At 36.2% G+C, this 64,108-nt stretch overlaps 8 protein-coding genes across 8 annotated transcripts; 7 read left to right on the forward strand and 1 right to left on the reverse strand.

Moving 5' to 3' along the window:
* The first annotated feature begins 557 nt into the window (after nucleotides 1-557).
* LOC102507429 (olfactory receptor 8K5-like) lies at nucleotides 558-1,540 on the forward strand. The gene is given in 2 exon segments (XM_014568310.2): nucleotides 558-777; nucleotides 779-1,540. Coding segments are annotated over 2 exon segments (942 nt in total). The 5' UTR covers nucleotides 558-597.
* A 4,147-nt stretch (nucleotides 1,541-5,687) lies between these two features.
* Nucleotides 5,688-6,658, forward strand: LOC102505935 (olfactory receptor 8K1-like). The gene is given in 2 exon segments (XM_032490491.1): nucleotides 5,688-5,807; nucleotides 5,810-6,658. Coding segments are annotated over 2 exon segments (969 nt in total).
* Nucleotides 6,659-13,092: 6,434 nt separating this feature from the next.
* LOC102505680 (olfactory receptor 8J3-like) lies at nucleotides 13,093-14,061 on the forward strand. The gene is given in 1 exon segment (XM_032490492.1): nucleotides 13,093-14,061. A coding segment is annotated over 1 exon segment (969 nt).
* Nucleotides 14,062-21,152: 7,091 nt separating this feature from the next.
* Nucleotides 21,153-22,174, forward strand: LOC102505414 (olfactory receptor 1044). Its single transcript, XM_006176822.2, has one exon. It carries the CDS (start codon nucleotides 21,215-21,217, stop codon nucleotides 22,172-22,174), a length of 960 nt encoding a protein of 319 aa, XP_006176884.2. The 5' UTR covers nucleotides 21,153-21,214.
* An 11,115-nt stretch (nucleotides 22,175-33,289) lies between these two features.
* On the forward strand, nucleotides 33,290-34,248 carry LOC102503882 (olfactory receptor 8U9-like). The gene is given in 2 exon segments (XM_014552472.2): nucleotides 33,290-33,752; nucleotides 33,755-34,248. Coding segments are annotated over 2 exon segments (957 nt in total).
* Nucleotides 34,249-38,655: 4,407 nt separating this feature from the next.
* Nucleotides 38,656-39,912, forward strand: LOC102505162 (olfactory receptor 5AL1-like). Its single transcript, XM_014552471.2, is given in 2 exon segments — nucleotides 38,656-39,272; nucleotides 39,274-39,912. Coding segments are annotated over 2 exon segments (939 nt in total). The 5' UTR covers nucleotides 38,656-38,856; the 3' UTR covers nucleotides 39,797-39,912.
* A 3,280-nt stretch (nucleotides 39,913-43,192) lies between these two features.
* LOC102503636 (olfactory receptor 1038) lies at nucleotides 43,193-44,152 on the reverse strand. The gene has a single exon (XM_006176820.2). It carries the CDS (start codon nucleotides 44,150-44,152, stop codon nucleotides 43,193-43,195), a length of 960 nt encoding a protein of 319 aa, XP_006176882.2.
* Nucleotides 44,153-60,982: 16,830 nt separating this feature from the next.
* On the forward strand, nucleotides 60,983-62,001 carry LOC102524575 (olfactory receptor 1038). Its single transcript, XM_006176819.2, has one exon. The coding sequence runs from the start codon at nucleotides 60,994-60,996 to the stop codon at nucleotides 61,948-61,950; it is 957 nt and encodes a 318-aa protein (XP_006176881.1). The 5' UTR covers nucleotides 60,983-60,993; the 3' UTR covers nucleotides 61,951-62,001.
* The last annotated feature ends 2,107 nt before the right edge of the window (nucleotides 62,002-64,108 follow it).

Raw genomic sequence — 64,108 nt, forward strand, 5'->3', positions numbered from 1 at the left:
AGAGTTTCATGGAGAAGAAACTGAATGTGAAGGGAAGGGAATCCAGGTGGATTAAGATAAAGCAGGTTCATTATCTTCAATCAGAGTGGTTCCACTTGGTTTTACTGACTTCCTACATAAATTTCATAAAATGCAGAGGTTGACACTTATCACTGAAATATTTTAAAATTCCAGTGTTATGTTCTTTATATACACTTTTGTACAATTTGAGAGCGCTGCAAGAATTCTCAGACAAAAATGGAAGTGTACAAAAGAAAAATTGGGATATGATTGTGTAGATGAAATGAAGTCTAACATTTCTCTGTTAACACCTATATGGATTTTTCTAAATCAATGGATATATTCTAAATATTTCTGATGCTTTAGAATCTCATGTGTCATAACAGAGCATGTGTTTCATTTGACTACCCTTTCTTGGGAAGTAAAAGAGTCTATCATTTATTTTAGTTTCAAAATCAGATGTGGAAATTATTTTCCAATGTCCTATTACTAAGAAAACATCCATTCTGTCTACATATATTATACTTTGTGTAGGTGACGCTACATGAAACTAATAATAAACCCACTGTTTTTTCCCAGAAAAGCTAACTGGACTAAATGGGCCAACAGAATCTATCATCGTTGACTGAATTCATTCTGATGGGAGTCACAAGGCAGCCTGAACTGCAGGTCCCCCTTTTTGGGGTCTTCCTCATCATCTACACAGTCACAGTGGTGGGCAATCTGGGCATGATTACCTTGACCCAAGTGGACTCTCATCTACACACACCTATGTATTTTTTTTATCAAACATCTGGCTTTCATTGATCTTGGTAATTCTACTGTCATTTGTCCCAAGATGCTGGTAAATTTCGTTGTGGATCAAAATACCATATCCTATTATGCATGTGCCACACAGTTGGCTTTCTTTCTTATGTTCATTATCAGTGAATTTTTTATCTTGTCAGCCATGGCCTATGATCGCTATTTGGCCATCTGTCACCCTCTGCACTACAGTGTCATCATGTCCCAGAGACTTTGTCATGTGCTGGTGGGCATCCCATATCTCTATGGTACCTTTCAGGCTCTAATGTTCACTATTAAGATTTTTACTTTACCCTTTTGTGGCTCTAATGTCATCAGTCATTTCTACTGTGATGATGTCCCCTTGTTACTTACGCTCTGCTCAAATGCACAAGAAATAGAATTGTTGATCATACTATTTTCAGCACTTAATTTGATCTCTTCCCTCCTGGCCATCCTACTGTCCTATGTACTGATTCTGATATCCATATTTCGAATGCGTTCTGCAGAGGGCAGGAGAAAAGCTTTCTCTGCGTGTGGTTCACATCTGACAGTGGTGGTTGTGTTCTACGGGTCTCTACTCTTTATGTACATGGAGCCTAACTCTGCTCACTCCTTCCATACTGATAAACTGGCCTCCGTGTTTTACACTTCAGTGATCCCCATGCTTAACCCCTTCATCTACAGCTTAAGGAACAAAGAAGTAAAAAACGCCTTTTATAGGATCTTTAAGAATCAATGCAAACTTTGTACCTAATACCCAATACGGAATATTGTTTTAATAAACTATGATAAAGGCAAACGTTACTTGATAATATTTCTAATAAATATAATTGCATTCTTTTTGGCTCCAGAGCAAAGGCTAATTAAAATGCACAGGTAAATGCATTGTTTTGCTTATATTCAGCCAAATGAATCTTCATATTTTAGATCTCAATTAAATGTCACTCCTTCCCCAACATCCCAACATTCCTTGCTGTTGATCCAATGCTTCCTTTAATGGTTCCACAGAATCCCCCATCTCTCCCAACAGAAACATTTATTAAACTCTATGTCACCAAACTGTGTTTGTTTCTGCCAGGTTTTTTTTTTTTTTTCTTTATGGCAGGTATCTTTTCAATTATGTTTTCATTGTATTTTCTGCACAAAACAGCAGTGTAAACAGTAATCCTCTTAAAGAGCAGATAATTGGATCGTGATTTTTTTTTAATTCATTCTACTAGTCTCTGCCTTTGGAGACTTTAATCCATTTACATTTAAAGTAACAATTTTACAAGATTTCTTTGAGTTTCTTACTGAACATTAATTTGGTCATGCCTACAGTCAAAATGCACAAATCTATTAGCAAAGAATAATCACAGAATTATAAGCTGAATAATTCCAGAGATGACAAAGCCCAGGAAGACATTATAGTTACAAAAAGCCAGAAAGAAGAATCTTTGTTCAACACCTGGGCATCCAGTATAGAGGATCTCAGAGGTAAGATCTACTTTAGACTTCTGCTCATACAATTTGAAAACAAGTCCTAAACAGAGCCACCAAATCCCTGTTTAAAACATTTAACATTCTTTTAAGAAGACAGAAAAAAATGCAACACTTATTAACATAAAAATTCACAATATTTAGCCTTCAATCCCAAATACTAGTTGTGTGTGAGAGCAGGAACATGTGATCTCATCCAGGAGATGATTAAAATGGATTCTTAGATGACCACGATGATGGAATTATTGGGCAAGGACTTTAAATTTATTATAAATATGTTCAACATACTGAATAACTTAATAAAAACACTAACCTTTTGAGGAGGCAAAAAAAAAAAAGATTAAAAATAACCAAATGGGACTTCAGGAGATGAAAATAGAGTACTAGATATAAACTAATATTTGCTGAATAAGGGTAACAGCAGATTATACAGTGAAAAAGAAACAGTAACTGCTCTTAAACACATTACAACAGACGTTACCTAAAATAAAGCCAGAGAGAAACAAAAATACTGAATAAATACCATGAAAATAGTCTTAGCGATCTGTAGAAAAATAACAAGCTACATACTGTACATCTAAGTGTAGATCCAAGTGGAAAGAAGACATTACATGGTGCAGCAAAACCATTGGAAGAATGTTGGACAGAATTTAAAAAAAAAGAAACCCTATAACCCAAGATATAAGAAGCTAAAATAATTCTAAGCAGGATAAACAGAAAGGAAATTATACCAAATCACATCACATAAAATGTCTGAAAACCAATGATAAAGAGAAATCCTTGGAATTCAACCTGAAATTGTCAACCTATAGGTTGACATAGGGATTATATGTCCATCAAAAATATTCTTGGTTAATGGACACTGTATTATCAAATATTGCATAATCTTTTGCTACAAAGTCATTTGTTCATTTGCTCGTGCATTTTGTGTGCATGTGTGTGTGATACATCTAATATGCATATTATATTTTGTAATTGAGATGATGACAAAGTTATACTTATGTTTTTCAGTGTTTAGTGATGTATAATTTATTTCATTAGACCCAGGCACAAAATATTTTTATTTTTCCTAGTAGAACATTTGGAGAATAATTAACAGGTATACAAGGCACCCTCCCTCAGGTGATTAGGTACATTTTTTTAATCCTTGAATCAGATCAAAACGTTAACAAAATGAGTCTCAAGGGGATAGCAAAACACTTAAAAACATTCTGCAACAGACAATGAGGATTAAAACAGTAAAAGTCAAAGCAGATTCTCCAGTAAGGTGAGTAGAAAACACTGATCTTCCACAATTTCTCAGGACATACAGCTTAAACCTAATCATCACCGTAGAGCTTGAAGGGCGTTAAGTTCTGCAAAACAGTTTCTCCCCTTGCAATGTACTTTCCGGTCATCAGTAGGACTCGTGTGCAGGACAGATCTGTTATGTCATCTCTGATACTCTGTTCTGTGCATTTAGATCATTTCAGTTTTTCAAATAAACTTAATGCTTCAGTTATCTATCTTAACAAGAATCTTTTTCTATCCTAATCCAACTGGTGTCCCTCCTGTCCCACTTTCCTTTCCTCTCTGCTTAGGGTGACCTTAATAAAGCAGAAGAATGTCTCTGTGTTTATGAGGATATATTCTGAAGACAGAGTAACTTTTATTAATACCACTTATTTCCTGGGTGACATTAGTTATTTCACTTCCTGTGCCCCAGTTTCCTTGACACTCAGATGGATTATGCTAATACAGTTGACCTTCGAACAACATGGGTTTGAACTACACAATCCACTTACATGCAGATCTTTTTTTCAGTACGTATGCTACTATGTTCATCAGTGATGGTTTGTTGAATCTGCAGGTGCAGAATCCCCTGTGGATATGGAAGGTGGACCATAAGGTTTAAGCATTTGCAGATGTTGGCATCTGCAGCAGGTCCTGGAAGCAATCCCCTGTGAAAACAGACAGCTGACTGTACAGTTTATTTCCTAGAGTTATTGTGTGGATCATATGAATCACTATATGTAAAGTGCTCAGGTAAATGCCTGGCATTTAATGAGTTCTCTATCAGTGCTTGATATTCATTTGTATTCTTCTTTCCAGTGGGTCTCTTTACATCAATTTCCATAATCCACCAGCATTGATAAATAATCAGAATGGCCAAGCCCTTTTTATGTAGAAGAGGGATGTATGATTGGAAGATCATTCGAGGTGATTCAATAGTCAGAAACAACTGATGTGGCAAATGAGGACAAAGATATTAACAATGAAATTCTGAAATTAAAATATTATAACATTGGATCTTCTGTTGGGAAAACAAGCTGGGCTATAGTTGGTGAAAAGTACTGGAATTTGTACTCAGTACTCAGAGGTTTTTCTAATCACCGTCTAACTCATCACTCCAACTGTTTAGAAAGTCTTTTTGTGTCTTGCAACTTTAAACAGATATGGTGATTGTTAATAATATAAGGTTTATGGTTTGGGTGTAGATTTTTTTCTTTTACAAATTACTTGGAAATTTTTAAAACCTGAAATATAATAAGTCACTTGATATATTTCAAAAGACTTGGGTAAAAAGAAGTAGGCCATAGTAGCTATCTCAAAAAAATGTCTTCAAAATGTCTTGCCCCCTTAAAACATGCTTTACTAAAGTGTCAGTGAATCTGTGTTTCGTGTTAGTCTCAGCCTATTGGTAGTGATTCTATCAACGAGGAAAGCCTGTGGGCACTCTAGTACCCCTTACTATTTGCAGTGGGCCCCCACAGACATTTCCCGAGCCAGAGCCATTGTGTGGTGGCTGGACCAGCCCTTGTGAATTTTGTTACAATTGCAGGATGCACCTAAGCAACAATTTTCAGGGAACTTTTGAAAAACAAGGTTTATTGCACACATTCTGGAGGGTACATGGCATACTCAGGGCCAGGCAGAGAGGCCGAGGAGAGAGGGAGAGAGAGAATACCATGAGTTCTGGCTTGATTGTGGTCAAGGGTGGGGCACCTAGATTCACTTTTTAATGGTGCGTTTAAAACATGAGTAGGAATTAAAATGCAGGAAGGGAAAAGCAGGGTCAATCAAGCAGTCAGTTACCTATATCATCTAGGATTTTCTAAAAGAGAATTTAACAGACAGGGAAGGCTGGCTACCTGATTGTGTAGCTGGAAATATATTTATTTGAGAAGGATGTCTTTGAAATCCTCAGCAATCAAAAGCTTAATGTCAGGAACTTATATTACAATCAAAAAAGCTAATCATTAGGCCCTTTCACTGCAGTGTGAATGTAGATGTGTATAGTTTTGGCCTGATGGGAAGAGGAATCTTTATTTACAATTTGAGACAAAGAAAAATGACTGTATCTCATGCACCATGTATGAAATTCTCTTAGAAGATAGCATCTCAAGTATAATCAGTACTGATTTTACACACAGGTCACCAGGATGAACCATATGGAGAAACATAATCATACTGCAATCTCCAAAGTGACAGAATTTATTCTCCTGGGGCTCACTGACAGCCCAGGGCTGCAGGCACCTCTTTTTGGAATCTTCCTGGTCATATAGTGGTGGGCATATTGGTCACAGTGATGGGCAATCTGGGCATGGTTATCTTGACCCATTCGGACTCCAAGCCACATACTCCCATGTACTTTTTCCTTAGACATTTGTCGATTACTGATCTTGGTTACTCTGCTGTCATTGGCCCCAAAATGATGATCAACTTTGTGGTGCACAGAAATACAATTTCCTACCATTGGTGTGCCACCCAGCTAGCCTTCTTTGAGGTTTTCATCATCACTGAACTGTTCATCCTATCAGCAATGGCCTATGATCGCTATGTCGCCATCTGCAAGCCTCTTCTGTACGGGGTCATCATGGCAGAGAAAGTGTGTTGGGGGCTGGTACTCACTCCCTATCTCTATGGCACCTTTGTGTCACTATTTCTCACCATTAAGTTATTTCAATTGTCCTTCTGTGACTCCAACATCATCAGTTACCTTTACTGTGACCGCCTGCCTCTGATATCCATGCTCTGCTCCAACACACATGAGTTAGAATTGATCATTTTGATCTTTTCAGGGTGCAATTTGCTCTCTTCCCTCTTGGTGGTTCTTGTGTCTTACATGTTTATTCTTGTGACCATTCTCAGAATGAACTCAACGGAGGGGAGATACAAAGCCTTCTCCACTTGCAGTTCCCACCTGACAGTGGTGGTCGTGTTCTATGGGACATTATTGTTTATTTACCTGCAACCCAAATCCAGCCATGCTTTTGCTATTGATAAAATGACCTCTGTGTTTTACACCCTAGTGATCCCTATGCTGAATCCATTGATCTATAGCCTGAGGAACAAAGAAGTAAAAGATGCTCTGAAGAGAACTTTAACCAATCGATGCAAAATGTCCCATTAATATCTTAATATTCAGTTACAAATTAAGTCCAAAGATTGTTGTTTAATACCCTGTCACTCTGATTATAGCATCAAAAAGTGGGAATGTTTTACCAGATTCTTTTTCTCTTTTTCTGAATAAAACACTTTCTCTTAAAACTCCTTGTACTCTTTTCCAATTCAATTGAATAAATATGGCAGCCAGATAATTTAAGTCCCAAATGATTTTCAAGGTCATATTGGAACTTAAATTTTTTTAGAGGTAAGGCAGATCATGACAAATTTTTGCTCAAATTTGGACTTGCAGAGGTGAAAGAAAAAGTCTTAAATAGTCAACGTGGAGTACCATTAACCAGAAAATTAGTAATGTATATGTCACAGCAGTCGCTGTATATTAAATATAAATAAAATCGAACCATGAAAAATATGTGGGTTAGACAAGAGGCAAGAAAGTAACTAAATCTCTGATTATAACACAATATGAACAAGCTGCTTCAAGAATCTAAGCTGAATAAGAAATAAAGCTTGAACTTCAGAATGGAATTTTCAATCTGATTGTGTTCATATTTTTTAATCTCAAGGCTAGAATGAGCATTTGGGAAGTTTTTTTTTTTTTTTAATTAAAAACCATGAGAGCTGAACACTGGAATTTGACACAACATTGTAAAATGATCATAAATCAATAAAAAATGTTAAAAAAAAAAAACGTGAGAAAAATATAGGCTAACTCTGGGTCTCCCATAGACTGTCAAACTATAGCTAACTTTGGCTTATGATAGCCTCCCAACAAACAAGTTGCGTTAAGATTGGCAAACTCAAGAAAATTAAGTTATCTGGTCATTTACTAAAATGACATCAATATTTTGAAAATCTTTAGCAGCGATAACAAAGATTAGAGATGAATGACACACTCTAGGGTTAACTGCACTTTTATTACGTCTATTTTGTCTTCTTCGCGGGCTCGTGTATACACAGAGCCAATATTTTGAATGGACTCCACTAACAATACTTTATTCCCATTGTGTACTCACTCAGCAAATAAACAGATTCCATGTCTTAGTCTCCTCTTTGCTGTTTGAAATGGACTTTTTAAAATTTTTTAAATATATACGCTACCCTAGTCATGCTTGCTTCAATCTATGCTAACATTTAAAGAGAAAATTGTGGGGAATTAAATCAAAATCTGAACTAGGGTCTCTTTATCCCAGATCTATGCATTTTGTTTATTTTGTCCCTTTTTAATACACTGTGGTTTACTTTATTGAGAGTTCATCTTAAGTGTTCTCACCACAAAAGAAAAAAAATTGTGTGAAGTAATGGATATGTTAATTAGCTAATTATAATAATCACATCAACTTTATACACATATATCAGAATATCATATTGTACACTGGAAATACATACAAATTTTATTTATCAATTATAATCTGTATAAAGCTGGAAAATATTTTTAAAATGTAAATAAAAAAGAAAGAAAACATAAATTAAGCAAAATAAAAGAAATACAAAATTGCATTCTCTAAAAATATCAATTTTGTTTACCATGGTAGTTTTCAATGCTGTCCCTAATCGTATTTACTGTTATAAATAAATTTTATTTTCTAGAGTAATATTTTACATTATACTGCAAATACTTTTTTGGTCACATATATTTCTTTACCAAATTATAGCACTTCCATTACTTTTTACAGTATATAAATAAAGTTAATTAATATTAATAGCATTCTGCAGTATCATTCATATAGAAAGAACTTTTAAAAAATCCCAATACATCATATTCCCTACAACTTACTTTTCTAACTTGAGAATTTTTTTTATAATCCATATAGACAAAGTTTTAAAGGATATGTAAATTTATATTAAATATATGTCTATACTTTACTTAATAAATTGACAAACCATATACATATTTCCAGCATTCCTCCATACTAAGAATACTCATGAAGATTTTTGTAGATTTTACTAATTTGTATGACTTCTGCAGAGCAGATTTCGAGAAGCCGTTTTCTGCCTACTGGAGAGATGCATGTTTTCAAGTGTTTTGAAACCTAGAGCAAGATGTCCAGAATAAGTACCTCCCTCAGGTCATGACACCTTATCATTTTTAGGCCAGGCAAAGCCCTTCTCTTTTATTTATTTATTTTTCCAATTTGTTCTGGGCTGAATTGTGTCCCACCAGAATTCATATGTTGAAGACTAAGTATCTCAGAATGTAAGTGTACTTGGAGACCAGGCCTTTAAAGGAGTAATTAGTTCACGTGGGTTGTTAGGGTGAGCCCTAACCCAATAATGATTGATCATTTATCTGCAAGCCAGGGAGAGAGGCCACACAGAAGAAACCAAATGCGCTATCCTCTTGATCTGGGACTTCTAGACTCCAGAACTGAGGAAATTTATCTCTGTTGTTTAAGCCACCAAGTCTGTGGTATTATGTTATGGCAGTCCAAGAAAACGAATACATTTCTCGTCTTTATTTCTTTATTCGGTCCCGGCTACCTCCACGAGGTAACCATCCCAGTGTATTCAAGGTGAATTTGTTTTCTTGTGTTCTTGCAAAGTATACATTACTGTTCCGTGTGCATGCATATACACCCTATATAAATGGCATTTCGCTGTATACTTCAACTTCCAGCTTTAAATTTAAGGCCTACAGGGGAAAATCTTATGACAAAAAAAATAAGTATTGTTACAAAGAGGATTTAAGCCCCAAAGAAGAGAAATCCTTCAGGCCAGTTTTCTTTTTACATAATTCTCTTAGTCTTTAAACACGCAAGAATGTGTATCTAAAACATTCAGTCTTTAAAAAATATATTTGTGTGACTGGAAATTTATAGACATGACACAAAGGCTTTATTTTTAAATATTGTTTTGATTCCTCTCTAGGAGTTATCGTCTTCCTTTTCTCACCTGAAATATAATCATAAAGAAAATATTAAAATAATATTTTTATTACTGAGGATTGTTTTTAGGAGGACACATTCTCCTTTTTTGGGAGGGCGGGGGGAGTGGTAATTAGGTTTATTTATTTTAATGGAGGTGCTGGGGATTGAACCCAGGACCTCTTGCACACTAAGCATGCACTCTATCACTGAGCTCTACCCTCTCCCCACATCCTCCTTTTAATATCCACTCTATCCCATTTCTTAAAATAATAACTGTACAGATTTTGTATTCTTTGAACTAAAAATGAGGGGAAAAAACCCACTAGAGATAGTGGCATAAAACAAATATAATTTATAGATAGAGTTTGTTCCAATTTCACCATTAGCCCAATGGTCTCTCGCTTTTCAATACTGCATTTTTGCAATAACAAATCTCTGACTGCAAATGAGTTACCTCTACAAATACACTTTAATCTGATGTCATAGAGTTGAGCTCCCTTCAATAATGTAGGTCAGACTGCCACAAAATAAGACTGCAGGGGTGTCTGGTTGAACTCCTACAGGGAGATCTTGTGAAGGAGCCAATCCCAAAAGACATCTTCCCAAAGGATGCAGAAGGCAATTTGTAGATGCTAGAGTCTCCTGTGCTTCAGAATTGGGCTCTCAGTGGTTTATAAGGCCCCATCAACCCTCACTGCCACAGAAATTCTAAGAAGCTAAAGCAGATTTTCCATTAGAGGTGGGTAGAAAATATTTATCTTATTTCTCTATAAATAACCTTCAAAAGATCCAAAACTATACCTTAAACTGAGCCACTTCACTTTCATTTTGGAAGGCACTGGGCATTATGAATGATCAAGTAATATGCTACTTAAAGTAAAGCTTATTTCCAAGATTAACATTTTTGGAGACAATACATCATTAAATATCACCCAGCTATTTATGTTTCAAAATTAGAATTGGCGTCCTTAGGTCTTCTGTATTTAAATAAATTATATCACTACTGAAACAATAGATTTTTGCTCACTGAGATTATTTATATCACAGTTATATTTCTATAATATTAGCTAAAATGAAAAAAAAGTGTGTTTCACAAAAATAACCTGTGAAAGAAAATTAGATACACAGTTACCCAAACTTTACATGATTTTCCTTTTTGAGAATATAACTATACATCAGAAATTTTCTCACCAGGTATCCTAAAGCAACTGCTTAAATCGTTCTAAAAATTTTGCTCATAATTTCTATCCCCTTCCAATCATTCAATTCATTATTTTCATAATAGAAAGTTATTGTTTTAAAATGGAAAGCTGATCATATTATTCACTTATGTTAAAATTTACCAATGCCTTGCATTTCACTTAGAATAAAATTCAAATATTTATTGTGACCTACATCATCTGATTCTACTAATTCTGCATTTTCTCATTATTATTCCAGTCACATTGGCATCCATTAAATTCCTTCTCAAAAGCAAACAAGAAAGAAAAAACTCCAAAACTTAGTTACTTTTTACCCCAGAGCAGCATCTTCAAGAAATACACTTGTGCCTGGAATCCTGGAATGTTCTTCCTGTGGTTTATTCAATAGTAGGTTCCTTTCCATCCTTTAGGCTTCAGTTCAAATGTCACCTCTCAGAAAGGCCTTCTTTTAATGTCCTGTTTGAAATAGTTCTCCCAGGTTATCCTCATGCATCTTTGTGTGTAATTTACTGACTGTGCTTCCTACAATCTACAATTATCTTGTCCCTATGTTTTGTTTCAGCCCTTTGTCTCTTTCTTACTATTGGAATTGTAGATCCAGAGGTGAGGGGTAAGTAATTTAACTGAATCTTGAATATTCCTTGGCATGAGTAGGAAACAAATGAGTAAGAGTATGACTCAAAGAAATTAAGGGGAAGAACAATGTTTATTGTCAGAAGCAAACGAATAACAAATGCTCAGTAATGTTAGGAGTTATTGCGGTCTTATTGCTTCAATTCTTTGCATTCTTGCTTCATTCCCTTTTCTCACTGGAGAACAGTTTTCCTTTTTTTTTTAAATTTTATTCTTTTTCAAGAGATAAAATATTTCAAAGGCTCTGACCTTTTACAGTTCAGGCGTTTATGATATATATCTTTTTTCAAACCTATTTATTGAGGTATGATGAATGCGACTGACATACAAAATGCTGTACCTCTTTAATGTACACAACTTGATGAATTTGAAGATAATATACAACAGTGAAACCATTACCACAATCTATGTCATAAACATATCCAGCATTTTCAAAAGGCTCCTCTTGCCCACTTTATAATTACAATTATGATTATTTGTGCATATATGTGTGTGTGTATATATACACTTAAATTTTTGCTAAAGGTTACATCTTACATTAAATTGTGGTCTAAATGTCAATGTAGTGTTAATACTCTGGAACATAACTCCAAATTTGCAGGTAAGAGACTATGACAGGACTTCCCTGGGCCAGGTGCCCATCACTGGAAATACCAATTACAACTGGGCAGGGGCTCTAACTTGCGTAGTTAGGAGCAGGTGATCATCCTTCAAACAAATATCTCTAGGAAAATATTCATGCATATTATAATTGCATGTTCATTTTTTGGCAAATATGTGTAATGTGAGGATCATAGAAGCTTTATTAAAATAAGAAACCTATTATTATTACAGTAAAAAATATAAAAAGTGTAAAATTATGTGAAGAAAAAGATCAATGGAAAATTAAGTCCATATACATTTTAAAAATTATATAAGTAATGCTATAAAATTCTACAAATTAAATTACTGGTTAAAAATAAAAATGGAAAGAATATGAAGAATGACATCAACTTGAGGCACAAGAAGGAAAAAAATTATGAGAGGAAAGAAAATGATGTATTATCTGATACAGCATAGTGGATAAAATCACAAAAATGGTCACATTTTCACAGATACCAACTTTTTAATCTAAACAGAGAATCAGCAACCCAAAAAACTGAAATGAGGACACATCTCCATGTATGTTTATCTGAGTTAACAAATGAGCAAAAGGAGTTAACAGAGAATCTGGATGGTAAAATGTGTAAGTTCAAGGTACCTCAAAGTTATAGAAGGATTTGAATAAAGAAAAAGGAGCAAGATAGTGACTAGATCATTCATTCTTCAGGAAAAGCAAGAATCTCACACGAAGAAATCACAAGGAGACATTCAATTATTTGAAGTCATGCAATTACTCAAACCTTTCTCATACTCAATGCATGAGACATAAAATATGAAATATGACTTGTACTTTTTGTGAACTAATAAGATATTCATTATTTTATAAGGTTTTTGGGAAATAAATTCTCAAAATATGCATGACTCTGAATCGTCTACTTAATTTTCCATACTTGCTTTTCCTCTTTACCAAATGATTGCAAAGTTGATTTACTAGACCTAGAACCTTGAGTTTAATAACTGAGATTAATACATAATTCCAGAAAATCTCATCCAAGGAATTGCCTTTGTCACACAATGACAGTCCTAGAAAATAATTCTTAAAATTTGTAACCGTGTCTGTTTTTCTTGCCTGAAGACATGACTTTCCAAACTCTTACATGGCTCCTAGGAATTTCAGCCAAGTCACTGAGTTTATTCTCACGGGAATCTCAGACCGTCCAGACCTCCAGATCCCACTCTTCTCTGTGTTCCTGGGTGTCTACGGGCTGACCGTGGCAGGGAACCTGACCATCATCACTCTCACCAGTGTTGACTCTCGACTTCAGACCCCCATGTATTTCTTCCTCCAACAGCGGGCCACCACCAACCTTGGGAATTCTACAGTCATTGCCCCTAAGATGCCGATCAATTTTTTAGTAAAGAAACGCACCACCTCTTACTATGAATGAGCCACCCAGCTGGGAGGGTTCCTGGTTTTCATTGTAGCTGAGGTTTTCATGTTGGCTGTGATGGCCTATGATCGCTGCATGGCCATTTGTAACCCCCTGCCCTACGTGGTGGTGGTATCTCGGCAGGTCTGCCTTCTGCTGGTTTCCCTCACGTACCTCTACAGCTTCTCCACTGCTGTTGTAGCTTCATCCTGTGTATTCTCTGTGTCTTATTGCTCTTCCAATGTAATCAATCATTTTTTCTGTGATATTGCCCCTCTGTTAGCATTATCTTGCTCTGATACTTACTTTGCAGAAACAGTGGTATTTATATCAGCTTCGACCAATTTGGTTTTTTCCATGATTATGGTTATCATATCTTATTTCAACATCGTTTTGTCCATCCTAAGGATACATTCAACAGAGGGAAGGAAGAAAGCCTTTTCCACGTGTGCTTCACATATGGTGGCCGTGTCAGTTTTCTATGGGACGATGCTATTCATGTATTTACAGCCTCAAACTAACCATTCTATGGACACTGATAAAATGGCTTCTGTGTTTTATACACTGGTGATTCCCATGCTGAATCCCATGATCTACAGCCTGAGAAACAAGGATGTGAAGGCTGCCTTAAAGAGATTTCTGACAAATTCATGCTGTTCTTTAAGTAAATGTCATCTTAGCACTATAGGTAAATGAAGAGATGGTTAAGTTAGGCTGTCATTATGTCAGAGAAAGCTAAGTTTAGGAAGCTGATTTATAGGCTTACAAGCAATCTTAGCAATTAAAAGGGGCTAAGATTTGGGAGGCACTAATTTAAAAAATAAACTGAAGCTCTTGGAATTATGAGGTTGATACAGAAACAAAGCATTATTTACTCATTTTCTCATGGAGTGTGCAGTTAGCTAGATTGAAAGAATTATTTCCAGAAGTTTGGAGAGACACCAGCTTAAAAAAAATAAGTTAAAATGGAGCAACAAATTAGTGATTGAGAAAAGTAAGTCTCTCTTTCTTATTCTTTGGCTCCCTTTTTTCCTTCCTGGGTATTTTTGGGTATAGTTGATCATGGCATCTTGAGGAACTAGAATTACAGATGGCTAAAACCCTCTCACAGCTGAGTTAGCAAAATTAAACTGACAAGTTGTTTAAAATAAAACCCTTAACTCTTTCTTAGCATTGTTTGAATGAAAAAATATACACTTCCGATAAATTTATATTTTGAATGCTAATCAAATATGATTCAATTTTTTTATTCCAATTGTTATAATCTATACAATTTCTTAATGAAAAATAAAGAATACCATCACTGAATATGCTTTCGTGCTGAGTACTATTTGATTAGACTTGGTAGAATCTGTAATAATTCCTTTCTCCCTACTATAAGAATCGGTCTTCTGTAGTATGTGTAATAAACAGACTGTATTTTTATTATTAAGTGTTCAATGAGTCATTCTTGTGAAAATTCTTTACATTATTAGAGGAAAAATTGAACTGTTTTTGTAAAATTTTTTTCTGTTTTCTGTTAGTTTTTGAGTGTACACCAACATCTATTGTACAACTGAATAAATAGAGTTAAACACACTATATCTCAGATTTATCAAATCAGAATTGAGTTAGCCAGTATGATAATAAATTAATGGGGTACTATTTATATCATGCATATAACCATTCTGGACATTTCCAGTGAAGAAGAACAATAAGCCTTTTTTGAAATTAATTTACTAAAAACCCTTAGACCTCTAGACTAGTCATGTAACTGGTACACAAACAATATCCCAGAAAATACTTGGTTTCATTTGGACTCTCAAATAGTGAAAATTAAAACACTCAGTGTTTCATGATAAAGTGCCTCGTGTCTTTTTTTTTTTTTTTTTTTTAATTTCAAGTTGTGCATACTAGTAGTGCTATGAATACAGCTTCATTTGGAAGGAAATTTCTGAATATTTTTCTTAATCCTCAGAAGTTTCTTTATAAAACTATTGAGTAAATAGTCCCCAGTCCTATCTGTTTTATAGCCCCCTCTCCGGTAGATCACAATGCTTGTGTTTCTTCAATTCCTTCCATTTATCATTCATTTTTTTAAAAAGATATGTCAACTGAAATAAATGCACAACCTAAAAGTTGAGAGTTATGGTTTACTCGGTGGACATTTCTGAGGACTTGAACCCCTTTGAGCCCAGATGACAGCCTCTCAGATGGCTCTGAGGGACTGCTCCGAAGAGGTAGGGGAGGAGCCAGGATATATAGGAGTTTTACAGCAAAGACCAGGTAGTTGGAACATTAAAATATGACTGTTAACTAAAGAAAGCCAGACATCACAAGTTAAAGATTTTAGTGCTTTTCTATGTATGGAAGGGAACAAGTGTCTCTGCTCATTGAAGTTATTCCTTTGACAAGCATCTAGCTCTCTAGGGCCTGTATCCTGGCCATTCACATTCTGAGTCCCCTCAGTCGGAGGTGGTTGCAGAGGCCAGGCTGCCTGATTGTTCGTATACTGAATTAGTGGTAGAGGCTGATGACTTGATGGCCACAGCATCCTTTATTTACTAATACGGCTTGCAGTATTTTTCATTCACAGATGTCACATCAAAAAAAAAAAAAGAAAGAAAGAAAATGCCTATAGTAACTGCACTGTGAATTTACTATAGCTATAAGTGTGTAGACACCATTCATTTGTAAACAGAAAAGGGTAATCTTGTAAAAATAGTATTTATTAAAGGAAATGAGGAGTACCCTCTTACACTGGTAATCAAAAGTGATTTCTATATTTTTGTCTTTGAGTTAAAGTGCCCTGTTTATACAACATGAAAAAGAAATACAAATTTTACCTCCTCTTTATTATAGTGCAGTCTAGTTTTTTATAGTTAAATATTTATTTAATAGAAAATGAAGGGGAAATTTCTACATTCATAACCAGTATATAAAACACACAACTCTTCCCTTCTTTGCCCACACATTACATGGACAATGTACTCCTTATTCATCATACAGGTCAGAGCGATTATGATGTACACTAATGCCCAGAGCTTTTACTAAATGTCTTGTGCATGCAGTATTGAAGGGTAGATCCTTGGAGGAACTGGATACATATTTCATAAGAAGTTATTTGTAAGAAGTTTTAAATGAATATTCCTACCTGATTTAAAAGCCAAACTCGAAGACTGATGCTAATAAACTCCAATGACAAAAATCATTTTAAAGATAAACTAATGATAACATTTGGAGAAGAGAATCTTAGAGCAATAATACTATACTAAAAGCAGAGCTATAGATACTCAGTTCTTCAAAGATAGGGAATCACATCAATAAATCTTCAGCCTGCCTTGGCATCCCAGTGGAACATGGACCGTAATTTTTCTGATAATCTTCCTCGCATCATGCTCTGAGGTAAAATCCACTGGGACAGAGACACTGGCAAAACCATGCAATCAACTGCCATCTAAACGATTAGCAGGAGAAATAGTAACCTACTCTTCCCCAGGTAGGTTAGAAGAGTGTATTTCAGAATGGTGAGCTTTGACTCACTGAGGTGTAAAATCATCACTACAATAGCTCAAGATAAGAATTTGAAAAATTAAAGAAAATAATACAATGGACTAGAATAAAAAAAAATGTTTGGAGTATGTTTTGTAAAATAAACAGTGTTTTTTGTCTGATTTTATATTAGTTTTGGTGAAAGTTTCAAGAGCATCCAGGTTTGATGTGAACAAAACCAACTAAAGGACTAGAAGGGAAAGAAGAGCTAATCCAGTCGAATGGCTTTTTAAAATATAAATACAGATGAATAAACTGAGCTTCAGAATGTTCAAGTGAATTTCCCAAGCTCATGTATCTAATGAAAGACAGAACCAGGTCTAGAAGGTAAGGTTGAACAAGTATGATGTAGTCATTTATTTAGAATTTGTAGAAATTATATATGTACTTTACTCTAGGTTTTTGCATAGTATCTGCTTAAAACTTTCTTTGTCTTAAATCTTTCCACGTAGTTTTGATAATGCTTACCCAAGGAAATCTTTCCGTAACCTTTCCCTCCTCAAAGTCTTCTAGTTCCAAGAACTCCTTTCATGTTTTTTTGATACCCGGCTTTTAACTCTATCAGATTATTATAACTCTCTAGTCTAAATCTGCTTGATTCCTCTCTTTACATGCTAAGCTTCTGATGGCTGAGCTTTGACCTTTATTTGTTGTCATCTCAAAACCCAGAAAGATACTTAATACATAATAGGCAACTGATCAACATGTTTTAATGCATTCAAATGGAAAATTTATATAATGACTTACATTACTCTTTTATATATATGTTTAAAATTAAAAAACATAAAAAATCCAATTTAGAATCTTATGATAAAATTAAAAAAAAATGGTTGTGATTGATCAGATTACAATCTATGTCAAAACTGTGCTTTCTATATTTACAGTAGATAAGATTTTACTCAGGCTTAGAGGGGAGTATTTTAGACAAAGGGCATCACTTTGTTCCTAGAGGTATCTTCCAAAGCAAAGAATACAGCTTAGGAATAAGAGGAAGAAATAGTCAAATATTATAATTTCAGTATTAATCTTAAATTAATTAATCCAAAATTAATCTTTATTTCCCCATTTCCTAACATTTAGAAGATACTTTATTAAATATTAAAAACAAAAACAAAAGCAGTGAGGTAGTCAACCGTAAAGTGTTTAATGTCTATCGGGGGAAGAGGCATGGAAACAGATGATTGTTATAAATGTGAGAGGAAATATAAATGAGGTATGTCTAAAGTGATTCTAGAACACAAATATGATATATGTTAACTCAACTTGGGGAGTAACTTCAAAGAAGAGGTGATAATTCAACAGACCTTAAAGGAGAAATAGTTTTCCCTTTAACTATTCATTTTTCTTGTAGAGGAGAGGACTAGGCATGGCACAGACAGAGGAGAAGCATGGAAGGGTGTTGTTGACAAGAAGAGACCAATTATATTAATTGAACCAATGGATATCCATTGCTGGTTGGGAGAATTGAATGGAATTGGAACTATAAAAATATTCAAGGACAAGATTGTGAAAAGTTACATATGCTTTTAAATATAATTCACACCTTATTTTTAATATATAGTAAAATGATTTCTATGTACAAATGTGAGTGTAATGTGTTTTGGAAGTGCAGAAAAATGGCTGAGAGAAAAAGACAGCGAGAATTCAAGAAAAGGTGGATAAAGCTTTCTTTCCAATCTAGTCTGTTGTCCGCTCTTTCACTGCTGTTTTTTCAGTCTCTGCATAGTGTCTGGAAATTAATAGTTCTCAACATACATTACTGAATGAGGGAATGAGTGAATTGAAGTAGGCTCCCAAGGAAGTAGCAGTTAGACACAATCAAATGTTAAGGATGCACAGTCTCGGTTGTAGATCAGAGTGGGAGGTGTTTATGGAAAAGTTGCTTATCTACTTTTGTGAAAATCATGATGGTGTGTGGTGGACTAGAGTGTAGTTTTTGAAACTCTGCTTGTACCTGCTACTATATGATGAACTCAGTTTTTAGAATCTAAGCCAAAATTATTTGACTAAAGTAAAACAGAACATATGACAGTAGAACACAGAAGAACATTCAAGCTAAGTGCATACCAGGCAATAAGAGTGTTATTCTGGATATTATTTGCTCCAGACCATCATGTAACTGGTATTTATTTCTGTGGTTTGTGGTCAGAAGGTTTGAGTTTGAAAACTAGTAGTCTAAGAAGGGTCTTGGTCTGAACCTCCCCATAAAATTTTTATTTTATCTCTCTCTCTCACTTCCCTTTTTAAAAAATCAAATTTGACTTTTATTTTAAATGCAAATTAGGTATTTAGAACTGATGAGTTACTAGTTCTTATCTCAAATCTCCGTGTTGTTGGTATTACCCATTAAACCTCCATCTTTATTAGAGTTTCAGAAGGGGATAAACAACTTATTCAGGATAAAATTAGGTGAAGAAGTATGTGTTGAAGGTTATTACTAATAGTGTTTCTCAATAAACATATTTATTAAAAAAACAAAAAAACTATAATGCGTGTTTTGATAATTTGAATAAAAGTTGCAAATACAAAAGAGCAATTGGTAAATTCTGAAGAAAATTTGAATACCAGCTCTTATTTTATTACCATATTTATTTCTGATGTAATTTTTAGACCGTATAAAACAATTCATATGAGTTTCTCAAGAAAGCTTTGTTTCTATTTTTCAGGTATAAGAGTGAGAGAGAGATGAAACAAAAACATAGAAAGGAAGAGAGTGAAAGACAGAGAGAGAGAAGATAAAGGAGTGAGAGAGACAGATTTCATTTGACATAGTAGTAAGAACCTAGCTCTACAATTTTTACACTTTGTTAAAATTAATTTTACATGGATATTCAATAATTCAGTCATGAAAACCAGTCAAAATAAATAAGAAAAATAAATAGATTTTCAACTTAAACTAGGAAGACAAAAATTACCATCAAAATATAATTCAAATCTGTCTCTTTGATTACAGGTAAAAAAGTTGAAAGAGACTTGTAAATTGACTCATGAAGAGATGTACATTTCCAAATCGCATGGAAACAGAATATCAATATTATTCTAAATTATGACATTACAACATACTGTAAACTTTTATCAGGTTTTATTTCCTTTGATCATGTAATTCATGCTCTAGAGATAAAGATGTTTGTGGATTATTGTAGCAAGAAAAATATGAAAATAATTTAAGTTTCTCACAATAGAACAAAAAAGATACACTATAAGGGACAGCGTAATAATGAGGCGTAGACTCCTGAGTCAGAAATGCGTGGATTTGTAACCCAACTAACTGTACTCAGACCAGCTTTCTGACTTCATTTTGGGTGTTTCTGTTTCAATCTCCTCTTCATCTGTAAAGTGCTCAAAGCAATATGGTCTTCACATAAAGGTTTAGTTTAAAAAAAAATGGAGTAAATAAACTCCTCATTTTACCTTCCATGCTTACCCCTTTTCAGCATTTGCATTGTTAACATAACTATGAAGATACTTTTCACTCTGTAAAGACCTTTAAGTGGTAAATTATTAAAGTAAAATAAAAAATATAAAATGGTGTTTCTGCCACTGCAGAAAGGATCCATCAAAGGCAGGTGCCACTGCAGAAGATTTGTTTTCCTTTATGTTATTAATGTTAACATTTTTTACAATGAAAGCAATAGCTAAGCATTTTAGTAAGTCAGGTTAAAGTTGTAAATGCAGACAGTTCCACAGCTCCCATCTTTGAGTAGACAATGGATTTGGGAGAAGAGAAATGTGCATTTCCCACATGTTACATCCTTGTGCTCTCCATTCCGTTCCCAGAACCCCTTATGTTAACAATCTCTATATTAGCATCAAATCTCTTTGCAAGATATTAAAGGATTAAAAACACCACTTACATATTCTAAGTGAAGTAAGCCAGAAAGAGAAAGAAAAATACCATATGAGATCACTCATATGTGGAATCTGAAAAAAAAAAAAGAAAAAACATAAATACAAAACAGAAACAGACTCATAGACATAGAATACAAACTTGTGGTTGCCAAGGGGGCAGAGGGTGGGAAGGGCCAGACTGGGATTTTAAAATGTAGAATAGATAAATAAGACTATACTGTATAGCACAGGAAAATATATACAGGATCTTGTGGTAACTCACAGCGGAAAAACAAAATGTGACAATGAAAATATGTATGTTCATGTATAACTGAAAAATTGTGCTCTACACTGGAATTTGACACAGCATTGTAAAATGACTATTACTCAATAAAAAAAAATGCTTTAAAAAAAAAAACCACCACTTATATACGGACAGCTTGAATTTAACTCTTTTCTCTACTTCCCCAGGCAGCTGCCTTGAAGAGATATGGCTCAGATCAACTGCACACAGGTGACAGAGTTCATTCTCGCGGGCCTCACGGATCGTCAGGAGTTGAAGATGCCCCTCTTTGTGCTCTTCTTATCCATCTACCTCTTCACAGTAGTAGGCAACCTGGGTCTGATCCTGGTCATTAGAACGGATGCGAGACTCCACACACCAATGTACTTCTTTCTTAGCAACCTGGCCTTTGTTGATTTCTGTTATGCTTCTGTCATCACACCCAAGATGCTTGGGAACTTCTTATACCACCAAAACATGATCTCCTTCAATGCATGTGCAGCTCAGTTAGGCTGTTTCCTCACCTTCATGGTATCAGAGTGCCTGCTACTGGCTTCCATGGCGTACGATAGATACGTGGCCATTTGTAACCCTCTCCTCTATACGGTTGTGATGTCCCCAGGAATCTGCATTCAGCTCGTCACTTTCCCCTATAGCTATAGCTTTTTGATGGCACTGTTTCATACCGTCCTCACCTTTCGCCTCTCTTACTGTCACTCTAACACCATCAACCATTTCTATTGTGATGACATGCCTCTCCTCAGGCTGACGTGCTCAGACACTCACGCCAAACAGCTGTGGGTTTTGGCCTGTGCAGGTGTTACTTTCATCTCCTCTGTTCTGGTTGTCTTTGTCTCCTACCTGTTTATTATTTCCACCATCCTGGGGATGCGCTCAGCTGAGGGGAGACGCAAAGCCTTCTCCACATGTAGCTCCCACATGCTGGCAGTCACCATATTCTATGGGACCCTCATCTTCATGTACTTACAGCCAAGCTCTCACCATTCTCTCGACACAGATAAACTGGCCTCTGTCTTCTATACAGTGATCATTCCTATGTTGAACCCCTTGATCTACAGCCTCAGGAATCAGGATATGAAAAATGCCCTGAAAAAAGTCATCATCAGTAGAAACCATACTCTTGTGTTCATAACATTTCAAAAATGATTTAATTAAACAAAAGTGGGCTTTCTTTAATGATTTTTCCCCTTAATTATTAAAACTAGTAGAGTATCTTGATCTTCTTTGGTTTTCAATAAAAATTTCTTTACTATGAAGTAAAATCATTCTCTGAATTCTTAGCAATCGAGTTTGACTTAGAATTATAATTCATATGTAGAAATTACCATAAGAATTTGTGTCATGTCGTTTCTCAAATTAAAAAAAATGTGTATGTTTTAAAAATTCATCATCTCATCTGATAGCTATACAATGAGGAACTGGACAAGAGTAGACAAAACTGAGACATCTTGAACACCAAGTTTAAGATTGTAAGAGTGCTTTAATGATATATTTTGAAGAGTTTTTTAATAGTATATTCCCAGTTAAATACTAAAAGACAGTTGTGAACCAGTGGTTTCAATGTGGAATGATTTACCCCCAGGGCATATTTGGAAATTTCTGGAAACAGTCTTGATTTTCACCAGGACAGGATGGTGTAAAGGGATACCATTTTTTACCTAGACGGTTGAAGCTGGATGCATATGTAACCCACAGTGCACAGGAAAGTCCCTCGCAAAACATTATCCAGTCCAAAATGGTAATAGTGCCAAGGTTGAGAAAGTCTGCCCTGAACAATTTTTTCCTAACAATTGTATAGATTTCATTCAGGTTGAGCTGGTGGACTGTGCTGCTCATGTCTTCCACAGACTTGTTGGTCTTCCTTTTAGGTGTTCCATCAATTATTAAGAGTGCTGTTAAATCCTCAGTTGAATTATGTTTTCTCATCTGTCAGTTTTTATTTCATACATTTGGGGATGACGTTAGTTGTTCCTAAATTTGTAATTGCTAAATTTACTGATTTTTTTTTTTTACTATTATTATTAAATGTCCTTCTTTATTCCGGTAGCATTTCTTCTCTTAAAGTCTATTTTTTCTTCCTTTAGTATAGGTATTCCAGCTCTTTTACAGTTATTATTGCACAGAATAGTTTTCCAGTCTTTTACTTTCAATTTACTTATGTCTGAGTGTCAGTTATGTTTCATATAAAGCCAATAGTTGGATTTTTGCCTTTTTAATAAACTCTGAATATTTCTGCCTTGAAATTGGAATATTTAGTATATTTATCTGGAGGGATTGTTAAAACAGACATGGCTGGGTCAAACTCCCAGAGTTTATCATTCAGTAGGTCTGGTGTGGAGCCAAAGAATTTGCATTTCCAACAGCTAACTGCAGTTCCCAAGTGTTGGAGGAGGTCATTGAGAGGATGTGACCACAGGTTGACCTTTGAGCTGGATCTGGGCAATCAGAGGGTCCTCACCATCCCCCATGCCCTATCCTTGGAGTGTACATTGTTCTGCCCACCATTCCCACAGTGGGGGATATTGTTAAGGAGGCAGCCTTGAGAGAGTAAGATATTGTTGGACATTATACATGAGAGAACTAAGTTAATCCTCTATATAAACTTTTAAGATTCTGGTGAGCAGATGCAGAGATCTACTCATTTCTTGGCCACCAGAAGTCAAGTCTCATATGCACATTCCTTTGCTTATTAAAATTGCCACCAACCAATCTGGGATGACCTGCCTGTTCCTTTGGTCTCTCCTTTCCCTTCTTGTACAGGTGGCCAGTTTTAGGTTTCACCCAAGAAGCTCCCAAGTTGGCAGACCAACAAGTTTTCTTGATGCTTCTTGTCCAGCACTGCACTTTGATAACTGCTGCCTCAGAAGACCTCTATACCATATTTGTATACAGCTCCTGGTGCATTTCCCCTCGTAAGAAGCAGTGCCTACAACTCTTTGTTGGAAAAGCGCTTCAGGAAGCAGTTATGTCTGTATGCCAGGCAGAAGTCACTGGAAATTTACATCCCACGGGGGACAGCCCTTAGTCAATGACTGATATGTGCACAGGAGTATACAGTGGACCCTTGAACAATGCAGGTTTGAACTACACAGGTTCACTTACACATGGATATTTTTCAGTAGTAAATACAGCAGTACTACAAGGTCTGTGGTTGGTTGATTTGGGGAATGCAGAGGAACTGCTGATACGGAGGACTGACTCTAAGTTATACAGAGATTAACTCATACATTTATGGTTTAGGAGTTGTATAAGAGTCAGCTATAAATACTCAATCTCCTTTGCTCACTCTTAGCAATTCTGAAGTTTGATTTATCCTTTGTCCAGAATGCTTCCATGGAATCTGACCTAAATTTCTATCATAGGATGTTGACTCTACAACATGGCTTGGATTACTTCTTTTTTTAGGTCCCACCTCTCATCCCAATAACTATTTTGGGTACAATTCCTAATAAATCACATTTACACAAATCATTGACTCAGTGTCTCCTTTGGGGTGAACTCAACTTAAGATGGTATTATAATTTCTATACACTACATTATTTGTGTAATTTTCCAGCAAGCAATGTCATTTTGACAATAAACGTATTTTGAAACATTAAAATAGTTTGGCACTCATTAACCTTTCTTAGCCTGCTGAATCTTACTTGAGTACTTTCAGCACCTCTTCCTACCACAAAATTGGCTTAGAAGTCTAAAACATGAAACTTGGAAAATAGAAGTCTGAAGAATTCTTTAGAATATGTAATCAGACCTAGTTTGCTCTTAGTCACAAAATTCTGGGTCCCTTTTCTGAGGGAGAGGAAGACAAATGAATAGATGTGGGTGTTAGGAGGTATGGACTTGACTTAAGATAGAACCACGAGCTGAATTACTTTTGGAAATTTACTGTTTCCCTTTTAAGGTGTGCATTTTCTCATTGGTAAAATAGTGGGATTGCGTTAGGTATATGGCTTTAATTTTTTTACAGAATTATTTTGCTCAAAAATGAATTCTTAATGTTAATAGCAATGAACACTAACGGCTACCATTACTCTGGTAGAATGAGGTGATAGACACAAATCTCTGTCCCGTTGTTCTTCTTAACACGTTTTCTACACAGCTGACTTCAGATGACTCAGAAACCACTTGAGTCATCACCAGAAAACCAGCTTATTTTTAAAGCACTGTCTGAAAACGCTGGGATTCAATATGATCTATGATCCCATGCTGTTCAGTAATTTTCTGGTTTTCCATTTCTCATAAGCATCCTAGGAATTCTGCTTTGCCAAGGGAAATCTCTCTCACCAGCTGTTACTCCTGAACCATAACTAAATCTCCTCCATTCCTTATCACATTCATGTCCATTTGTACCGGCAATTGTAAATTTCATTAAGCGTAGTAGCACTCATGAGGATCTAAAGTCCACTATGGGCTGAAAATTGTAAAACCTAAGATTAAAAAAATTAATTTTGTCTCTTGGAAAATTTGAGATCTGGACAGCCAACACTGGTTAGAAAATGTTATTCTTTTCAAACTGTTAAGGATAAATTTTCTTTAATAATACTGCTAGGGAAAACATGAAATTGTGAAAACTGCTGTGAGGTTCTGATTAAAAATATGTTATTGAAATGAGGTTAATTTTAAAGACATGTTTGGGAATCCAAGGTTTCTATGAGCCCCATTTGTCATAATTTTTGTCATAATTTATTCCCAATACGAAGAAGTTTCTAAATAACTGTATTAACACATTTAGTTTATTTATAGAGGCTCAGTTCCCAAGTTCTCACCGATCACTCTCTGGTGACAACTCAAAAAGGAATGTGAAATAAATGAGTCCCAATGGTGCTTTCTCACTGGAGATGCAATGAAAACTTTCAGCTTCTCCTGGGCTTTCAAATAAAGATCTGCTGGGTCGGGGTTGGGGAGACTCCCAAACTTTCTTTATACAAGTGAAAAACACAATGTTGAGGGATGTTTTCCAGCGGAGAATTGAAGAAAACACTGTGTGTGTATATATATGAAAGGATAAATGTGAATTTATTCTGATATCACTCCTACCCTAACCCAGGGCCACAGGATTCACTCTAGCTTCAATTTCATACTTATCTGTAAAGTTCCTCTCCAACAGTGAGAAACCTGGATCCTACCACTTAAAAGCTATTTAATTACTTGTTCAAACTCAACATATATGTACAGTAATTCCAGAATTAACTTGAACCCTCCCAGGAAACAAATTTACAAACTAGAATGTAAAGTTTGTATTCAGTTTCTTTTGCCTATAATTTTACACCTTCTAATCAAAACACCATTTTCCAAGTTACTTAGGTCAGTAAATCTCCCCACTTGAGTTTATGTTTATGTCATACATTGATAACAGAATTAAACACATTTGCCATAGTGTGGCCAGCATTCTGCCAGCCACTGGTATTGGCTAACAATCTACTTAACTTTTTATTAATTTGTATACACAATTTAGCCTCTGTAATAAACAGTTCTATGAAATTTATGACAAAAATGCATAGAGTCAAGTAACTTAGATAACATGCAGAACAGTTTCTTCATCTTAAAAATTCCCTGAATGTATCTCCTAGTCAAATACTGTCCCCTCCCCAAAGCTTTGATCAACTGAATTGAACTCTTTCTCCTAAAGTTTAAGAAATGAGAAGATAAAACATTCTCTGGGAAGAGCCTTTGATGATATATAAAAAACTCATGTTGAAATAACATAGAAACACAATCCTAACAATTTGTGGCTAATAACTGCTCTTTGTTGTCATTCAAATTCAAGCTAACTTATTCATATGCATCAGTTTATATAGAAGATTTTTAGTTAATTTTCCAACATCCCTGTACCAAGTACAACTCATGCCATTTTATAGCAAGACATAAACAAAGCCATGGCATTTTTCCATCTGTATTAAGTATGTTTGCCCATTTAAAACAACATTAAGTACTGCATATTCACAGAATACTCACATATCTTAAGCATATTTCATGCTAGTACATTTATCCTGATTAACACTGACAAACTGCGATCATGCCAAGCTGTGAGATGTAAGGATTTGCTGCTTCTTCCTGTTCAATAAACCACATGTGTTAATGCATCATGTACAGTGTCACACACTAACACACCGACCCTCCCATGGCCATTATATTGAAGCCCAGTGTTATCACTGGAAATTTGTTTCATAGAAAACTACACAGTAAATTGTATATTCAAAGTCAGTATATGAAACAAGTAAGTCCCCTGCTGTTTCCTCACAAACCATATTCACTATCGTTTGCTTATCCATCATCAAATCCGCAGTCCCTAGAGAAGCAAACTTCCCCTTGTTTTGGACCCCAGGGTTTGCATCAAATGCCTTACTGATCCTCCTTTCACTTACGTCTTTTAGTTCACTAGATACAAGTTAATTTGTGTTTTTCACCTTCTGTCTATTTGAAACCTCTCAGAGATATATCTGAAGTATTTGGTGCACCTTCAATTAAATGCGGGACCCCCTCAATTACTGAGAAGACAACAGAAAATGTACTATATTGGAAAAAGAAAAATAATTCCATATTTCCTTTCCTACCCCTCCCCCCACCAACCCAATAAAACCCTTTTCAGTACTGAGGATTATTTTGTTTCTTTAAAGATGCTGTTTATGTTAGTTTGAGCTGCCATAACAAAATACTGTTTTTAAAAACAGGGAGGCTTTACCAACAGAAATTTATTTTCTCATGGTTCTGGAGGCAGGAAAGTCCAAGATTAGGATTCTGGACAATTTGGTTATTTGTAGGCGCTCTCTTCCTGGATTGTAGATGGCTGCTACCTGACTGTGTGCTCATATGACCACTTCTGTGTTAGTGCATGTGGTGGGGGTGGGGAGGGTAGGAGGGGAGTGTAGAATGAGAGAGAAAGAGAGAGGAACACTAGTGTTTCTCCTTATAAGGACACTAATTCCATCATGAAGGCCCCATTCTCATGACCTCATCTAACCCTAGCCTCCTCTGGGAGGTACCCAAAGGCCCATCTGCAGACACCATCACAGTGGAAGGGAGGGCTTCAGCCTGTGAATTTTGGGAGGATACAGTTGAGTTCATAGCAGATGCATTGTTTCTTAATAAGTTTTAAAATAAAATTCTTTCTGCACCCCCTTGCTATGGACACAGATTGGCTAAGAAATCAATCTGGAAGAGTGCTCTTTAGAAGAGCTCACCAAGGAAATTAAGGAATAATGGATAGAGATAACCTGGAAGAAGAAATGAATATTTCATGAGCATTTCAAAGAGTAAGCCAAAGAGGGTCATGTCTCAACATGTTCAGAAACAGATCCTTGGAAGAGTTAGATATTTAGTTCTTTGAAAGATATGCTGTTGGAAAGTTTCTTATCTTTTTCAAGGATAGACTTAAATCCTGTTGTTGAGCAAAAACATTATGAACAATTAAGACAGCAATCAGTAAATGATAGCAGCTCAAAAACGAGGGGATGCTAGGGCAATAATGTCATACTAAAGGCAGAGCTGTAGTTGTGAGGTTCCTCAAACACGAGAGCGATGCTAATTGATCTCCAGCAGACCGTGGGCTCCCTCTGGGGTGTGGTCTGTAGCTTTCCTGATGATCTTACGTCAGACCCTCAGTAAGATCCCTTGGGGTAGGTCATTGATAAAACCCTGCAGTTCATTGCTGCACAAACCCACTTGGAGAAGAAATAGGAACACCCTCTACCCAGGTAGTTATGAAGATTGTTTTTAAAAATTGTGACAAAAATCTGAATTTTTAAAGTCAACTAGAATAGAATAGATTTTAAAATAAAACTTTTTGGGTGGCATTTTAGAAACGAGGGTAAGAATGTTTCTTCTAATTTTATTTCAGCTGTATAGGTATGGGCTATTATATGATATACATTTTATTAGTTTGGAGTAAAAATTTGAGATCTCTAAGATAGAATCTACTCAATCATTTGGACAAGTCAAGCGCTTAATTGATTAGATTGTAAACTATGTCTAAACTGTTTTCATTTTTGCGAAAGCTAGTCATTTTACCCAGAATGAGAGGTGAGCACATTAAAATAGTCATCACTACATCCCTTAATATATTTGAAATAACTAAAGAACATTAATTATGAGCAGGAGAAATAAATTGAAATTTTATTACCAAAATTAATCTTTAATTCCCCATTACCAAGCATCTAGAAGGGGCTGCATTAGGAAATGAATCAAAAAGTCATGGTTTCTACCCATGTCTACAGTCTCTCTAGAAAACAAATATGGAAACAGATGGAAACTACAAATGATGTGCAAATAATTTATGCATAAAATGTTTCCAGAATGCAAAAATGAAAACTGGCAGGTAACAGAGCATGGGAATTGGAAGTTAGGGAGATCTTTACAGGAAAGGTGGGATTTTGATAGGCCTTGAAGGATAAATACGAGTTTTTCTTCCAACCCTTCATTCACCATTCACCTGGTAGAAATGAACACAGGAAAAAGAACATATGAAGCAGGGACGCATATACAGTCTTCTTATTGTAACCGAGGACCACAAAACAATTACTTTAATTAGATCAACGTGTGTTAGCTGTGGCAGAAGTGAAAAGATGTAAATGGAAGTCGAAGATAAAATATCATGGGTTAGATGCTAAAAGATCATATATAATATACTTTCAAATACATTTGCATACATTTGCATGTGCCACCTTTAAGATAAGATGAAATGGCATATTGAAGTTCTTACAGCTGCTGAACAGGGGAGTCCTAGCTGGTATTATGGGGCTTGTAAGCCAGATTTCTAATCAAACAGTTGCTTGATTATTTCAAAATGGAATTTATATATTTGACCACTAACTAGGCTTTTAAATACTTCCATGACCTACTCATCTCACGTAATGATCAATAGCATCCAAGACTGTCCTCTTCCCATAGAAAGTTGTAGACACTTGCACAAAGACACAGTTAAAAATTATTTTTGATTTTGACGTCCATGATTTATGAAGAACATCTACCTTCTCCTGATGTATACTTACATCTGTTTCCTGACATAAGAAAATGTATCAAGTAGGCTATATATTCTTCTGCTAATTTATTCTATGTTGAGACTATTATTTGAAGAGCTAAAAATAAAAATGAGACACTCTTCTGTGTCTTTAATTTAACATATATATTGCATATAAATCTTTAACTACAGATGTCTGCATCCAACCGTTAAGGATTGTCTGTGTCTTGTTGTGTAAATTCCATGTTCTAGTATCTTACGCTGACCAATGAGCACTGTCTACCCCGCTACCAGTGAATTTTTAAAGTGATTACACTGACTTCACCCTACATCTACCTTTTACTAGATCAGGGGAGCAATTTTAACATAATATTTTCTATTTTAAAACCTGCTCGTGTAGGCTATGTGCAGACACATTATTTTATCTTAATGTTTGCATTTTTTAGATATAAAATAGCACCATTTACAGATTGAGAAACTGAGGGACAAATGGAATTTTTGACATGCTCAAATTAATGTAACTAGAGGGTGATGGAGCCATTTAAATATAGGTCTCCCAATTTTATTCATGGTTCTCTCCACTGTATCCCAGTTGGTATACGTATCAATGAAATGATAGTTTTCAGTAGTTACCTGTCATTCAAAAAGCAAGCGTTCCATAGTATTTCCATAGTATTTCCTTTTCATAAATACAAGTTTTTATGAGAAATTCCATAGTATTTCCTTTTCATAAATACAACAATATAAGTGAACTCAAATGGAAATTTTACATTTATTTTCTAAGAAGGAGTGTGCCTCTGTTATTTCTTTCAGTAAACAAACCAAGAAAGCCTGAGTAATTTCACTAAGAAGCACACTCACTAGTACATAACATTGCCATGATTCAAACTCTAGTCTCATACTTTTAATGGTATGCCCTACTGTATTTTGATATAAAAGATCATTATCAACATGATAAAATAAATGCTTCTAATGTAGCATGAATAGATAAGAATCAGAATGCATAGGCTGATGATTCTGCAAGTCTAATTTCTAGAATGTGCTGAGCAATTTATGTTTTCTTAAGACTTTTTAAATTTTTGTGTGGAGAAAGAGAGAGAAATATGACATAAGACTTTATGGGGTTTACTAAAAGAAAATGTATAGCAATAAACAAAACTCATTTCTAGTTATCTTATTCTGTCCTAAATTAAAGCTTATATTGAGGTTTATATTTTAATTACGAACATCAGACCATAAGGATAGGTAAAATGAATGAAGATAATCCATTTCAAATGTCAACCTAAAAAAAAGAGAGAAACTGAGGTAAGCTTAAAATTGTACAAAATGAGTTGGTTTGGGAATAGTTTGAGCTGTAATTTGGGAAACATAAACTCTAGCAAGCTGCAAACAAATCCATTGAGGGCTTAGGGTAGGCTGTGTTTATGGAGTGGATATAAACAAGGGGGAGTTCAATCAGAGTCAGTTAAAAGAAACATAGTTCATATCAGGGTGCCCTCTCCAAAAAAATTAAATTTAAACTTAAATTAAAAACAAAAACAAAAAAACAGAGACCATCCTTGATGTGTTCATGGTAAACTTCTACCAGTTACTATTCATTTACTTTGCTCTGGCTGTTTCTGAATTTTTCACAAGTCCAAGCAGCAAGTTTATGGGCTCAATGATGCAGAGAGATTCTTGGATAAATTTCAGTGTTCGGTACATCAAGCATTTAAGGGAAATCAGCCTGTCACTCCTCATCAGTCCTTACCTTTTGTTTGCCTGAGGGCATATATGTGAGATTTTCCACTTTCTATCTTCCAGTTTCACTTTAGATTGAAATTCTTTCACAAAAATACTACAGTAAAAACATGAAAATTAATATAAAAATAATCCAAATCTGTATGTTTTTAGTTTGGAGCCATGTACATTGATATAATTCTATTAGAAAGTAAATATCACTTTTATTTTAACTAAGCAAAATGTTTTTAAAATTTGAAGGTTTTCACTGAATTTGATCAGTTCAGTTGATGCTTTACATAGAAAGATGTCTGTGAAACATTATATTGTTACGGAAACGACAGGCCAGCCAAGAAACAAGCACCACTCGGAGGGTTGGAGTACTCAGATGTATTACGCCGGTGGGCTCAGAGGGGCTTCTGCTCCGAAGCTCTGAGCACTTTCAAGATGTGCGTATGAGGTTTTATAGGGTAAAGTACAAGCTTGGGGTATTAGGCCAATAGGCATGGAACAGCTTTAGCAGCATTATTATCACAAAAGTGGAGGCGGGGAGGCAGCAAACCAACATTCCAAAGCCAGATATATCTCTTTGAAAATCCAGCTGGCTAGCAAAAAAAAATAAACCACAAACCAACACTAATTAACTTAGATTTACAAGTTAGTCCAGCAGAACTCAGATCAGTATTCCGATACTTAAATTTGTGAGTTATCTTGTTAGACCAGCCCAGCCTCTCCTTCACATTCCTAGACTTGTGAGTTATCTTGTTAGACCAAACTGGTTTTTCCTTCACAATATCAATAAACGCTTGGTGAAATCTAGGCAATGCACCAACAGAACAAATCGGGAGTATTGAGAACTTAATAGTGGGTGGGTTGCTGCCTCAGAAAAACACAAGTTTGAATCCCAGCTGTGCTAGAGACTGGCTGCCTGAGTATACTGCAGGTGCTTAATCTCTCAGACTTCTTTCTCCATCTGTAGAATGGGCACATAAGAAACAAAGTAAATAAACAGCCTGTAAAGCATGCGTTAGCATCTTTCGTAAAGTTACCTATTTCCAGCATTTGCATTAACACAATTATGAAGATTCTGTAGTCATGTATGGTGACTTCTTGGCAATAAGTAATGTTATACAACAGTTGAATATAGCATTGCAGCAATGTGGAGTTTGTATCACACGGGCAAGTCTGTCTGGGTAATGTCACTGCAGAAGATTCAATTTCCTTTATATTATCAATGTTAGGATTTTTTTTTTTGGAAAAACAATAGTTCAAAATTTTGAAATATTGATGGCAAAATTTGAATAATATAAAGTCAAGAGCTTTGAAAAGAGAGCCAGTGTGGACTGAATCATGTCCCACAGCTCTTAACGTTAAACGCAATCGACTTCGGGAAACACAATGTGCCTTTCCTACAAAAGATTTCTTTTTGATCTTTGTCCCATCCCCTGGCTCCAAGGATGCTAATGATTTTAATATTAGCATTTTCCTGTTAAAAATGAAGTGGCTTTAAAGGATATTACAATTCAAATTTAATTTAATTCAGCTGCTTTAATTCTCCTCTCTTTAAGCAGACATACTGAAGACGCATGACCCAGATCAACTGCACGCAGGTGACAGAGTTCATTCTCGCGGGCCTCACGGATCGTCAGGAGTTGAAGATGCCCCTCTTTGTGCTCTTCTTATCCATCTACCTCTTCACAGTAGTAGGCAACCTGGGTCTGATCCTGGTCATTAGAATGGATGTGAGACTCCACACACCAATGTACTTCTTTCTTAGCAACCTGGCCTTTGTTGATTTCTGTTATGCTTCTGTCATCGCACCCAAGATGCTGGGGAACTTCTTGTACCAACAGAACGTGATCTCCTTCAATGCACGTGCTGCTCAATTAGGCTGTTTCCTGGCTTGCCTGACAGCTGAGTGTCTGCTCCTGGCTTCCATGGCCTATGACCGCTATGTGGCCATTTGTAAACCTCTCCTCTATATGGCTGTGATGTCCCCAAGAAACTGCATCCAGCTTGTGGCTGCCCCCTACAGCTACAGCTTTTTGGTCGCCTGTTCCATACCCTCCTCACCTTTCACCTCTCCTATTGCCACTCCAACATCCTTAACCATTTCTACTGTGATGACATGCCTCTCCTCAGGCTGACGTGCTCAGACACTCACACCAAGCAGCTGTGGATCTTTGTCTGTGCTGGTATCATGTTCATTTCTTCCCTCCTGGTTGTCTTTGTCTCCTACGTGTACATCATCTCTGCCATCCTGAGGATGCGCTCAGCTGAGGGGAGACGCAAGGCTTTCTCCACGTGTAGCTCCCACATACTGGCAGTCACCATATTCTACGGGTCCCTCATCTTCATGTACTTACAGCCAAGCTCTCACCATTCCCTGGACACAGACAAGATGGCCTCTGTCTTCTACACGGTGATCGTTCCCATGTTGAACCCTTTAATCTACAGCCTTAGGAACAAGGAGGTGAAGGATGCCTTGAAAAAAGCGATCATCAATGGAAACCAGGTTTTTATGTTCATGAAGTTAAGAAAGTGACTTGAATAAATAAAAATGAAATTTCCTTCACGTTTTTTTCTCTTAAAAATATTAGAATGCCTGTTCCTCATATGTGATTTTTACATATCTGTTCACTGTACAATAAAATTCTCTGAAGATTTTTACTTAGAATGAGATTTCATACATAAGAGTAAACATAAGAAGTTATGTCCATTCTCTTACTTTTCAAATGAAAATGCATTAAAAATAATTAATTAGCTGCTCCATAAGAATTTATTCCAGATTTCCTGTTTCTCAAATGAAGAATTGCATGAAAGCTATTATCTGTTTATATAACCAGTATAGGACAAAAGTTCAGCCTCTCCACCCGTCCAATATCCCCAGTTCAGAAGTCTCCAGCTTTATTAACAATATCCCATGTGAAAACAAAAAGATGCATAGCACAAATAATTTTTCTTGATTTGCTAGTTTCTTCAGAAAATATGACAATATAAAACTGCTCCATATTGATATATTTAACAAATTCTCTTTATTCAAGAGAACAGTATTGTATTGTAACTTTTTCAATATCACTGCTTTAACATGACCTAAAGTCTGGTTTAGTCTCTAAAGACTAATTCTCAAGTGAACTGCTTTTTTTTTTTAAGCCTATGAGACCTCATTATATTTTTTCCAACTGTCTAAAAATTAATAATAATAATAATGTAATTCAGTGTAATTCAAGGTAGAATCCCAGAGGCATCATACATTCTAAATAAACACACTCAAAATAATTGAAACATCATAGACCATCTTGCCAGTAGCAAGGATTATGTACAGTTATACTGGGCAGATCTTGGGTAAGTTGGTCATTACTGGGTAAGGAATAGCTTCTTAGAACACAGTGAACCCATTAGGCAATGCATCCTTGGGAGAAGAACGTACGCCTTGTAGTCCAAGGAGGGCACTGTACTAGGTGTGGGCTCTCACCAGGTTAGTTACCAATTAAATAAGGACAATACTACAAAACTTGGAGACTTTTAAACTCTTAAACAACATACAAAAGGTAATAATAAATGGCAGGTGCATGCCTATCATCTCCCTTCCTTCTCTGAGTCTAAAGACCTGAGTTCTTGTCCCAACTCTACTAATAAACTTGAGGGAGCAATTTATACATGGGGGTTACCCTACACAACTGATAACTGTGATATGGACAGGTAGATACACAGATGGAGAGACAGAGATAGAGATGCGCCTGTATGCATTTCAAATAAATGTAATAATTTTATAATTTTCAGTTACATAGAAATTGATTTTGAGTTTGCAACTCATGCATATCATTTTAATATATATGGGTATTAATATATATATGCCATTTGAATGCTTAATGACAAAGACTACAAAGCTGCTACTAACAGCTAGAGAGGGGAGATTTAACATATATTTTCACTGCTCACAGAACACAGGACTAGCTTAATCCATGTTTCTCAAACATTAATTTTTTCATTATTTATTTAAACACATTTGCCTACTATTGGACCATTTCAGTGGCTCCCAGTTTTCTCCCAAAGCCCCTGCAGCAGGTTTTGAGTCTGTCCTCTAGATACCGGATGCCTGTCATTACTGTCCTTGACCTCCCATCTTGGCAGGCTGGAGCAGTCACTGCATCACAGCTCTTCTGGGAAAGGGCCTAGATTGCTTGGCATCTAAAATCCTGCTGGGTCTGACATTTCCCAGGTCAAAAAAAGATCTCTGGCAATTTTTTTCACTTCTGTATACCTTAGTTTCTTCATCAGTAAGAAGGTGAAAATAATACCAACTACTAATTTTATTGTCGTAAGATCAAAAAAGACAATGGATAAAAAACATTTAAGAGTAAAAGATTTTTGAATTAATAGTTTTCAGATTTCCTACTCCTTATTTGAATATGATGAACATTTAGAAATCTATCTACAGTAAAATTTAAGAATTTCAGGTGAAAACTGAAGATATGGTACAGAACTATGAATATAAAAGAAAAAATTGTCATGATTTTCACCTGAAATGTGGTGATTTTGTAAATTGATTTTGTCCTTTTTGAGGATGACTGCTTTCAATTACCAAAGTAGTTCAAATTTCTTAACCTATGAATCTACCTAAGAAACATATCACAATGAGACATTTCCCCCCAAAAGGTGAGATTATGAGGTGCATTTTAGTGGTAAATAATTCAAAATACTTCAGACATCCATACGGGCACCAGATAAGCACAAGTTATAGCAATAACAATATGAAAACTTAAACTGTCAATATTCATACACATGGAATGCAAGACAGAAATATACATGTGACACTGACATCAAGTGTGTGGACACAGAGTACAGCACAGACTGTGAAGACTGATTAAGAAGAACAGGAAGAAGGACCACAGTATCACCTCATAGACAGAACAACTGGTATCATTTGACACATACAATGTGAGCGTTTTTCTGTTTGCATGCATATCTCTAGGTCATTACATATGATGTGAATATACAGGAATTATTTAACACTGTATAACCTGTTTAGCATGCTGCTTTTTTAACTTGATTATATCATGAACGCTTTTCAGTATCAATAAATGTAGACCTACTTCAGCTTTTATAGTTGCCATTTACTAACTTACTGGAGAGCCATGTAAGATCTAAACAACTATTAGAATATACCTAGACAACTTCCTGTTTTGGAGCAAGTAAAACCAGAACAATTCAGACACTTGCATACTTTTCATGACTTTCCTAAGTTTCTAGAGTTGAAGTCATTATGTCAAGGGGCAGGACTATTTTAAATAATTTTGAAGCTTACACTTACACTACCCTCCAGAAAGTTGACAACAATTATGCCTCTATTGGACGTGTAAGCCTACATCACGTTCCCATGCCTTTACCAACAGTGGGTATCATCTATCATTTAATTTGATCAGTCTGATGGACACCTTTGTTAGCTAGTCTTTTCATATTTAATTAATTTTTCTCCTTTGTAATTAATAAATATATTGGGAAAAGACACTCATTATGTATATATTCATATAGTGTAGGGAGAGACATCATTAATTTAAAGTGCTGGTCTAGCATACAGTATAATCATATGTATATGTATCCTCTACCAAAATTATTTTGTATTATTTTGCTTAAAATACCGACCTAGTTTTATTTAACTATACCAGTGCAGTGAGTAGATACATAAAAAGTTGAAGTGTTATAAATGAGGTGAAAGAAAGGGCAGAAAATTATGGTCATTAAAAAAATTAATTTTAGATATTTAGCGTTTGCTCTATTGCCATTTAAATCATTTTTTTCAAATAGAGCCATGGAGTGGGACTTGCAAGTGGAATGATGGCAGGGCCCCCGATCCCAAGGTCAAGAATCTAAGAAGACATATTGTCATTTTTTTTAAAATGAAGTGTAGTTAATTTACAATACTGTGTTAATTTCTGTTGTGCACCATAGGGATTCAGTCATATATATATATGTTACTTTTCAGATTCTTTTCCATCATAGTTTATTACAAGATTTTGAATATTTCCCTGTGCTATACAGTAGGACTTTGTTTTATCTGTTTTATACATAGTAGTTAGTATCTTCTAACCCCAAACTCCTAATTTATCTCCCCACTCTCCTTCCCTTCCCCATAACTGCAAGTTTGTTTTCTATATGTCTATGAGTCTGTCTCTGTTTTGTAAATAAGTTCATTTGCCTCATTTTTTAAGATTCCACATGTAAGTTGTATCATATGGTATTTGTCTTTCTCTGACTTACTTCATTTAATATGATAATCTCTAGGTCCATCCTTGTTGTTTTGAATGACATTATTTCATTCTTTTTTAATGGCTGAGTAGTATTCTATTGTACATACATATACCACATTTTCTTTATCCAGTCACCTGTCAATGGACATTTAGTTTGCTTCTATGTCTTGACTTGGCCCTTGTAAATAATGCTGCTATGAACACTGGGGTGCAAATATACCTTTGAATTTGAATTTTCTCCGGATATATGCCCAGGGATGGGATTGCTGGATCATACTGTAAGTCTATTTTTAGTTTTTTAAGAAATCTCCATACTGTTTTCCATAGTGGCTGCACCAATCTACATTCCCACCAACAGTGTCCACAGTCTCTCCAACATTTATCATTTGCGGACACTGTAATGATGGCCATTCTGACAGATGTGAGGTGATACCTTATGATAGTTTTGTTCTGCATTTCTCTGATAATTAAAGATATTGAGCATCTTTTCACAGGCCTATTAGCCATCTGTATGTCTTCATTGCAGAAATGTCTGTTTAGGCCTTCTGCCCATTTTCTGATTGGGTTGTTTGTTTTATTGTTGTTGTATGAGCTGTTTTTACATTCTGGAAGTTAGCCCTTGTCAGTCACATTCTTTGCAAATATTGTCTTTTCTTTTTGCTTATGGTTTTTTTTTGCTGTGCAAAAGCTTTTAAGTTTAATTAGGTCCCACTGGTTTATTTTCGCTTTTATTTCCATTGCCAGAGCTAACGTGAAGATTCTCCTCTGAACACATTCATCATAAGATCATGGTGGGTCAGAACCAGCTTCTAATACCTGCTTGATTATTGCCAAGGGAGACAGGAATACTCAGAATGTGTGCTCTGGGGGTTTTATTGTAAAAATATTTGAAAATCAGTACCATGGCAAAAGGCAATTATTCAGCAGTGTCTGACTTTATCCTCTTGGGACTCACAGATAATCCAGAGCTTCAAGCCATTTTCTTTGGTGTATTCCTGGTAATCTATTTAGCTAGTGTCGTGGGTAATCTTGGTTTGATTGTGCTAATACAAGTCAGTCCTCAGCTTCACACACCCATGTATTTTTTTCTCAGCCACCTGGCTTTTGTTGATTTTTCTTTTACATCCTCTGTTACCCCCAACACCTTGGTGAATTTCCTACGTGATGTTAAAAGCATAACATTTTATGCATGCACCCTTCAGGTGTGCTGCTTCATCACATTTGCAGTTTGTGAGCAGTATTTGCTCTCAGTCATTGCATATGATAGGTATGCGGCCATCTGCAGCCCTTTACTCTACGTCATTCTCATGCCTAAAAAACTGTAACCGAATCATCGCTAGCATGTATGTTTATGGGTTCAGTGTGGGTCTCGTACAGACAGTGGCGACATTCCAGTTGTCTTTTTGTGGCTCCAATATGGTCAACCACTTCTACTGTGATGACGTGCCCTTGGTTGCGCTGGCCTGTTCTGACACTCAGGTCAAAGAGCTGATGTTGTTAGTCATCGCTGGGTTCAATACGCTGTGCTCTCTACTGGTCGTGATCATTTCCTATGTCTTCATCCTCCTTGCCATCCTGAGGATCCGTTCTGCTGAAGAAAGTCAGAAAGCCTTTTCCACCTGTGCTTCCCATCTGACCTCCATCACCATATTTTATGGGACAATCATTTTTATGTACCTACTGCCCAAGTCAAGCCATTCTCTGAACACAGATAAGTTTGCCTTGGTGTTTTATGTGGTGGTGATTCCCATGTTAAACCCATTGATCTATAGCTTGAGGAATCAGGAAGTAAAAAGTGCACTGAAAAGAATTACAGAGAAGTTGTGTTTGGCTGTCAAGTAACTGAAAAATCATTGGACAGGATGGCATCAGAAGACTTGGAATTGTGGCTCATTTAGAGTCACCATGCTGATAAATGAACCAACTTCCTCACTTCCAGGGCTCAGATCCATTCAGAATATGTCTCACCCACTGTTTCATTCTTAGTGATTTCCACATGAAACACATTTTGTAAATTATGATTTACTGAATTATAAAAGGGGAGAGAAAAAAAGAGAGAGAGACAGAGAGAGATCTTAATCCTGTTTGACCACAACACCCTCTTCCTCATTAAAGAAGCAGTATTGGAAAAGAGAGGCTTTATCTGAATTCCGTGTCATCTATTGAGAAATCTGCGTTGTACTGAAATGGTAAATCAACATCTGGTATCTTATGTTTCAAGCGTGCTGCACAGATAGTCTTGAAAGCATGTTGAAGCTTAAGAGCAAGGATATTTGGTTTTAACACTCTAGACAATCTTCCTAGCACTCCGCTTCCTGCAACTCAGCTACAAGGGCAGCCTGACATTGAACACTCGGTGACACTTATGCTGTGTCAGTTTAGTCCATTGGAGCCATTTCACACCATTTTAAATCATTGCCTGTTCTGTGTAAGTGTGTGATTAGGAACGTGGATCTTCATTCACACAGTTTGGCTAGCAATTTTAGCTTTTCCAAGTAATAGCTGTTATCTTGGGTAAATTAGTTCACAGTTCTGTTTTTTAGTTTTTTCATCAGCAAAAGGATGTAATAATTCCCTTTGTCTTGGACTAATTGTGAAGGTTCAATAAGCTTACAAATATAAAAGGCATCACACAGCTCCTAGCAAAGGGCAAGCACTTCATATATGTTGACTCACACCTAATGAGCAATGTTAATTATTTATAGCATTGTTATTACATCAACTTTTTTATTACATCAACATTACTCTTTTATTTGGTTTCAGGTAGTAGTCTTTTTTTTTCCTTTCCAGAAATAGTTGCCAACATTATATGCTTTATTTTAGAATCAACAAAATGAAAATATAAAAGCTAACAAGTTATTTTATCGTAATCTTTAAAGCAATTTAACTCTTTTTAATTTCTTTTTGTGTGTGTTTATAAACATATTATTAATGTATTTTTATTGACGTATAGTCAGTTTACAATGTTGTGTCAGTTTCTGGTGTACAGCACAATGCTTCAGTCATACATGAGCATACACATATTTGTTTTCATATTCTTTTTCACCGTAAGTTACTACAAGATATTGTATATAGTTCCCTGTGTTATACAGTATAAACTTGTTGTTTATCTATTTACAAACATATTTTAAACTGAATTTTGAATCCTTCATTTCTGCTATTAAAATAAGCATATTTTTTCTTGAAAAAAAATTAAGCTGCTTTTGTTACGTTTAGTAAAAATTGCATTAATAAATTATGCATTTATTTAGTTTCAAACTTTTCAAAGTAAAAATAAAGCTACCATCTATTGAATGTCTTTCTGTGTGTCTGGAGCTGAATGAAATGCTTTAAATAGACAGTCTCAGTTAATTTTTATAACAACCTACTGAGATAGATATTTTAAAAATAAAGAGATCCAAAACAGTTTATGTAATTTATTAATAAACATGTAGCTAAAAACTAGAAAAAAACCCACAAGATTTGAGTTTAATTTTGTTAAATCTTAGTTTTAACAAAATAAGTGAAGAGATGATGAAGGTGGAGAAACTCTGCCCCAAACGTGGTCACTTTTTCCCTTTACTTTCTTCTCCAGCGTCCAGTACGACATGAAAGGCCCGTTTGTTGTGCCAGATTCAGGCTCACATATCTTTCAAATTGTTTTCTAATTAAAAGATTAATTTAAATCTAGTTTTTGGATGACATCTTGTGAGTCACCCTTTTTTCCCTAGCTTTTAAAATTGTGTAAAGAAGTGTAAACTTCGATTCAATTAGTGTTTAAGCATTGCTGTTATAAATATTATGAAGGAAAAAGATAAAATGAAAGTCCAGAAAAGTGGTGTTCCTCAGTGAGGCATTAAGATTCTATAGGTCTGAACTCCTTTGCCTGTAAGAGAGACTGGCTATGCTGCGCCTGTGGGCCCCGTACATGATATGTGAGAGGATGTGTGTGGACATCTGTCTATACAAATATACACTCACAAGACACAGTGTGGTAAATAGAAGCACCATGCTTCTCTGTCAAACCTGCTTTAAAAAGTTGAGAATTCATTCAGTTCACAAGATTTGAAAAGCACCTCATGGCAGCATAAATGAGTTATTTACAAATTAATCTCAGAAGAAGAAATAATCCCCTTGTACTGCAAACCTCAAACAGCATTTTATATAGCGACTGTAACTGTCAGCATCTCCTTCTAAAATGGTAAAATAATAAGATAATACTAAATCACTAATTTAACTATTTTTTATGAAATGTTAAAATAATTAAAGCATGTCAAATCACTAATATTTTCCTATCATGATCCTACAAGGGTGATTGAATAAATGACATTATAAACAAAGGTTATTTCTATTTGAACAAATATGCAAATGTATCAGTTATTTATTTTAAAACACAGTTTCTTATAAACCATGTTATTTCACTTATATTTTAAAAAATCCAATAATGACATTTTTAAGTCCAGATACTCTATAATACTCATAGTGGTTAAGAAAACAAAATTCAGAAAGACTTTCATTTGCATTTAGAATTTTCATAATACTAATTATGTGACCTTACACAATTTATGAAAAGTTGAGGCCCAGAGGTGAAATCTTACCCAACTCTGAGATTTGTTTTATTGCAACAAGTAACACTACGTGATTAAGTGCCCGGCAGGTAGTAGAAACCTAATCAGGCTTTTCCTTCTTACTTAAAGACGCAAATTTTTGAGAGCTCGATGAATTATTTTTTAATTATATATAACAAACACTTATATGGCAAACAATTACATAGTACTTATTATCACAGGGTATTGCTATAAGTGTTTTATAAATATTAATATGTTTAGTCTTTAAAACCAAACAGTGAGTTGGGTCTTATTTATTTTCCAAAAATGGAAAGATAGTCACACAGAGTTCAGGTTCCTGGCCCAAAGCTGCACAGTCAAAAAAGGAAGAAGATAGAATTCAAGTTTAGGCAGTCTTGGTTGCAGAGTCCTGAGTTCTAACAAAAACACAGTGATGTCCTTGCTTCGGATACATGTATGTGTATTTGAGACCATGTCTGTGTTTCTATTCGAACATAATTTCACTGATCTCTAAAGGCTATGGCGGCCTGAACAGGACTCAGAATCAAACTGACTTTCCAGAATTGACCAGGGACCTGGTAGAACATATCAAAGCCACATTTCCAGTTGATTGGGAAAGAATTATAAGAAATGTCAGAAAGAGAAAGCTTGATTCATTTACCTTCTTGTGTTTAATAAACTATTATTACTATTATTTTCTTAAATTTGACATCTTTACAGTTTCACAACCTTTCTCCAAGGCTTTCTTGGAGGCATCTTTCACGTCTTTGTTTCTGAGGCTGTAGATTAGGGGGTTCAGCATGGGGATCACCACCGTGTAGAATACGGATGCCATTTTGTCTGTGTCCAGGGAGTGGTTGGATTTGGGCTGTAGGTACATGAAGATCAGTGTGCCGTAAAAGAGAGTGACAGCCACCATGTGGGAGCCACAGGTAGAAATGGCCTTGTGTCGCCCCTGGGTAGAGTGAATCTTCAGGATGGCGGCAGTGATAAAGATGTAGGAGGTGAGGACAATGGAAGAGGAGCAGATCATATCAAAACCAGCAAAGGCAAAGATCAGAACTTCCTTCACGTGTGTGTCTGAGCAGGACAGAGCCAAGAGAGGGAGGTCATCACAGTAGAAATGGTTAATAACATTGGGGCCACAGTAAGTTAGGCGGAAGGTGATAATGGTATGGAAGAGGGCAACTAGAAAGCTGTATACATATGGAACCGCCACTAGTTGAATGCAGACCCTCTTTGACATCAACGTGGAGTAATGCAGGGGTCTACAGATGGCTACATAGCGATCATAGGCCATGGAGGCTAAAAGGAAACACTCTGTGATCATGAAGGTGAGAAAACAGCACAGTTGTATTGCACAAGCGTGGAAAGAAATCGTGTTGTGTTCCACAACAAAATTCACCATCATCTTCGGCGTGATAGCAGAGGAGTAACAAAGGTCAACAAAGGCCAAGTGACTGAGGAAGTAGTACATGGGTGTGTGGAGCCGAGCATCCATCCTGATCAAGGAAACCAGTCCAAGGTTGCCCAGCACAGTGACCAGGTAGATGACTAAAAACACCACAAAGCATGGGGCCTGAAGCTCTGGCCAGTCTGTAATTCCGTTGAGAATGAATTCAGTGACATGAGTGACATTAACTTCAGCCATTGATTCTGATGAAGGCTGCAGATTTTACTATAAGATGAAGAACAAGAATTATATTTTTTATGGCCTGTGTCAGTGCTGGGGGAGGTGCTCACTAGCATCTTCTAGCCTTGAATTGTGTTACTTTGTGGACAAAAAGGACACCTTAGCTCTCCAACGACATGCCATTCTTGCCCCAGGGAAAGAGTTCTTTGCTCTCAGAATACACCTCTTAAGCATTATTTTGTTTTGTGATTTTAGAAACAATGGGAGAATGTTGGTTAAACTTAAATATCATCTGAAAGAAAGCACCTGAGACAGCTACCAGTAATATTTCAGTGGTTTTGGTGCCCCTAAATATTCTATGCACATATAAATATGGCAGCACAGCACAAAAATACATAATTTATAAATAAAAGCAAATTTATATTCCCGTTTTTCATTTTTGTGCACATTCCAACAGTTTTAAAAATTGTCAAAGCGATCTGTGACTGACTCACTTTCCTGCGTCCCTTCCCTGACTTACAGAGTAAGGACTGGATGCTGTAGAAGCTAAAAGGAAATTAACCAGAACTGTGGGAAAGCATCCAATTTTATCTGCATAAAAATTAAGGAGACATGTTTTTCTTTCCAATTCAAAATTAACCACACTTTGAAGTTTGTTGCCCAAAGAGTTACCATTAAGTACTTTATTAGATAACTTATTCTAAACTACATGTAGATAAACCCCTTTCGCCATAAATATGTGTCAATATTTATGAAGGGCTTGCGACACCCAAAGTCTTATTCTAGTAGGTTTCGCTTTTAGCAACGTATCCTAAAGAACAGCCAGTTGTAATCAAACTTCTCTGGAAACATATACAGGTGGGTACAGTTCTTGATGAACACTTCTGAAAAATTGCAATTATTTTTATTTCTGCCAACTCTGAAAAACAAAAGGACTAATCTCATTAAGCCCAACGTTAGTCTATTTGAAATTTATTTTTGCCCCTGGCTTTATTTTCCCACCAAGTGGAACCATAAAATATTAACAAAGAAAGGAGCCTTGGAAGATCATCACATCGAACTCCTTCATATTTTAATTTTATTTATTGCTGCTATAAGTATTTATCTGTTGCTGCTGAGGACTGCCCTTATCAGATATTCTAATTTGCGCAAAACATGAATTGACTTACGATAGTCTTTTACTGAGAGTATGATGAAATTCTATCCCATCATCCCTGATTAACAATTGAAAAAAACCCAGGTTTAGAGCTATGGTCCCAGAGATCACATGGTATAGTATGGGGGTGATCAGATTTGTCTGACTGCAAAGCCCATATTCCTAAACATCAAACTATGCTGCCCAGTGTATCTGCCAGCAACCATCCTGGCAGATACATCCATTTGTCTATAGTATGAACCTAACGTTTCAAGCTTAGAGAAGACAAACATAAAATCTGTAGTTTCTTAAAGATTGCTAAGCTTTCCATGTGCTTTGCCAAGGTAAAATTGCAGAAGCCTGAGCTTCTAAAATGTTATTATGTCATGCTGTCCCTCCTGGTAAATGACTGTTTCACTCAAGAACACTCTCAATTAAGGGTTCTCTACAGGGCTTGAACATACTCAACGTGTTCTCACAGTCTTTTATATCAATTCCAGCTGTGATGACATGGTTTGACTGCTAGTTGAGAATAATGAAAAGGCTACAATACAATGGAAAAGTTAAGCAGACCACCCCTTGCTGAAAAATGGGGTCAGAGGAAGAGGTTGATTTATAATCTATCATAAAATTTTACTAAAATAACAAAGGCCACCTGTGCATTAGTTTCTTTTGTTTTCTATTTTATGTAACTTCAGGTTTGTGGTGGGTGCAACATACATGTCAAATCAGCTCAGTGAGAAAATAAATGCATCAATGAGAACATTAACTATGGTAGTGTGAAGGAAAAGCTGGGCTGGTGTAACAAGAGAACTCACAGGTCTAGGACTGTGAAGGAGAGGCTGGGCTGGGCTAACAAGATAACTCACAAGTCTAAGTATCGGAATACTGATCTGAGTTCTGCTGGACTAACTTGTAAATCTAAGTTAATTAGTGTTGGTTTGCTGTTTATGTTTTTTTGCTAGCCAGCTGGGTTTTCAAAGATACATATCTGGCTTTGGAATGTTGGTTTGCTGCCTCCCCACCTCCACTTTTGTGATGATAATGCTGCTAAAGCTGTCCCATGCCTATTGGCCGAATACCCCAAGCTTGTACTTTACCCTATAAAACCTCATGCGGACGCCTTGGAGGTGCTCAGAGCTTCGGAGCAGAAGCCCCTCTGAGCCCGCCGGCGTAATACATCTGAGCACTCCAACCCTCCGAGTGGTGCTTATTTCTTGACTGGCCTGTCGTTTCCGTAACAGTAGGTACTTACTATTAAGGGGAATATTTACGCAGCAAATTAATGGTACAAAAATGAAGTTTATATATAATGGAGCTGCATGTTAAGCTGGAGTTTGGATTCCAAATTTAAAAAACTTAAAAATTACATGGAAATAAAGTTACCTATGAAAACCTTTAAAATGCTTAAAGAGTGCAGCATTTATGATTTTGCACCTAATCTACAATTTTCTAGATTATTTTATTAATTCCTCTGTTTTTTAAAAGTAATGTTTCTTCGTAGGCTCCAGTTAGTTTCTGAGATTGCTCTGAAGCAGTTACCACACAAAGCCTCACCATTTATTCAGACATTCCCACACTCTATCAATTTTGAGGGAAATCCTTAAAGCATTGACACATTTGACCGCAAAATATTTTTAATGAGCAACGTGTTTCTTGCTTCATTGCATCTTTCCCTACGTGAGTTTTGCCTCAAATTTTACTGCACGTTGAAACCTATGAAGTTGTTAACATCCCAATATCCAGGCACCCCTCTACCAATTTATTCAGAACATCTGGGAAACATTGAGGCATCAGCATTTTTAAAGCTCCCCAGTGGTTCTAATGGATAGCCATGTTTGAGAATCAGTAGTCGAAAGAACAAATTCAATGATTGTGTGAACGAAAAATACTGCAAACCATATCAGTAAACAGAGAATGCTGAAGCCATCAAGTCATCAGCAGCTGCCGCCACCCCCCAGTGAAGACAAGTCTGCAGCCTGGTCTCTGCAGCCACTCACAATAGTGCACTCTGAGGGGACTCAGAATAAGAAAGGACAGGATGCTGGCCCTAGGTGGCTAGGTGCTTGTCAAAGGAATGAATTCACTGAGCCCAAATATTTGCTTCCTCCCATACACAGAAAAGTGCTAAATTCTTTAACTTGAGATGCCTGGTTTTCTTTAGTTAACAAGCAATCTTTTAATGTTCCAACTACTTGGTCTTTGCTGTAAAGCTCCTATATATCCTAGCCCCTCCCCTACCTCTTCAGAGCAGTCCCTCAGTGATCTGAGAGGCTGTCATCCCGGGCTGCATCCTCAGAATTGTCCACCAAATAAAACATAACTCAGCTTTTAGGTTGTGCATTTATTTCAGTCCACAGTTTGAATGGCAGGAGTAACTCACACATACTTCCAAAGTTACTTGTTTCTCTTGGTTTTGTTTGCCCAAGCTATGACTGAATGAGTCCATCATGCCAGTCAAATTCAACTTAGAATATGCCTATTTTTTTTCATATGAAAAGACTCACCAAGGGTTAGGAGGACAAGAGCAGTTTTAAGAAGATTAATTTTCAGTACCTCCGCTTCCCAAGTCTGTCTGTGAAAACGATTGCCTGAGAGCACCTATGGTTTTGGTCCTTTTTTATCTTGCCTTTTCAAAGTCCAGCCTTCTCCCAGCTTACAAATGAAAATATTTCTCACTCATCTGAAATCTTATATGATTCCTTTCTCCAAAGTATAAAACTATTCAGAGTTCTAAACAGTTTAGGCATTTAGTTAATTCCTTTCAGCAAAACACTCCTATCTAATTAATAAGACAAATTTCAAACAAAAGTTAAATTTATGTTTAATGATTAATCATAAAAATTGGAAGTTTATAGGCTATTGTAATCAGTTTATACTAAAATAATTTTAATTTTAATGCAAACAAATATTTTACTATTATAATACATAGAATCCATAGTAACTTATGGTTACAAGAATAAAATCCCAATCAGTGTGTGTGTGTGTGTGTGTGTGTGTGTGTGTGTGTGAGTTTATCTGAATTTTAAAGAAGTAAATTAAGAAAAAAGGTAAAATAACCAAAGAAATAGTTTCAGTAGTAAAAATAAACTACTTTTACACAGAAATGGCTTGCACAATTGTGTTTAATTATAAGAAAGAAGAAAAATGGTCATTGAGAAACTCCCTCTTTCTTATTCTCTGCTCTATTAATCAAGAAATTTCCTGATTTGCTTACCACCTAGTGATACCATGTCCTGCCTGGTGCTCTGCCAGGGTCTCCAGTGGCTTTTCCAAGCCAAGCGTCCTTCATTCTCCAGCTACACGGAGCTTGATCTCTGTACCAGAGCCTGCAGAGGCATTGTTTACCACCAGTGCACTGCCGATGTGCAGCCCTGGCGACTTCTTCAGCCATCAGACGCTCCCTCCGTGTATCCCAAAACACATGCAAATAACATGACATGGCATGGGAAGAGGCTGGGATGCACTGGTTTGAGTCTGATTGTTTAGAGTGCAATTTGAGGCCAAATACCTATTCTGAGAAGCAATATTAGAGAAATGAAACACCAATTTCTATTTTACATTAAAAATAACAGTGAGCATCCGTTCTTTATTTAAGAAGAAATTTTTTACCTTATGTTTGGTGTTTCCAAAGACCAAAAATGGACTCAGAAAGCGTTGTTACCTACACCTAAGTATACAGCCATTCTTGGTGACCCACTCCCATGGGACAACTTTAGACAGGAAATCTCACCTACTCTCGTATTTCTAATCCATCAACCTAGAAGAGGAGCTGTTCTCTTCTGTGGGTACCACTGCAGGAGGGAAGGTAATTCTATTTGGTTAACTCAATATAAGGTCATTTAATGTATCTGTGTCTGTGTGTGTGTAAAAGAGAGAGATAAAGACAGAGTGAAGGGAGGAAGAGATTAGAAGATTGGTGCAGTATTTTAAGTACAACCAGATATCCTTTACAAAGAACTGCAAAGGAGAGGACATGAAAGTAAGAAATGCAATCAGGATGTTAGAGGCATTATCTCTAAAAGCAGACTGGCTCAATTAAATGCCACAGCTCACCAAGGGGAGATGTCTTTACCGGGAAGCCAGCTTGTGGCTGGAGGGTTGGCGATTCACTCCATGTACAAACTCTGTATGACTCACTGCTTAGCCAGATCCTGGCTCCCAGAGAGCTCATTCTGAAGTTGTTCGGGTGATTTATTAGTTCCTAGATCCTTCTGAGTCTAAACTTGAACCTCTAGAGATACCTGAATGTGGTAATATTCCCTTCCCTGTTTTTCTGGAAGTAAGATGAGCTGGACAAATTATATTGGGGATTAAAAAATTACCTGTATTCTTGAAGGAACTATACTTCAAGTATACCAGTCAATCTCCAGTAAAGTTAAAGAAGGCTATACTACAGGCATTAAAAAAAAAAAAAAGAACAGTAAACTTTGGTTCATTTGAATAAGAATATCAAGTTATGTGAAAGAATAAAACCAGCATTTAAATTTTGGATAACTGAACTCATGAGAATGTGGACAACATCCACATTTGTTTTTTTTTTAAGTCTCAATTTCCTCAACTGTAAAATCAAGTCAAAATGATACATCTCTTATGTTTTTGTGAATGTTAGATGAATTATTGTATGCAAATATCCCAGCAAACTCTATGATAAGTAGTTAGTATTCAAAAGATATTTGCTTAAAAAGTAAGACAAATCAGAATAATAAATAAAATGAGGATACTCCAAGAACTTACTTGAAAAACAGAACTATTTCTACCACAGTGTCAGAGTCTCTCTTGGTGAATCTACACTATAAGGGAAATGTATTATTATTAATGGTGAAATCCAGCTTTTTCCACAATTTTCAAACTAGAAAACCATTTTCCAACCAATTTCAGAATGTGTGTGTGTGTAAAACAGCTCAGAGCAGTAGCCAAAATTCTTTTTTTTTTTTTTAAGTGGGGCAGGGGAGGTAATTAGGGTTATTCATTTATTTTTTTTTTTTTTAATGGAAGTACTGGGGCTCGAACCTGGGACTTCATGCATACTAAGCATATGCTCTACTACTGAGCTATACCCACCCCCTCTAGTAGCCCAAATTCTTGAAGAAATCATGCAGTTGTTCCGATTTCCTGTACACGTTTGTTCTTTCCATCCAGCTTTTCCCTACGCCACTGAAGCCAGTCCTTTCTAGCCTGACTCTCACATTATTAATAAATACAGTAAACATTTTTCCAGTCTTAGTTGAGTCTCTTCTGAAATTTGAAAATGTGTACATTATCTACTTCCTGTCATTGATACCACAATTTCCTTGTCTTGTTTTTTTTAATTGTATGAAGAACACTTAACGTGAGATCTCTGCTGCTAAGTTTTGAAGTACACAGTACAGTAGTATTAACTAGATAGAGTGTTGCACACCAGGTTCTAGAGCTACTTGTCTTATAAACTGACACTTTCTTTCCATTAAACAACTCTTATTCACCCCTCCTCCCAGTCCCTGGCAACCGCCATCTGACTCTGTTTCTATGACCGACTATTTCAGATACATCACAGAAGTAGAATAACGCACCATGTGTCCTTCTAGGACTGGCCTACATTACCCATCATAATATCCCCCAGGCTCATCCGTGGTTTCACATGTGGCAGGATTTCCTTCTTTTTTAAGCCCGAGTGATGTTTCACTCTACGTACCCACCACATTTTCTTTATCCATTCATCCAATGATGGACATTTAGGTTGTTTTTATGTGTTGGCTATGGTGACTAGTACTGCAATGAACATGGGAGTAAGATATCTAGTCTAGATCCTGATTTCAATGATTTTATATATATATGTATACATATAATGATATATTGATTATATATGTATCATCTAAAAGTGGGACTGCTGAATCATATGGAAGTTCTATTTTTAATTTGTTGAGGACCCTCTACACTGCTTTCTTAGTGACTATACCATCACTTCTCCTAAGTTTCCTCCTGCCACAAAACTTGGTACACTGTTTCTTCTCTCTTAGATAATGTCCCTACCTCCCATCCCTTTTGTCAACTCTTACTAGAGAATTCAAACTGAGCATCATTTTCTAAGGGATGTTTTGCTGAAACCTGAACTTCCTGGGGTTCTGTTATATTTTCTCATCACTGTGTACCTCTACCTGAAAGGAATGACCACAGCTTATGATTAAATGCCCTTTTGTCTAACTGTTTATTTAAGTCTCTCTCACAATAGACTGTCAGCTCTGTGAGACAGGGTCTGTGTCTGTTTTGCAGACTACTGAATCCCTGACTACTAACACGGTTCCTTATTGAAAAAAAACAAAAACAAAACAAAACAAAAAACTTGTCAAATAAGTAAACTCATATATAATTGAATACATAAGCACTCTGAAAAGTAAGTTATAAGCATATGGAAAGACAACTTACCACCAGATGTCAAGATTGTGTTCTAACCCTTGCTTTCAATTTTTCAAGTTCCCACCACTCATTATTTGCATCACCCTCAATTGAAACATTTGAGATCAGCTAGTTTAATGTGGTCATTTAAACAGATGAGCAAAGTAAGGCTCCTCAACCTTATGTAATTATCTCTCTCCATTTCCAGCTAGGAGTGAATAAAAGAACATCACCATCTTTAATAACCTTAGGGGGAGGGTATAGCTCAGTAGTAGAATGCTTGTTTAGCATGCACAAGGTTGTGGGTTCAATCCCCAGTACCTCCATTAAAAATAAATAAATAAACCTAATTACCACCCCCCAAAAAAGAGCATAGTAACATTACTAACATTAATATCCACAAACACTTACATAGGGTCATTTATATTGTGGCAGGCACTCTTGCAAGCAGTCTGTGTGTTAGTACACGTAATGCTCAGAAGAATTCTGTTATAAATACTATCAGTATTTCTGTTTACAAGGGAAGCACTGAAGTACAGAGAGGACAGAGAGGTCGGGCACCTTGGTCAAAGTCACACACCAAGTCAGTGGAAGAGCCATGCTTGTGACAGACTCCAGAGACATAACCTTCATTTACCCTTCTCCACCCTGCTCTGCTCCAAAGCACAGTCATATCCACTGTATCTCCCACACATGCCCAGTAGCCAGATCCGGGTGGATGCAGCCAATAGAAAGGGATCTATCTGGTCTGGCACTAAAAGCTAAGCCGTAGCATTCTGTTACAAAATATCAATGATTTCCCAAAACGTGAATATGAGAAAAGTTTACGTGGTAAAGGTGGTGAAGTGAGGCAAAGCAGGATCCCTCTGTAATAACGGCAGAGCACAGGCAAAACCAGTAAAGCTGCCTAAACCATAAAACCGTCAGACACCCTGCCCATCCGGCCAACACAAGGGACTGCTGCTTCTCTACCACGTAAAGCTTTCGCCTTCCTCCAATATATCCACTTTCTAAACAGGAACCATTAACGTACCAACTCATTTGACATCATCCAATTGAAAGTGTAACCGTGCCTTCTTGAACCCTGTTATAAACAACCTCTTAGGTTGAAATCTCTCAGAAAGCCCGGTCCCTAAGACTTCTTACTGAGATGCCCCTGTTTGCCGTGGTGTGTGAGCTCCCTAGCTGAAGCAAGCAACAGCAACACAACTGTGGCTGCAGGTTCCTGGTGGCCTGTGCCTGGAGAATATCACTTGACGAAATGGTGTAAAGTCTGAGATTTACTTCAAAATATCTTTGGGGGTTAATAGATTGGGTAAGAGGACTGGATGAAACCTATCTGACCATGAGTGGACACGCTGAGGCCAGCAGCTTTTCTGGTGGTGGGGTGGGGATTATTCTATCAAATCTTCGAATGTTGTACATGTTTGAAAATTTCCATAATAAAGAGTTGAGTATATAATAATTAGTTTCTTTAGTATAAAGATTAAAATTTGTTAAAATTTATAAGTAGCATCATTTTGGGGTTTGAAATATTAGCACGTCTCTGTTAAAAGTATTATCATAGAGGCCAAAAAATGTTTACTCAGGAAAAATAAGAAATGCATATTTACGTACATATATGTATGTATATACCTTCAAAATATTTTCTAAATAAGTAAGAAACTGTCCTTTAAAATTAATACCTCTGAATCTGACTAAGGAAGAGCTTAGAACTAAGATTTAGAAACAGGGTTTAATATATGTCAACAAAGAGAAGAAGATTTGGCTTTTAAAGCAGAGGGCACTGGTCTTAATTCCAAAAGACATAATGAATTCGGTTCTTAGTTAAAAGGGAACTAGCAATCCTTTAATAAGCATTCTGAATTAAAAAGACCTTTGAAATCTGAAGCCTTATCTAACCAAACCGATTTCCAGAAACTAGTTCTTACCCGCCTCTAAGGCTTATCAGGGATGAAGCATAGATTTTTGAAAGAAAGAAGTAAAAATATGTTTTACAAATAATGTGATCAGCAAACCCCAAGGAAATCAATCAGAATAATTAAAACTTCCCCCATATGACACCCCATTATAATAGAAATGTAGAAAAAACAATGGAGGAAAACTTATTTACAACAGTGTGAGACCTATTATTTGTATATGTATTGAACTAAGATATACATTAAAAATAATCAGATAAAAAGACACTAAAGGAATGGAATTTTTGGCTTAGAAATGATACTATAATACATTGCTGCTTTCCTTTTAGATTTTATTCAAATTAGCTCAGTGTTTACTAAAATAACAAAATAATAACCTTCATTGTCACCCTATATAAATTACTGAAGTTAAAGTTATGACTCTGCTGGAGTCTGTGCCCTCAGGTAGCTCACAGCTGAGTGAGAGGAGAGACATATGGAACACGCAGATCACAACATAGTGTGAAAAACGTAACTGACACAAGGAGGTCACAGAGGATACTGAGAAATGGTCGAACAGCCCTCCTTCCACTTGGGGGTCAGGTAGAGAGAAGATTGAGGTAAACTGGGAAAAAAAAATCTCTACCACAAAGTTATCTTTTGAGCTTGTCGTGAGAAGATGAGAAGGAATGAGACATTTACGCAGAATGGAAAAGCTGTGGGAAAGCGTTTCACTGACACAGAAAGCACAAACACAGCAGGAAGAGTCACAGTCAGGGAAGGAGAGACTGTGTGGCAGGTTGTGGAGGGGGGAGCAGGGGAGTCAGGGAGACAGTCAAGGCCCTGGACGCAGAGTGTTGCCTTTCACGTTAATGAGTTTGGACTGAATCCTATAGGAGATAGAAACAATGGGAATGTCTTATCTACAAGATTGATACAGTCAGATACTTTTCAAAGAGCTCCCTTAAACAAGATAGTGGCTTAACACTGTGGAATGACATGCAGTGAATTTGAAAGAGACGGATACACAGATAAATTAATAAAAAAATGAAATTCAGAATGAAAAATTACATGTTATATGATATGCATGTATCTTAAAAATAAGAGAATGCAGAGATGCACTTACATAGTTTACTATTCCCTGGGTTAGGTTGCTGGCTTGATAAGAGATTCATAGTTAAAGTGAAATTCTCCTTGAGGAGTGAAAAATAATTTATTTGGTTGAGATATGTAACATAATGTAATGATAAATGCATATTTATATATGTGTTTATGTATGTATGTATCTACCTACCTACTTACAGCAATATTCAAACTATTACTACAAATAAGAGAAGTATCCAAGATTTTCATTATACATACTAAAAGGGACGCTATAATAACACATTCTTGAGAATTTTAGGGTTAGATTAATTTTGAACTATATATCCATTCTGCAGCTCCACCTTGAATCTTGATTCCAGCTAACATATTCATCAGTTGTGACTTGAGGCAAATTATTTAAATTCTCTGGGCTTCTCTTATCTGAAATGGGGAAACATTTTTCAACATTATAGTGTTTGCGAGGAATCGTGGTGTGCTGTATGGAGAACTTTTTGATGCCTGGCCTGGAACTTAATAAACACCTAATGAACTTCAGTCACTGTTGTCACGATTGTCATCATGATCATTCTTCTCCTAATCATCACAGAATCATCAGGTTGCAGTTTGCAAAGTAATGTAATATCTTTTAAAGGTTTTCTCCTCAAACTTGCCATGCACTGTAAGTAGTATTTTTATTTCTTAATTGAGGCTCAGGGTTTATGACCTTCCCAAGTGCACATGGGGACAGAGTAGACAAGCCTGAGTGCAAACCCAGATCCTGCTCCAAATCTTCTTCTCTTCCCACTGCTTTCTTGTCACCCAGAGGAAAGAGATTCAAGGCTGAGGAAACTGCCGCCCTTGAGGAATCAGATGATTATTTCAACACATTCAAACTACACGGCATGGTCATTAATCTGAAGTTGAAACTTCATGTTTGTTGAGATTGGTTTCTGTTAATATGTCCCATGAAAAAGCTGAGAAATGCATTGTAATAAGCCCCCTTGAAACTGATTAGCAAGTAAATCCACTTTTAGCAATCCACAGTAGGGAATTCTGTTGGCAATGAAGAATTTTTTAATAAGACCCAGAGAGACTTTCATCATTAACACGTAAGCAATGACTGACTTCAATTCCTCTTTACTTAATAATCAGCAATTATTTAATTAAAATCAACAAGAGGAGAATTACAATTGCTACCAAAAAAATGGCATTTTTCTTAATTTTCCCACATATTCTGAACTTTGGCAGCCTGACCAGAGATGGAAACGCTAACTTAATTTTTTTCATATTATACAGCACGAGCAAACAATAGGCACTTGCGAATTTCTAAATTCTGTGGAGAGACACTGCATATTGACCAATTCCCCCAAATTTGGAAATTTAATCACATATTAAAACTTTTCAAATTCGATGTCAAGCTATTACTTTTTTCACAATTAAGGTTTTTGACATATGTTATGGGCGGAATGCCCTGCTAGAATGCATGAAAGGATAGTGATGGGTTTAATCCTTCCCTGAATGAAGAAATCCAAAAAAGTCTGAAAGGCAAAGGTCTACTCAGATGGAAATAAGATTGCAATAGCAAATGTGAAATACATCTACAGGCAGTATGAGACAGCATATACCACGTGTGCACAGTTTGGATGGAGGTGATGGTCTGTGAGCTGCAATAAGTGGGCAAAGGGTTGGTTTCTGCATACTTTCGGAATATAAATTATAACCTGAACTGTGATAAAGTGTTTATTACTCTGGTTTGATCATTTTCTAAAGAAACGAGCAGGACACAAAAAATCTTACCACAATCAAAACATTATATTAAAAGATATCAAATTCAGTCACTCCATGAAAAATGAATAAAATAAACTTGCTGGAAGGAATAAGTCAAATTTGCAGCTTAAAAGCCTCAGGGAAATAACTGCATATGTGTGTGTGTTTCAGTAAAAACTAAAAGAATGTGAATGAAGGTACATTCAGAAGACCCTTCATGCGGAGCCATACACTCCTTTGCCATTAACTAAGAAAGACTGAAACTAGGTACGTTAGGAATTAAGTGCCAAAAATTGGGTGAAGAAAATAAAATGCTTAATGTAAACTGATTTAGGAATTAAAAAGAAAAAAGAACTAAATAGAAGTCCCTTTTTAGACACTTGATCTGTAGTTCCTGACACAAACTGGGGATTTAATATATTATTGTTGAGCAAAAATGAATCTCTCAGAAAGTTTTTGGCAATTTGACTCCCACCTATGCCAAGCTCGTTATTTTTTTAAAAGGATGATTCTTCTTTTGCTAATATGTGCTTAATTATCGCTAAAATATAAATCTTACCAATGATTAATATGTAGTTTACTAATGATGAAATATACATAAAAGAGAAAACACCATTTTTAGAGAATAAGCTTGGAAAAGTAAAACCTGCATGTATAATTGTTACTGTTCCTGCAGAAAAATATGGACATGCTTACAGCTCTGCAAGAAATTGAGCTATGTCCCCCCAACATTTAGATGTCAAGGCGATGAGGAGGAGCCAGCAAAGAACCTGCGAAGGAACGTGCAGGAGGAAAACCAGGAGAGGAGGGAATTCGAGTGGAGAAGGTTAACCAAGGAGTGGTGAGCTACGGCAAATACCACTGTTAGGCTGAATAACACGACCTCGGTAAGGGGACTTTCCACTGAATAATGGGGGGAAAAGGCTTACTGGAACGATCTTGAGAAATGTCGGAGGACCTGATTTGGAGGCAACATGGAAACACACACAACTCTGCTAGGATCAGTGCTGGAAAAGAAGATAATTTAGCAATAAGCAAAGTATTTTAAAACAGACACATTATTTTATTCATTCTATTTTTTAATATTTTATCCTAAAAATATTGGATCATTCTAAACCAATTTTGACTAAGAGAACTTATCATAGCATTATTATTTTCCAAATTAGAAAAAAATAACAAGATTTTAATATAGTAAATTAGAGACATGCTTTGGGAAGAATGTCGAATGTTATGTATCCCAGGATACCATCCGCCCTTCATATTTGTGGGTCCTGAATGTGTGATTCATCCAAGATCCATGGCTGGTGAATCCGCTGATGTGGAACCCCTGGATTGAAGGTCCGACTGCCCTATGCAATTGTGAATAAGGGAATTCAGCATCCACTGGTTTGGGCAATGATGCGCTGGGGGAAGGAAGAGGTGTCCTGGAACCAATTCCCCATAGAAATGAATTGCTGGGAAAAAATTCATTACAAGCAGTAAATTGTCATATACTCTGAACACAATTTAATAAAATACAAAAAAAAAAAAAAAGAAAAATGAAAAATGAATCGTCCCCAAACTTAAAGAGCAGTTACTTCTAGAGATTTTTTTTCATATATTTCTGTATATCAGATTTTGTAAACAGCTAACATAGACCTTGAGCAACATGAGGTTAGAGGCACCAACTCCTCCAGATGGAAAATCTGCCTATAAGTTTACAGCAGAGTTGCACCTGCAGCTCCACACCTGCAGAGCCACCCGACCACGGGAGGTGTTACTACTGGAGCCGTATTTATTGGAAAAAAATCTCCTATGAGTTGATCCACGCTGTTCACACCTGTGTTGTTCAGGTTTCAACTGTACTTTCTTTTCATCCTAGAAAAATGTATGTATATATATATTTTTTTAACAAAATAAAGGATATATAAAAATGCCCCATACCTATCAATACTAATACTCCAAGGTTTTTTTTTTTTAATATATACAGAAACTGGTTGATTTTATTGAATTATTTTAGTAAATGAGGCGATATGTTTAAAGTCCATTAACCGTAAATTAATAAGAAAGAGGTGGATTATTCAATTAATAACATCAGGGCAATTAGTTAGCTATTTGTACATATGATAGCTTAATTCTTGCCTAGGTCATACAACAAATCAATGCCAGGTGATTATAAAGAGTTAAATGTTTACTCTCTAGGATGTAGATATCAGGTATTTATTGATTACATATTATAAAAGTAAACAAACAGATTGCTGGATAACTTACAACTTCAAGGTATAAAACACACTCAGTAAATATAGAACAAATAATTGAATCAGAATCCCTTTGGCTGAGAAGATCACAGGGAATGGAAGGGACAAATGAAAACAAATGATGAATACATTAAAAGTAGTTGTAATATTTAAATTGTTTGCCATTTGGTTTTGCTTTTCTTTGTTTTGTTTATAGCAATTGAACTGGACATACGTAACCAAGGACTAGTGATTTCATGCTGACATTATTCTAGTTTCAAACATGACTTAAAGTTACCTTTGTTTTTATCAGCTAATCTTCATCTGATTGGAACTTTCTTATCAGGTTGCACCCTGGAGGGTGCACAGTTGCACTCTGGTGCGCTCACATTGGGGGAACACTGGGAATTAACTCTCAACAGAATCGAGACTGCATTATATAAAGGCCTGGAGCACTGGTTCACATATCTCGACTGTCTGAGAGAGTCCTTGGAAAGGAGACCCCTGGGGAAATATTCGGGGGAAGATTTCTTCCACATGCTGGTAGGTTAACAAGTACTGCTGTTGGTCATTACATAGCACCTTATTTCCAAGTCATCCACAATTTTCCCCAATTTAAAACAAAGGAGATGGCCCTGGCTAGTTCAGCTCCAACTAGATGAAGCTGATGTCTCTTCTCAAGAACGAAACACCTTTCTTAACCCTCCCCAAATGAAATATCTTCTTCAACTGCTGCCTGAGACTTGGGTGTCCTTTAGAAGAAGAAAACACGTTTTATCTGTTGATAAACAATCAGAAGTCAAATCCTCTGATGAAGAACCTTTGTGTGTGTGGGAGTTGTCTTTCTCTCAGGGGGGAATGCTGAGGTTTAAGAAACATCTATCAGAGACATTCATGGGTCAATTTGAAATTGATGAGCGTGTCCGGGTTTTGAAAGTTATTTAATTAAAAAGAAGAAAAATAAAAAAATAAGCCTAATTCCAATGTATGCACAAAGAAAAGTAACTCAGTACCAACACTTCCACTAATTACCCCTAAAACATCTGAAAGGATACTTATCGTGGAAGACCGAGAGTGGGACCAGAGTCATGTTGCCATGGATGGTAGTGAGCACATGGCGGCCAAATCAGTGTTTTCTCATTTCTTCTTCTATTCTATTCGCAGAATAGTGAGCTATAGCACCGTAGCTGTGTTAGGATGCCAGTTCAGGAAGACAAGCCAGTTCAAACACACCTCTCACACGGTGGGTTTCGACTTCGCTAAGTGGAAAATAAACGGATAGAGGGAAATTCTGTTTTCATGTCAGGTTTTATATATGCACTTATATGTAACTGTGTATGTGTGTATATATGCACATATCTGTATGTATATGTGTGTGTTTGTGTATATATGTATGTGCATGTTTGTGTATGTATGCATATATATTTTTTGTTTCTTGTTTTTAGAGAGCACATTAGGTACAAGTAATAGTATTAAGATGATTCAATAGAGAGAGAAGAAAAAAATTTAAAGGAATAATTTTCTGACCACTCTCACTAAACTATTAGAAAAAAAAGTTTCCCTTTGGACAAAATGTTTGAGGAGAAAACAGGAATTATTTTTTCTACTTTGTACACTTTTTTAATTTGATAAGGATGATAATTTTTTTTTATTTTATTACATTCCTCTTGAAATTAAAGTTAGCTATTTATCTTCCTTTAGAAGTTGAAAGGGGCATCGAATTCACAATGACACATCGTCCAAGTGGAACAGCATAAGGCAGGAATCTCACTTTCTCACATTTTCTATTTCTCTCGTTTTCAAAGAGATTACCACCTTTTAAAAGGAGGAATGCAGTTATAATCACTGAAAATTTAACAGAAATTGTAGAAAACATTCTTGATTATAAATGTCATAAATAGTTAAAATGCAACATGGCACAACACTTTAATTTAGATAACTATACTTTAAAAAACAAATAAAAATATCTACTCAAAAAGGCAATAAATTACTACATTAAGGTTCTGCTCTACCAAGAAGAAGATACGGGAGCAGGAAATAAAAAAAATGGTTTCTTCTCTTTATTCAATATAATTGAAAATGGTCTGAATCTAAAATATTAAATATCTTTTCAAACATACACCATTTGGTTCATCTTTTCACCTTTACTCTGCAGACTTTAATTGGTTTATCTTTATGAGAACTCGACTTTTGACCTCATAAAATTATAAACAGCCAGAGAGGAGAGTTTGAAATGGGATGTGTTTGTTCTGATATTCTACCACAATGAACAATAATTTCTGAAGCTGAAACACACAAGAGTTGATGCCTGGTGACAATTTCTTATGCCCGGTAATTTTTCGGTCTTTAACTTGTCTTTCTTCAGCAGTTGAGAGATTGGAACAAATGACTGAAAGGAACAGCACCAGGGTGACGGAATTCATTCTTTTGGGCTTTTCAGTCCGCAGAGGGATTGAACTCATTCTCTTCCTGCTCGTTTTAGTGGTATATTCTCTAACTCTGGTAGGAAACCTTGGGATGATTTCACTAATCCGACTGGATTCTCGACTTCACACGCCCATGTACTTTTTTCTCAGTACTCTGGCCTTTGTAGACCTTTGCTACTCTTCATCAATAGCCCCCAAGCTCCTGCAGACCCTCCTGACCAGACACAGGTCCATATCTTTCTATGCATGTGCCACACAGCTGGGCTTTTTCCTGAACTTCTTGATCTTGGAGATGTTCCTTCTTTCAGTAATGGCTTATGACCGCTATGTTGCCATCTGCAATCCTCTTCTCTACGTGGTGGTCATGTCCCCAAAGGTGTGTCTGCAGCTGGTAACGGGCCCTGTCTTATACAGCTTTTCTGTTGCTTTGCTCCACACAGTTGTTACTTTCCAACTGATCTACTGTGGCCCCAATGTCATCAATCATTTCTACTGTGATGATGTCCCTTTGATGGCCCTTGCCTGCTCAGACACCAGCCTCAAGGAGATCTTGATTTTCATCTTTGCTGGACTCAACTTGATCAGCTCTTTGACCACCATCCTTATTTCTTACTTATACATTGTGGCTGCCATCCTGAGAATCCAGTCAACAGAAGGGAGGTGCAAAGCATTCTCGACTTGTGGCTCTCATCTGACCGCTGTGACTATATTTTATGGGACTCTGATCTTCACGTATCTGCAGCCCAAATCAAACCATTCCCTTGACACGGACAAAATGGCCTCTGTGTTCTACACAATAGTCATTCCTATGCTCAACCCCATGATCTACAGCTTGAGGAACCAAGAAGTAAAGAATGCCTTGAGGAAAGCCATTGACAAATGCTATGTCCTGCCTCTAATAAACTTTAAAAAGTGACTTGAACAAAGCCTGACTTGGAACAATGCCACTTGCAGATAGACATGTTGTTTTTCTAATCTTTTGATGAAGTACATTTTATTTTTACTGTTCTTTATATGAGTAAAATGATTTTGTACATGAGTTCTAGTTTTCATGTAATCGATAGTAAGAGGAAATTTTTAAATGAATAGAATTTACATTTTTAACAAATTGCTACTCTTAGGATATGTGACACTGATAACTTTGACCTGACTAGCTTCTATTCAACTGATAATAAGGTTTAATCAGTCTTTTAAAAATCGTTCCTGTTTTGTATATCGTGGAAGACAGAGAAAGGGGCAAGGATGGTGATGAAGTAAGTTTCTTATCCATCTCTATGTCATTCCATGTGATAGCCTCCTCCTCCAATGTTCCCTGTCTGTGACCCATCATTCCTCTCTCTGCTTCTGACCCCTGGATTCACTACTGTCCACTCCCTGAAATTGCATGATTAGCACATCCTTTGAAAGAAAGTCATTTTTCACCATGTAGATCTGGGAACCAGGATTAGCTTTTGGAAAACCATATTCCCTTTTATTACTCTATCAAAACAAAAATGCAGAGCTATCCCTAAGTTCCCTAAGCAAAGCTGTGCTTTCTAAAGGTCTTTTAAGGATTTAGGGGTATGAGGAAATTACAGTGGGTTGGGGGACAGGAAGGGGTAGCTTAAAACCAAGAGATAAATATGGTGGCTATTACATGTCAAGAATATAGTTTATGTTCGGGTACTATAAAGAGACATAATCCAAAACCCGCTTAAACCTTCAACTGGAATGTAATAGATTATTGTTTCAAGCATAAATTCAAATGTTCATGTCTACCATGTGCATGATTTTGTGAGTCATTCTTGGAGAGCAAAAAACAAACAAACAAACAAACAAAATATTTCCTGCCTGACAGTGTTGGAGACTCTGGGAGAAGAGGCAGCTAGCAACAGGCCAGTTTAGATTCGTTGGTGGCAGGTTTGATAAGGAAAAGAACTTACATATGAGGCTTGCCTTGGATGTAGATCTCTACATTTGTCTGCCAGAATCTTCAACGTGTATAAAGAAGCTTTAACTTGATTCATTTTCACATACCATCCAGATGGTCTCAACAACATCTGCATCCTTTTACTTTGGGAACAGTGGGCAGAACATACATTCAAAGGAGAAGGGAGTGAGTAAGGAGCCACCAAATGGCCAGGGTTTATCTTGTGAGTCACTTAGCAGAAACATCCTTTCAATGACCTCCTCTAAGAATAAGACAACTAGAAAATGAATGGATTCTAAATAAGTCAGCCTGCTGAATTATAATATTGTGCCACCATGACCTACGTACTGTGATAGGTGTTAGAATGAATCTAGCAAACCAGGAAATAATTTTGTTCATTTGATAATGCAGTTGTGAACAATAAACAATGAACAAAGTGAACAAGCAATGAACAAATGAAGTTCATTATCAAATGAACGAGGTGAAGCTATGCCAATGATGTATGTGCTAGGATCACGTGTGAGCCCTCCACTACCATGAGCTGATTTCTTTTTTCATTTTCTCTGTCAGTCCTGCTTTCATCTCATGAAAGGCTCATGATTCTAAACCAGGCATGACCAGGAATCAAAATCTGCCTGTGTTCAAGCTATGGCATCTCAGTAAATTAGAAAAAACAAAAACAAAAAAAAACTCATTCTTGGAATTGTGCTTTTGTGTTGAAACCTGAGTATTACCACTTCCAGCTAGGTGATGCTGAATAGCATCGATGATTTTCATTAACCAGGCTCCTCAAAACCACCTGTCAGTGATGGGAAACAGTTGCCTGAACAATATTAAGTTCTGAGTGAGGGGTGCTTATAAAGCTCAGGCGTTCAAAGCTGATTCTGTCCTAGAGTCACAGTTAATTGAACAACATGGGAAACCCATTGGTGTCCCTCCGATAGATTTCCCTGATTTCCCTTCAATTCTCTTTTGATATATATATATATGACTAAAATTACAATAAAAAACAGTACGACAACAGAGACTTTCACAAATGACTTACCAGATTTTGTGCCGCTTGAATGACTTAATAGTCTTGGAAATTGCAGAAACTATGGAGCTCTGAAAAAATTAAAGATGGGGTGGTTTAAAAACCCCACGGGAAATAGTGTCTGATACAAAG

This window comes from Camelus ferus, chromosome 10, assembly GCF_009834535.1.
Source record: "Camelus ferus isolate YT-003-E chromosome 10, BCGSAC_Cfer_1.0, whole genome shotgun sequence".
NCBI lineage: Eukaryota > Metazoa > Chordata > Mammalia > Artiodactyla > Camelidae > Camelus > Camelus ferus.

Coding starts and splice junctions, on each gene's coding strand:
- LOC102505414 (XM_006176822.2), top strand. CDS start 21,215: ATGGCTCAGATCAACTGCACACAGGTGACAGAGTTCATTCTCGCGGGC.
- LOC102503636 (XM_006176820.2), bottom strand. CDS start 44,152: ATGGCTGAAGTTAATGTCACTCATGTCACTGAATTCATTCTCAACGGA.
- LOC102524575 (XM_006176819.2), top strand. CDS start 60,994: ATGACTGAAAGGAACAGCACCAGGGTGACGGAATTCATTCTTTTGGGC.